This window comes from Zea mays, chromosome 2 (genome assembly GCF_902167145.1).
Source record: "Zea mays cultivar B73 chromosome 2, Zm-B73-REFERENCE-NAM-5.0, whole genome shotgun sequence".
NCBI classification, from domain to species: Eukaryota; Viridiplantae; Streptophyta; class Magnoliopsida; order Poales; family Poaceae; genus Zea; species Zea mays.
Window position 1 is genome coordinate 994,328 of NC_050097.1, and position 71,482 is coordinate 1,065,809.

The 71,482-nt window shown below is 47.4% G+C and overlaps 3 protein-coding genes, 1 long non-coding RNA gene and 1 other non-coding gene across 5 annotated transcripts; 2 read left to right on the forward strand and 3 right to left on the reverse strand.

Moving 5' to 3' along the window:
* Positions 1-3,564: 3,564 nt before the first annotated feature.
* LOC100285037 (plant integral membrane protein TIGR01569 containing protein) lies at positions 3,565-4,683 on the reverse strand. The gene is made up of 3 exons (NM_001157932.2): positions 4,277-4,683; positions 4,047-4,170; positions 3,565-3,964 (listed from the first exon to the last, which is right to left on the reverse strand). Exons 1-3 carry the CDS (start codon positions 4,618-4,620, stop codon positions 3,746-3,748), a joined length of 687 nt encoding a protein of 228 aa, NP_001151404.1. The 5' UTR covers positions 4,621-4,683; the 3' UTR covers positions 3,565-3,745.
* Positions 4,684-5,350: 667 nt separating this feature from the next.
* On the reverse strand, positions 5,351-13,378 carry LOC100278982 (probable serine/threonine-protein kinase BSK3). The gene is made up of 12 exons (NM_001416016.1): positions 13,161-13,378; positions 12,941-13,040; positions 12,117-12,334; positions 11,119-11,254; positions 10,676-10,809; positions 10,491-10,596; positions 9,802-9,887; positions 8,728-8,916; positions 7,770-7,934; positions 7,246-7,359; positions 6,716-7,003; positions 5,351-6,183 (listed from the first exon to the last, which is right to left on the reverse strand). The coding sequence occupies exons 2-11, from the start codon at positions 13,017-13,019 to the stop codon at positions 6,758-6,760; spliced, it is 1,473 nt and encodes a 490-aa protein (NP_001402945.1). The 5' UTR covers positions 13,020-13,040; positions 13,161-13,378; the 3' UTR covers positions 5,351-6,183; positions 6,716-6,757.
* Positions 13,379-34,718: 21,340 nt separating this feature from the next.
* On the forward strand, positions 34,719-35,639 carry LOC115032958 (MIR393aHG). The gene is made up of 2 exons (NR_163727.1): positions 34,719-34,991; positions 35,286-35,639. It is a non-coding gene; the product is annotated as an MIR393aHG (long non-coding RNA).
* On the forward strand, positions 34,808-34,933 carry MIR393a (microRNA MIR393a). The gene has a single exon (NR_121103.1). It is a non-coding gene; the product is annotated as a microRNA MIR393a (primary transcript).
* Positions 35,640-36,862: 1,223 nt separating the features above from the next.
* LOC100382208 (uncharacterized) lies at positions 36,863-38,999 on the reverse strand. The gene has a single exon (NM_001174966.2). It carries the CDS (start codon positions 38,982-38,984, stop codon positions 36,939-36,941), a length of 2,046 nt encoding a protein of 681 aa, NP_001168437.2. The 5' UTR covers positions 38,985-38,999; the 3' UTR covers positions 36,863-36,938.
* Positions 39,000-71,482: the final 32,483 nt, after the last annotated feature.

Sequence of the window (71,482 nt, forward strand, 5' to 3'; positions counted from 1 at the left end):
GTAAAACGAATCTTGAGATATTTGGTTTATACTCCTAAGTTTGGGCTTTGGTATCCTAGGGGATCCACTTTTGATTTAATTGGTTATTCGGATGCCGATTGGGCGGGGTGTAAAATCAATAGAAAGAGCACATCGGGGACTTGCCAGTTCTTGGGAAGATCCTTGGTGTCTTGGGCTTCAAAGAAGCAAAATTCCGTAGCTCTTTCTACCGCCGAAGCCGAGTACATTGCCGCAGGTCATTGTTGCGCGCAACTACTTTGGATGAGGCAAACCCTCAGGGACTATGGTTACAAACTAACCAAAGTTCCTCTTCTATGTGATAATGAGAGTGCAATCCGCATGGCGGATAATCCCGTTGAGCATAGCCGCACTAAACACATAGCCATTCAGTATCACTTTTTAAGGGATCACCAACAAAAGGGAGATATCGAGATTTCATACATTAATACTAAAGATCAATTAGCCGATATCTTTACCAAGCCTCTTGATGAACAAACCTTTAACAAACTTAGGCATGAGCTAAATATTCTTGATTCTAGGAACTTCTTTTGTTGATTTGCACACATAGCTCATTTATATACCTTTGATCATGTCTCTTTCATATGCTATGACTAATATGTTTTCAAGTCTATTTCAAACCAAGTCATAGGTGTATTGAAAGGGAATTGGAGTCTTCGGCGAAGACAAAGGCTTCCACTTCGTAACTCATCTTTCGCCATCACTTCGAGCTACTCTCCATCTTTGGGGAGAAAAGGACTCCGTTCTTTGGTATAATCTTCACTCATTTATTTATGACCAAAGGGGGAGAGAGTATTTCTAAGGGCTCTAATGACTCCGTTTTTGGCGATTCATGCCAAAGGGGGAGAAAGTATTAGCCCAAAGCAAAAGGACCGCACCACCAGGACCGCACCACCACCTAATTTTAAAAAGAGTTTTTCAATTGGTATAATTCTCAATTGATAAATTTAAAATTGGCATCTTATTGTGTTCAAAAGGGGGAGAAAGTAGCTTTTCAAAATTGATATATCAAAACCCTCTTGAACACTAAGAGAAGAATTTTACTTAGGGGGAGTTTTGTTTAGTCAAAGGAAAAGCATTTGAAACATAGGGAGAAAATCTCAAATTTTGAAAATGCTTCGCAAAAATCTTATTCATTTACCTTTGACTATTTGCAAAAGAACCTTGAAGAGGATTTACAAAAGAATTTGAAAAAACAAAACATGTGGTACAAGCGTGGTCCAAAATGTTAAAAATGAAGAAACAATCCATGCATATCTTATAAGTATTTATATTGGCTCAATTCCAAGCAACCTTTGCGCTTACATTATACAAACTAGTTCAAATTATGCACTTCTATATTTGCTTTGGTTTGTGTTGGCATCAATCACCAAAAAGGGGGAGATTGAAAGGGAATTAGGCTTACACCTAGTTCCAAAATAATTTTGGTGGTTGAATTGCCCAACACAAATAATTGGACTAACTAGTTTGCTCTAGTGTACAAGTTATACAGGTGCCAAAGATTCACACTTAGCCAATAAAAAGACCAAGAATTGGGTTCAACAAAGAGAGCAAGGGATAACCGAAGGCACCTCTGGTCTGGCGCACCGGACAGTGACCGGTGCACCAGAGGACTCCGAGTCAAACTCATCACCTTCGGGAAAATCTAGAGGCGCTCCGCTATAATTCACCGGACTGTCCGGTGTACACCGGACAGTGTCCGGTGCCCCAGGGAAGAGCGGCTCTGGAACTCGCCAGCCTCGGGAAATTGCTCCGCTATAATTCACCGGACTGTCCGGTGAACCAGCAGAGCAACGGCTACTTCGCGCCAACGGTCACCTGCAGGCGCATTTAATGCGCGCCAGAAGCGCGCAGAAGTCTGGCACGCGCGGGACGGTGCACCAGGACAATCTACAGTACTTGTCCGGTGTACACCGGACAGCCAGGCGGGCCCAGAAGTCAGAAGCTCCAACGGTCGAATCCCAACGGCCTGGTGACGTGGCTGGCGCACCGGACATGTCCGGTGTGCACCGGACTGTCCGGTGCACCATACGACAGTCAGCCACCACCAAACGGCTAGTTTGGTGGTTGGGGCTATAAATACCCCCAACCACCCCACATTCAAGTCATCCAAGTTTTCCCACTTCAACTACTTACAAGAGCTCTAGCATTCAATTCTAGACACACCCAAGTGATCAAATCCTCTCCAAACTCCACACAACGCCCTAGTGATTAGTGAGAGAGATTTGCTTGTGTTCTTTCGAACTCTTGCGCTTGGATTGCTTTCTTCTTTCTTTGATTCTTCATTGCGATCAAACTCACTTGTAATTAAGGCAAGAGACACCAATCTTGTGGTGGTTCTTGTGGGAACTTTGTGTTCCAAGCATTTGAGAAGAGAAAGCTCACTCGGTCCGAGGGACCATTTGAGAGAGGGAAAGGGTTGAAAGAGACTCGGTCTTTGTGACCACCTCAACGGGGAGTAGGTTTGCGAGAACCGAACCTCGGTAAAACAAATCCACGTGTCATACTACTTATTCGCTTGCGATTTGTTTTGCACCCTCTCTCGCGGACTTGATTATATTTCTAACGTTAACCCGGCTTGTAGTTGTGATTATTTTTGAGAATTTCAGTTTCGCCCTATTCACCCCTCTATAGGCGACTTTCACTTGGTCTCAGCACACTTGGTGATTATGTTCGCTCCCGGATGTTGGTGCCCTCGAAACCCGGGTGTGACACAGTTGGTCACCACCCTCACGCAGATAAGAACAATGACCTGGCTGAGAATTGGTATCATCTGTCAAAGCCTCTTCAATGAGCGAAAGCACTGGCGAATCTTTGTCATCAGATAGCCATTTGCAGCAATCCAAATCATCGATATCAAACATTCTGCTGACGAGCCCCTCTCACCAAGAGATCCGAGTGTCTGCAATGACCGATTTTTGGAAACTTGTCTCCTTTGCCTTCAATTCTATGTCACGAGGAGACATCTTAAAAGAGGTCAAAATCTATGGATTCCAAAGGCATCGGAGGTCCTGCAAACTAGAAGCTAAGCTCAGGCAATGGCGCAGACATGCCATTTCCATCATAGTCATCGTCCCCGGGCCTTGGGGACAAACTCATAATCTCAAGACATTCAAGCACTGGATGCATCATCTTCAGAGGAGGATTGCCTATCCTTGTCAACCCTGATCGTGTGCCATTGCTGACACATTCAGGCCATGACCCACCAGAAATTAGTGTCGAATCATATCGGTAGCTGCTGCCCAGTCCCTGTTGGGTACATAAAGCTCGAAATCTGGCAGAGGACTGTGATGCCCTCTTGACAGTAAGCGAGAATGGACTATTGCTATCGCCACTGCTGGGCGTCTTCTGCACGGGGAGAAACCATGACGGCGTCGCACCGGACATTTCCGACGCTGGAGTGCGGCGGGTCAAGCGGTTTTCAAATCTCGGAGATCGAAGCCAACGGATACATTCTGCAGAGAAAGCCGGTCAATCGGTGACGGTAGTGGTGGGTAGACATCACTATCTTAGGCCCAAGGCCCTGTTTGGCCCGCAGCGCTTAATGGACATGAAACCAGGCCGAGAAGTTAAGCCCAATTTAAAATTCCGCAAGCAGGTGTCCACGAATAATACAAAGGCAATTCCACTCCACGCTTTACAATTACACACGAGTGACCACAAACTGAAACCACATTGCATTATTAATTGCACGACGCAAAAACAGCAACATCACATACTATCCAGTTCAGCAGCGTTTCCTGATGGTGAAGGCGGCCAAGATGACGAGAAACAGGAGGACGAGCACGGCGAGGAAGGATGCCACGACGGCGCCGCTGGTGCGCTGGCAGAAGCCGTGGAACTGCATGCAGATGGGCACCCAGTTAGCGCGCTGGTTCCCCGAGTGCGCCAGGTCCACGATCGCCGCCGCCGCCGCCGCCGCGGCCGTCAGCAGCGCCGCTATGATCTGCAGCAACTCACCGCGAAATTAAAGACCAAGTTATTAGCTGTGAGGAGTACGTGCCGGAGAAGGACGGGATAACACCTACCAGGTCGCAGATGAGCAGGAGGTGGCGCAAGCCGATGGCCTGGGGGCGGAGGACGACGACGGCGGAGAAGGGGAGGGACAGCACCAGGTACCCCGCCGCGATCGCGTTGGCCACCATGAAGAACCTGCAAGCAAGCGTTGGGCGTGCGCAGTCAGCTCATCATTAATTAATTAATTAATTCGATATACTATATATACTATATGGGGCCGGGCTACTACTACTATACTGACAGGAGCGCCGGGAAGTCGTCGAATCGGGCGTGGAACTGGAAGAACTGGGTGAAGACGGAGAGCGTCTCGTCGGAGGTGCCCGTGGCGATGGCGGCGGCGAGGGCGGGCCCGAAGGCCGCCACCCTCAGCACCAAGTCAAGGAGCGCCACGCACCGGCTGCCGCGGTCGGCGCGCCGGAAGAACGGGACCCGCGTCTTCCGAGGCGCCGTCGTCGCAGCGGGGGGTGCTGCTGCAGCGAGAGGAGGAGGCGCCGCCGTGACCGTGTCCACGGCCGGGGCCTTGCCGTGCTGGCGGGGCACGTCGTCGATGGGGATCACGGTCGCGGCGGCATCGCTGGTGCTCATGGTTGGTTGCTGCGTAGTTGGAGGTGCCGAGACTTGAGAGAGGAGCTTGCCTGCCTTGCGCTTGCGTTTGAGAGAAGGAAGAGGACATTTATAGGGTCCGTCAGTCAGATTAGGGTGTACCTGCTGCAATGCATTGTGAATAGATAGTGAAGTTGAAGGTTGTGTGGTTTAGGAATGGAGGCCGGAGGGAGGAGTGGTTACCAACTGCTATGCAAGCGCCAAGAGGCCGGAGGAGTGGTTTATTGAAAGTTGAAGGTTGTGTAGTTTACACTACAGCACAAATCTATCCTGCTGTCAAGGCGTTTTCGATCAGGGATACAAAAGATTGCATTCTACCGCGGTGTCGTTTGGTTTACATATTTGTAACGTAATTGATAACTGAGAATGTTAAATCATATTTGTTTAAATTCAACCGTAATCAAATACTACACTAAAAATTGATATCGACTTATTCAAACTTGTTACCGCCGATACTCATAAACCATTAAATCATATTTGTTTAAATCCCACCATAATCAGATACTACACTAAAAATTAATATCGGCATATTCAAACTTGAAATTGATATCGGCCTATTCAAACTTGTTACCGCCAATACCCGTAAGCCATTACCCCATTTACATTACATTTCGGATCTATTCAAACTTGAAATTGATATCGGTCTATTCAAACTTGTTACCGCCAATACCTGTAAACCATTATCCCATTTACATGCCAATACCTGTAAACCATTATCCCATTTACATTACATTTCATAAACCAAACGGCACCGGCATACATTGATTTCGTCCAAATGTCTATTTGGCTGCCTGCACAGGAGAGGCGTGGGTTACATAGCCAGATGCAAAACAATTTTAAGGTAATTTGACTACATTGGCTCTCGTCGGCTAGGCTTGGGCGAAGCTGGCTGCCCGCGCAGTACGCTTTGCATCCCCTTACGACGTAAGGACTTGAGAATGTTTGCTTGGTGCGAAATACCAGAGACAGAATCGAGCGGTACGCTTGATTTTAGATGTCAGTTAACTAGCATATGAATGTACTCCAATAAAAAAACTGGGGCAAGGGGTGAAAGCGTTGAACTCTCGAACAACCAGAACGCTGACATTTTTGGCCTTTTAAAAGAATTCCACTATCATATCCAGAAATATACCAATGGGAGCTAACGCATAAGAAACGAAGAATTAAGACAGCGTAAAAACAACCGCTTGCTGTACAGGTCACCTGCCACCAGCAAAGACAGACATGTACATCAGCAATCTTTTTTTTTCTTCTTCTTATGTTTTCCTTCTCTTGTTTCAGTAGGACCAAGAAAAAAGTTTCACTTTCTTCTCCCCATTAATAATTTCCTTATTCACCTCTTGGATGTCTTTGTCCTCTCTTTCAGAGCCTCTGTTGTCGCTTTCTTCCATATGTACATTCCTACATGAAGATATGGACGAGGGACGACGTTCCACAAGCACAAAATCTGAATAAGGTTAACAAACCCCTAGCCAAATTGACAAATTACCAACGCCTGCTGCTTCCATAGCCAAAGCCAATATTACTCTCTCTTCAAACAAGCACCTGGCCACAAAACAAAATAGTGATGTCTACATGATCTTTCTCCAAGATTGCTTGTGGAACTTCTCAAGACAGACACAACAGCATATCGGTGAACTTAATTCATGTGTTAAATGACAGCTCAGCAGCTCAGGTTTAAAAAGCCACTGGGAACTTGCCAGATCCTTTATCCTTAACAGCCAAAACTGGTTTCATTCTCAAAGAACTGGTTTAAGGCCATAGACTCTCCATTTGATCCCATGTTGTTAAATACTTTCTCTGGTCACGAAAACATGTAGTTCTTGAGTATATAGAAGCACATTTACTAGCTAGTTAGATTCCAAAATCCAAACTTCAGGACCAGAAGTTACCAGGTTACTAATTTTTTAACCCAAAACAAGAAATGGGACTCTAGCCACAATGCCATCATGAAAACCTAGATTAGCAGGCTATTTGCATGATATGGAAAGGTATAGATCCCAACAGAAAAGTAGTCAGTACTTGGGTTTTAGTAAGACATCAGGATTTCTAAAAAAGTATATATATATATATATACCTGACATTATGTGCATTTTGGGGACTACAAATATGTTCACAATCAATGTCCACCGCTGCTACTTTGCTCTAAGTTACAACCATCCTTGAGTGCTTCTTGTGCTTCATTCTCCATGCCTTGTGATAATAGTGCTGCTGCCTGAAGATAGAATGCTGTTGACCATGTGGGAGATATTACCAAAGCATTCATTGCATCATTCAATGCCTCCTGTGGCATGCCATTCATCAGATATGACAGGCAACGTCGAGCATAAATGGTTGGGGAAACCATTGTACCAACTTCAATAAACTGCATGATAAAGAACAATTAGAAAAGACCGAGAAAGCAGCAGCCTTCAGGTAACTGCAATTTGCCTGTTCTAACAGCGATATTTTTAGCGTATTTAACCCAGAGCTGTTTTCCAATAGTGTCTTAATATATTAGGGAACATATTGGAAGACATCGAACCTATGACTCTAATCACATTCAATCATGCAACTCCAGTATCTCGGTCACATCCATATAAAATAGAAGAGCAGAACACATCAAACCTGGGAATAGCAATCAATGGCAGCAGTAAAATCCTTCTGTCGAAAAGCATTGTCACCCTTCTTTTTTGAGTTCAACGTATCTTGCATCTGATTCGTCCACATCTGAAAAGAGAGCTGCAGAAAAAAAAAGTATAAAGAGGATGACATAGCAGCAAATCTAAGCAGTTTTTCTGGAAAAAAAATGTGGTAGAAAACGTCAAATTTCAATCCACGTGATGAACCAAAAAATTATTCCAGCACAACATAATCTTTGTGGTTGAGGTTAAGTAACATGTAAAGAGATTTAAATGCAACTATACCAATGAACGTCATGAAATGTAGGTTAAGATTTTGATTATGTAAGTATTTAAGGTATCTGCATATGAATCTAATATGCATCAGAATGAATACAGGTAAGTGTTATCTATGTTTTATTGTGAAAAAAAATCATAATGGTTTGCTTGAATGTACCTGCTAATGTTGTATTGAAGTAGGAACGAACAATGTCATTAAACCGCTAAAGAAAATAAATAAATAAAACGAACCTCATTTGCAGTTCCCTCATCATCCTTGTAGCCTGTCTTTTCTAGAATTTCATGTATTGCTGTCAGATCCTTTCTGGAACAAGCTTCGGCAAGAGGGGAAAGATTCAGTGGTTCGGTAGAAGATGCCCCACCACGCGGAATGCCCATGAGCACATAAGATGGAGTCTGCAAAAGATTTAAACATTGTCAACAAGGATGCCAAAGCATTCTCTTTAGACAGGCTGAAATGACCTGGATAAGCCAAAAGGAACGAGATTACCCTTTGCACAATTCAATTATTTTTGTGAGGCCAAACTAGGAACAGACTAAATGATTGTTTGGTTCACTGCCTAACTTGCCACACTTTGCCTAACTTTTTTGCCTAAGGTTAGTTCTTCAATTCGAACGACTAACCTTAAACAAAGTGTGGCACAGTTAGACATGAACCAAACAGGCCATAAATGCTGCACACAATGTCGGGTGATTTAATGAATGAGCTATCTGAAGATAATGATTGAAATGGCCCTCAAATCTATTGAGTAATTTTCTCAACATAGTGCTAGATAATCCTAGGTTCGACTCCCCTAGGGAGCGAATTTTAGGCTAAGGATTAAAAAAATCCTCTCAACTGTCACACGGCCAAAGCACAGGTCCGAAAGGACTGCCCGCAGGGCAACAGTGCTCCTATGTCAGAGTGGGCCAAAGCACATGTCAAAAAGGCCCAGCTCGGTGCTCACAGGGCAACAGTGCCCCTGTGTCAGGGTGGGACAGAGGTTCAGAGGTCTTCTCGGCCTCTGTGAACAGAGCAACAGTGCCCTAGTGTCAAGGTGGAACAGGGGTTCAAGAATTTTCTTGGCCTGTGAGAAGGTATTCTCTATATCATAGCAATGCCCAAGGGTGGTTTTACCCCCTGCAGGTCGATTTTTTATAATAAAGCCTAAATTCGAGAATGCCAACAATCAAAAGTTGAGGTATTCACCTCGACATCCCTCTGTAGAGGAGTCAATACTTGCACAAGTGATCTGACATTAGGTCGCTCACGGGGTTCATAGTGAAGGCATCTTGAAGCTAATCGGACCATTTCTGTTCCTTCCTCATTTGAAAATTGACCCTCTAAACATGAGTCTAAGAGCATATTGAAGTTTCGGTCCCGAATCAGGTCAAGGGCCTGCAAATATTTGTTCCACAATCATTAGTCTGGTACAACAGGTCTTTTCTTGAACGAGAACAAATAAGGAATATAATCGTGTGAAATGATAGTTACTGTTGCACATAACGGTCACACTGTTGTCTCATTATACATCAGACAACACTTTCTCGCAGTGAAAATAGTCAAGATGATAACAATAAAACTAGATTGTCCTTCTTATGGTCTACTAGATAAGAATTCTAATGCTGACATGCAGGATGATTTGAATAACTATAACCCAATATGAGATGATCTCACGTTGTTTAATGAAGATGAAGACTGAAATCTATAGACAGAGTGATTTTGCACTCTTCGACGCGACTATTTTCAGAAGACAATGTAACTAAACTTTTTGCTAAATAAGCCTTCTATAGACTATGATCAAATCATTCGCATGAAAAGCGAAAGGGCCTCTAGCTGAGTTGGTTAGGTGGTCTGAGTAACATTCCTCAGGTACTGAGTTCGAATCCCAGTGGGAGTGAATTTCAAGCTGGGGTTAAAAAAGGTCACTCGCGGACTCGCCGGTTCCACTAGTTGTGTGCACACGAGATGGACTAACCAATAGGGGGCGGATCCTCGTGTAGGGGGCTGGGAGGGCTCAAAGCACGAGTAAAGATCTAGCCTATAGAGGACGGCCCCTCGTGCTGCACGGGGGCAGCTTTCGTGACCTTTCTCTGTCAGGGCTCTAATTAAGCTTCTTTTTAATATAATACCATGGGGGCGGTCTTTCCCTACCGGACGAGTTTTTTTCATATTCACATGAAATTGCTAGTAGATGCTGCCATATCAGTCAACATAAGAGAACGCTTAAAAAATAAAACAAAGCCATTTCTCTAAGCATTAGAGCTTAATGTTGTTACATACATGGCTCGGAGGAATATGCTTCCCACTAAGAACATCAATCAGCAAGGTTCCAAAGCTGTATATGACACTTTCAGGAGTAATACGTCCTGCATGTAAAACAAAAGACATTTGCAGGAATGCGATGTTGAGAACTTTGATGTTAATACAAAGATAATCTAATGATCTTGTACAATCTATAACAAAATATTGGTCCAGTGTTCTCAGACAGCTCAAACATGTATAATTTTGAAGTTAACATTAAACCTAAGGTCGTTACAAGGACAGATCATAAAAAATATGAATTTCCATGTGTGATGCTCAGTAAAAATGTCCGTCGTCACTTGTATCAAGTAGGTTTACTTCGTAGATTAAACCATTAGTGCATGCTATGCGTTGCCCAAATCTACTATAGGTCTGCCACAAAAACGGTTCTAAATCATAACATAAAATAAAAAATATAATTGCCATGTATCCAGATGCACCATTGAATGACAGAGCCAAACAAGCTTCGCAAAGGGTGCATTCGCTATTATACAATAAATTGCTTTGAGTGTTCCACATGTGTGGAAAAAGTTTGGCACAGTACATAACAGGGTGAATAATACAATGTAGTTCCTCAGAAATTCAGCAGTAATTATCAGATCAAACTAACATTAAATGGCTACTAAACAAACTAGGATAGGTCATTAAAGAAGAAACAAGAAACCCACCAGTCCTCATGTATTCTGGAGGCGTAAATGCCAAATTGGTACTGTAACTTTTTCCATCCCGGCTGTTCTTCATGAGACCGAAACAGGAAAGTCTAGGGTTACAGTCCTGTAGTATATAGACAGCATAACTGTGTTACAGAACCCACTGCTGATCATGTTGAAAAAACAAATCACACGATACTCACATCATCAAACAGAGCTCTATAGGCATTGAGATCATGGTAGAGAGCACGGCCCCTGTTAGTGCAATATTCTAAAGCCTCAGCGAGACAGAGAACAACCCTTAATCTCATGGTCCATTTCATTGATTGTGACTCCCCTGAGAAATGCATAAAATAATATGGGGTAATTACACTACCAATCTAGTAAGGCTTTTAAAACAATGTATCAAATATTTAAGTGTCGGTTGAGTAAAATGAAAAATGCATGTGAATCTCTATAGATGTCTAGGTCCCATTAAGTTCAAAGAGAAAATTCACAAATATATGCAAAATCTTGTGCAAAAACAGAAAAAATAATAATTAGCATATGTCATGGCATCATCCTTAATTCCTTGTAGTCAAGCAACAGATTATGAATGCAAATTGTTTTGTAATGCTAAACATAACTATGTTTTCAAAGAACTCACAATGGAAAAGGTGCTTCGCTAGCGTATCATTGGGCATGTATTCTGCAACAAGCAATCTCTCATCGCCTTCACAGCAACAACCAAGCAAATTTGCCAACCTTTTGCTTCGGAGCAGGCCAACTGATCTAGCTTCTTCCTACAAATTACGTATTTCACAAAAGGTCATTTTGAGTGTTTGACCATGTCCTAGAAAATTTGCACTTGTGGGTAAAGCAAATAAAATTCAATCCTATGCACAAAGAAGAGGACGTTTTTCCCTATGTATTACACTACCACATGTGATTCACAGAAAAATTACAACAGACTAACAGAACCATAAGTGATAAAATGCCTTGTGGATAAGTATCGCAATTTGATAGGCACATAAAGCATTAGTACAAGTAGATCTGATGGAATCAAAGATGCAAAAGGTGGTTGAGAAAAGTTGATGGACATCATTAAAGCGTCACCATTGAGATGTATATAACATTGATTCACTACAGAAATAAACATATACGTTCCCCATATTTGGCACTATATCATTACTGAGATGACAACACAAGCTCTATTTCTAGCTACATGTGTAACTTCACATTAACCAGTTCGATCTGGAAAGCGGGGCAAAAAGTGATGTTCAGCAGTGGACATAATGATGGGACTCATAGAACCGATATGATAGCTGTCTCACACAATACTTGTTTAGAAATGGAATCTAACAATCAAACAAAACAAGAGAGAAAATGCTAGGCAAACAGTTGGTAGGTGCCACCATTCCATTTGCAAGCCATCATAATGCATCCAAAAGCAAAATAAGTAAATAGCAAGCATACATATCATCACTGGAACAGGTACAAATCAACAACCTCCATGATAAGAGGCATTCTCAGAGCTTAAGTATGTCAACCAAAAGTTGCAAGGAATCTATAATGCCCAAAGTAAACAACCAGGAACCGAACTACCAGTTACACCCACCAGATGCGCACAATTAGGGAGCGTGAAAGAGAAGGCAGGTGGGATACCAGGAACTGGCGCGGGTCGGGCCAGGCAGAGCGGTTAAAGCGCTTGACAGCAATGCGGCGCTGGGCATCGAGCTTCCCCTTGTATACCACATTGGGCGCCTTCTCACCTTGCTCGGACACGATGTTCTCCACCGCAAACCCCGATGTAGCTAGCCGCAACTGCTCGAAGGTGAACTCCTGGAACGCAGGCAGGTCGTATGCCTCCTCGTCCTCCGTCACTATGGATAGAAAAACAAGTGTTGCAGTCAAAAAAAAAACTCCAAATTCCATGGAAAAGCTTTGCAGCCCTAATCAGCAGCCACGAAATCAGAAACGGTTCCAGTAAAAACCTCAGAAGTCGCGTGAACACGCATCTGCAGATATATAATCAAATTTCAAATCGAGCAGGATGGAAATCGATGGGTCAGCAACCATCCAAATGCGATTGTGGCAACCATACGCGAGTCCGAACACAACAAAATCGCATGGAAAAGGTAATGTCCGGCTAACAAAAAAACATTTCCAGCCATATTCAATAGCTATCAAAGAGGAAAAGGCGCCGAAATCAGAAACGGCTCCTTAGAGAAACTAAACTCAGGAGTAGTGCAGACATCACGCATCGAACTGGATGGAAACGAATGGGTGGGGGAAATCAACAAGCACCCTACTCAATCTAGCAACCATCCAGATGCGGACGTAGCGGCCCTACTCGAACCCCAAGTATCCAAAAATACTACTCCTGCCGACAATCTCGGTGATGAAACAAAAAAAAAGTATCCCGGAGAAGGGAAAACCAGCCGCGAAGAGCAGAGCGCGGAGAAGGCGAGGCGGGAGGCATCACGCACCAGTATCAGTCCTCTCGTTGGTAACCCCGTTGTGCGGCTGGCGGCAGCAGCAGGCGGCCTTGGACACGCAGGCGCCCATTCCGATCCACGCGAGGGCGACCTGCACGGGACGGAGCAAGCGGAGCAGCACCCTGGGAGGTCAGAGCGGAATTCAAAGCACACCCGGATCTGAGCACGGGACGGGGGCGCCCGAATCCAAGCGACCGACCGAGCTGCTCACCTGCACCGAACGAGCGGCGGGGAGGGCGGAGGGCGGAGGACCGCGACCGGGCGGTAGTGGATGGGATCTTCTCGTCTCCTATGTACTCTCGGCTGTCTGCTGGGGAGGAGGAGTTCCGTTGGGTTCCCCTGCCTGAGCGAGGAGGAGACGAGACGAGAAGTTCGAGTAGCAGGCTAGGCTAGGCTAGCAGCAGCACGAGGAGTAGGAGTATTTCCTAGTGGTGGTTTTATTTCGACGGGAATATTTCCTGGTTTATTTGTACCGACATGCCTGTAATCGGGAGCAGTGAAGGATTACCAGTTTAATCGCGTCAAATCAAGCGGTAATTTTTTTTCCTGGATAAAAAAAAAGAAAAAGAGGTAGAGATATTCTTGAGAGGCGCGACATGGAATCAACGGGGAGGAGCAGTAAATAAATGGCGTGGAACGGCACGGCAAGGCAAGTTGGCGACCTGCGTTTCTGCTCGGGGCGCGCGCGGGCGGCGGGCTCCGCGGGTGCGTTTCCGCGCGGCGGCAGGCGGTGGTGGTGGCCCGAGGCCCGGGAACGCAACAACGTGAGCCTCACCACGACGGGTTCGCCGGCCGGCAGGTGAGGGCGTCTGACTCGCTGCAAATTCGCCATACGACGTGCTGGTTTGTTTGTTCGTCTTTCTGCCTGTGGAAACAAACCAGCCCATTACACATGTGATATTTTGGGTCTGTCAAATATATACACCCCATTATACATAGGACGCGTGACAGGTGAGCAGATCAACTAATAGGCTGAATGGCGGATACTCACTGTGTCTTAAAATAGAATTTGTTTTAACATTTCAGTGGATTCATACAATATTTGACGTGTTCTATATATGTATCTATATTCATCATCATCTAGTTCATTATATAGACATAAAAATCTAGAATTAAAACAAATATTAACTCTGTTCTCAAATATTTGTCGACATCTAATTTATTTTTGAACTAAATGGCGACAAAATAAAAAAGAATGAATGAAATACTATTTTAAGATGGATGGGAGTATTCAACTGATTCATTCTATGGTCTCATTATACCTTGAGCTTTATCTACGCTGCATAAAATTTGACTACACCCTCTATGTCATTCATTGATAAACTTGGCGTCTAACTACATCAAGATACGAAAGTACTTTCAAACACATTGTCGTGGTGGACAAACACCAAGATAAATAAAGTATAAAAAAGGTAAGTTCTTGAGCAACGACATAGGCGAGCCGTGTGTTAAATCTAGACACGGTCGTGAATCAGCAAGCGTGTTTAGAGAGGTTCAGACTGTGCTATATATATTGCCATATATTCTCTTGCTACTCGTTGATTGGCAAATACAAAGCTGAAAATGATTACAACCTCAAAAACCAATTCAGCGACATACCCTCCTAACTCCTTCTTTCCACTTGCTTTCGATGGAAGTTCTGGCTTTATTGGTCCTAATTCAAATTTATGTTGCATTTAGGTATCGTGTATGTTTGATCTAGGAGAAAATCACCTACATGGGTGAACACCTATCAAGGAGTGTGTAAGGATGCATTCGACCCGTGTGAGAGAATGAATCATCTATCTTCTTCCTTGCATATCCTTCACTTAGCTCTCTCTCCCCTTCTGTAGACCAAGGGAAGAGAGAGATTTACATCGGTTGGATGGGTACTATTAGCTAAGACCCAATAATCCCAACCTTATTTTGTTTGTGAAGTCATACACAAAGCCATGCCTTCAATTATGACACAGTATCAGAGCTATCTTTATTCAGTGGTTGTCATATCAGAAGGCAACTATGACATATGTTGCTGAGATGTATGGAGTAGTGTTCCTAACCTCATAAAAACGCTCCACAAGACCACAAAGGCACATATGGACTCGCTAGGTTATTGTCGAACGACATGGAGGCCGGACTCCACGTCAGACAATGAGTAAGAGCCCTCAAACTAGACACGAACTATCACCAAAGTTTTCCAAGACCAAATAGAGGCCTTAGGAAAGTTCATGAGCCATCACTGGGCATACCGATCAAAGCCATATGAAAAGTGTTTTTATCACCTCTTCATTTCCCCCCATGGCGAGGATGTCATTAACGTAAATTTGGAGGGACTTAGTGGGGTTAATCATCTCGACGTACTTCTCTAAAAGATGGAGAGGAACTTCTACGTTTAGGCTACCTAGCAAAGTGCAAGGATGAGGGCCATGCACCCATTCTCAAAATGAATGGGCTCCATGCATGATGTGTGCTGATGTGACACTGGTTCAACTGCTTTGTGAAAGGGAATTAGGCTTGAGAGCACCTAGAGGGGGGGTGAATAGGTGATCCTGTAAAAAACTTCAAACTTATAGCCACAAAACTTGATTAGGTGTTAGCACAGTTTATGCCAAGTGGCTAGAGAGGAGTCAAAACACAATAACCACAAGAATCCAATCAAGCACAGAGTGACACAGTGGTTTTATCCCGTGGTTCGGCCAAGACCAACGCTTGCCTACTCCACGTTGTGGCGTCCCAACGGACGAGGGTTGCAATCAACCCCTCTCAAGCGGTCCAAAGACCCACTTGAATACCACGGTGTTTTGTTTTCCTTTCACTATCCCGTTTGCAAGGAATCTCCACAAATTGGAGTCTCTTGCCCTTACAAGTATATGATCACAAATGAAACACAGAGTAAGGGAGGGAAGCAACACACACAAATCCACAGCAAAAGCGCACACACACGGCCAAGAATCGAGCTCACAAGACTATCTCAGAGTTCTCACTTAGAACAGAGCTCGAATCACTTAGAAACACAAACGAATGCGCAGAGACTTAGTGTGGATGATCAAGAATGCTCAAAGGTTGCTTGTGTGTATCCTCCATGCGCCTAGGGGCTCCTTTTATAGCCCCAAGGCAGCTAGGAGCCGTTGAGAGCAAATCCGGAAGGCCATCCTTGCCTTCTGTCGTCGGGGGCACCGGACAGTCCGGTGCACACCGGACACTGTCCGGTGCCCGATTTGTTTCCTTAAACGGTGAAGACGACCGTTGCAGACCGTTGGCAGATCTGGCGCTGTTGGCGCACCGGACATGTCCGGTGCACACCGGACAGTCCGGTGCCGTCTTCCGACCGTTGGCTCGGCCACGTGTCCCGCGCGGATTGCGCGGCCGACCGTTGGCCCTGGCCGACCGTTGGCTCACCGGACAGTCCGGTGCACACCGGACAGTCCGGTGAATTTTAGCCGAAGTCGCCGGCCAATTTCCCGAGAGCGGCCAGTTTGAGTCGCGCCAGCCTGGCGCACCGGACACTGTCCGGTGCACACCGGACAGTCCGGTGCTCCAGACCGAGCTGGGTCTTGGCAGCACACAGCCAAGTCCCTTCTCCTTTTCTCTATTCTTCTTCTTTCTGTTTCTAACACTTAGACAAATATATTAGTACTTAAAACCAATGTACTAAGGCTTAGAAACATACCTTTACTTCATGATTTTCACCTTGTTCATCCATGTACATAAATTCCCAATTAAGCACATGTGTTGGCACTCAATCACCAAAATACATAGAAATGGCCCAAGGGCACATTTCCCTTTCAATCTCCCCCTTTTTGGTGATTTATGCCAACACAACATAAAGCAACTAGAACAAGTGCAAAATCACTTTAAATAAAAACTCAAATAGGTTTTATTCAATTTTGGCATATATGGATCATCCTTTGCCACCACTTGGTTTGTTTTTGCAAATCAAACTCAAATCTCTATCTCTAAGTCAAACACACATGTTGAAGTATAAAGAGAGTCATTCCAAAAGAGATTGATCAAAGATTTCAAAAACTCCCCCTTTTTCCCATAATCAACACTTCTCCCCACAAGAAGCCAACTTTTGAAAATAGAGACAATAAGAGATAATAAAAGCTTTTGACAAAACAAAAACTCTATTCTACTATTTTCAAAATCTCTCAAGTGGTAGCTGATCCATTTATCACTTTGGCCTTTATTTTCTCCCCCTTTGGCATCAAGCACCAAAACGGGATCAATCTTGGCCTGTTAACCCCATTGCCTCACCAAAGTCTTCAATTAAGAGCAAATGGCAATAAGATTTCATGAGATGAACTTGGAATTAGTTACCCTCTCATCGGAGTGCAGTGGAAGTCTTTCATGGTCCAAGTTCACCTTTTCCCTTTCAATCCTCCTTCGAGACTAAATTATCAAACTTAAGCACAAGGTTAGTCTCAAAGGGTCAAGTTGTAACACATCTCCCCCTAAACATGTGCATCACTTTGCAACGGACTTGTGAGGTCCAGGGAGTGTTGGTACAACTTGAGCACCACAATAAGCAACAAAATGCAGAATGAACCTGATCAAATGCATAAACACATGTATGCTACAATTCAATCCAAGTTCCGCGAATCTAAGACATTTAGCTCACTACGCAGCCTGCAAAAGGTCTTCTCATCTAGAGGCTTGGTAAAGATATCGGCTAGCTGGTTCTCGGTGCTAACATGAAACACTTCGATATCTCCCTTTTGCTGGTGGTCTCTCAAAAAGTGATGCCGGATGTCTATGTGCTTTGTGCGGCTGTGTTCAACAGGATTCTCCGCCATGCGGATAGCACTCTCATTGTCACATAGGAGTGGGACTTTGCTCAGATTGTAGCCAAAGTCCCTGAGGGTTTGCCTCATCCAAAGTAGTTGCGCGCAACACTGTCCTGCGGCAACATACTCGGCCTCAGCGGTGGATAGGGCAACGGAAGTTTGTTTCTTAGAGTTCCATGACACCAGGGACCTTCCTAAGAATTGGCATGTCCCCGATGTACTCTTCCTATCGACCTTACATCCAGCATAGTCGGAGTCTGAGTATCCAACTAAGTCAAAGGTAGACCCCTTTGGATACCAGAGCCCGAAGCAAGGCGTAGCAACCAAATATCTAAGAATTCGCTTCACCGCCACTAAGTGACACTCCTTAGGATCGGATTGAAATCTAGCACACATGCATACGCTAAGCATAATATCCGGTCTACTAGCACATAAGTAAAGCAAAGAACCTATCATTGACCGGTAAGCTTTTTGATCAACGGACTTACCTCCTTTGTTGAGGTCGGTGTGTCCGTCGGTCCCCATCGGAGTCTTTGCGGGCTTGGCGTCCTTCATCCCAAACCGCTTTAGCAGATCTTGCGTGTACTTCGTTTGGGAGATGAAGGTGCCGTCCTTGAGTTGCTTCACTTGGAACCCAAGGAAGTAGTTCAACTCGCCCATCATCGACATCTCGAATTTCTGCGTCATCACCCTGCTAAACTCTTCACAAGACTTTTGGTTAGTAGAACCAAATATTATGTCATCGACATAAATTTGGCACACAAACAAATCACCATTACAAGTCTTAGTAAAAAGAGTTGGATCGGCTTTCCCAACCTTGAAAGCATTAGCAATTAAGAAATCTCTAAGGCATTCATACCATGCTCTTGGGGCTTGCTTAAGTCCATAGAGCGCCTTAGAGAGCTTACACACATGGTCGGGGTACCGTTCATCCTCGAAGCCAGGGGGTTGCTCCACGTACACCTCCTCCTTGATTGGCCCGTTGAGGAAAGCGCTCTTCACATCCATTTGGAACAACCTGAAAGAATGGTGAGCGGCATATGCTAGCAAGATCCGAATTGACTCTAGCCTAGCCACAGGAGCAAAAGTCTCCTCAAAATCCAAACCTGCGACTTGGGCATAACCTTTTGCCACAAGTCGAGCCTTGTTTCTCGTCACCACCCCGTGCTCGTCCTGTTTGTTGCGGAACACCCACTTGGTTCCCACAACATTTTGCTTCGGACGAGGCACCAGTGTCCAAACTTCATTGCGCTTGAAGTTGTTTAACTCCTCTTGCATGGCCAACACCCAGTCCGGATCTAGCAAGGCCTCTTCTACCCTGAAAGGCTCAATAGAAGAGACAAAGGAGTAATGCTCACAAAAATTAACTAATCGAGATCGAGTAGTTACTCCCTTGCTAATGTCACCCAGAATTTGGTCGACGGGATGATCCCTTTGAATCATCGCTCGAACTTGAGTTGGAGGTGCCGGTTGCGCTTCTTCCTCTATCACTTGATCATCTTGTGCTCCCCCTTGATCAAGCGCCTCCACTTGAGGTACCTGTTCGTCATCTTTGGTTGGGGGTTGCACCATAGTTGAGGAAGAAGGTTGATCTCGTTCATCTTGTTCTTGTGGCCGTACTTCTCCAATCGCCATGGTCCGTATAGCGGCCGTCGGAACATCTTCTTCATCTACATCATCACAATCAACAACTTGCTCTCTTGGAGAGCCATTAGTCTCATCAAATACAACGTCGCTAGAGACTTCAACCAAACCCGATGATTTGTTGAAGACTCTATACGCCTTTGTATTTGAGTCATAACCTAACAAAAACCCTTCTACAGCTTTGGGAGCAAACTTAGAATTTCTACCTTTCTTCACTAGAATGTAGCACTTGCTCCCAAATACACGAAAGTAAGATACATTGGGTTTGTTACCGGTTAGTAGCTCATATGACGTCTTCTTGAGGAGGCGATGAAGGTAGACCCTGTTGATGGCGTGGCAAGCCGTGTTCACGGCTTCCGTCCAAAAGCACTCGGGGGTCTTGAACTCTCCTAGCATCGTCCTCGCCATGTCGATGAGCGTCCTGTTCTTCCTCTCTACCACACCATTTTGCTGTGGTGTGTAGGGAGCGGAGAACTCGTGCTTGATCCCTTCTTCTTCAAGGAACTCCTCCACTTGAAGGTTCTTGAACTCGGACCCGTTGTCGCTCCTTATCTTTTTCACTTTGAGCTCAAACTCATTTTGAGCCCTCCTGAGGAAGCGCTTGAGGGTCCCTTGGGTTTCAGACTTATCCTGCAAAAAGAACACCCAAGTGAAGCGGGAAAAGTCATCAACAATAACTAGACCATACTTACTTCCCCCTATGCTTAGATAGGCGACGGGTCCGAAGAGATCCATATGCAGCAGCTCCAGGGGTCTTGAAGTGGTCATCACATTCTTGCTGTGATGCGCTCCTCCCACATGTTTCCCTGCTTGACAAGCTGCACAAGGTCTATCTTTTTCGAAATGAACATTGGTTAGACCTATCACATGTTCTCCCTTTAGAAGCTTGTGGAGGTTCTTCATCCCCACATGTGCTAAGCGGCGATGCCACAGCCAGCCCATGCAAGTCTTAGCCATTAAGCATGCATCTAGACCGGCCTCTTCTTTTGCAAAATCAACTAAATAAAGTTTTGCCGTCTAGTACACCCTTAAAAGCTATTGAACCATCACATCTTCTAAAGACAGACACATCTACATTTGTAAATAAACAATTATATCCCATTTGACATAATTGACTGACTGATAGCAAATTATATCCAAGACTCTCCACTAAGAATACATTTGATATAGAATGCTCATTTGAAATTGCAATTTTACCTAGCCCTTTTACCTTGCCTTGGTTCCCATCACCGAATATAATTGAATCTTGGGAATCCTTATTTTTGACGTAGGAGGTGAACATCTTCTTCTCCCCCGTCATATGGTTTGTGCATCCGCTGTCAATAATCCAGCTTGAACCCCCGGATGCATAAACCTGCAAGGCAAATTTAGGCTTGGGTCTTAGGTACCCAACTCATGTTGGGTCCTGCAAGGTTAGTGCAAATATCCTTAGGGACTCAAATGCAAGTTTTGTCTCCCTTGCATTTTGCCCCTAACTTCCTAGCAACTATTTTCCTATCCTTTCTACAAATAGCAAAGGAAGTGTTTAAAGCACAATAAATTATAGAAGGTTCATTCACTACTTTCCTAGGAGCATGAATAACATTCTTTCTAGGCACATGAGCAATATTTCTCCTAGGCATATCCCTATCATGCTTATAAGAAGAACTAGAGGCAAACATGGCATGAGAATCATAAACATGTGAATCAAAATTATTATAAGCATTTCTAGCATTTCTTCTATCATAATACATAAAAGCATGGTTCTTTTTAGCATTACTAGCCATAGGGGCCTTCCCTTTCTCCTTGACGAAGATGGGAGCCTTATGGCTTGTTAAGTTCTTGGCCTCTCTCTTGAAGCCAAGACCATCCTTAATTGAGGGGTGTCTACCAACCGTATAGGCATCCCTTGCAAATTTTATTTTATCAACTTCATTCTTGCTAGTCTTAAGTTGGGTATTAAGACTAGCCACTTCCTTATTTAATTTGGAAATTAAAACTAGATGTTCACTACAGGCATCAACATCGAAATCCTTACACCTATTGCAAATCTTAACATGTTCTACACAAGAATTAGATTTATTTGCTACTTCTAACTTAGCATTTAAATCATTGTTAACACCTTGTAAAGTAGAAATGGTTTCATGACAAGTAGATAGTTCATAAGAAAGCATTTCATTTCTTTTTACTTCTAAAGCATATGATTTTTGTGCCTCTACAAATTTATCATGTTCATCATACAATAAATCCTCCTGCTTTTCTAAAAGCCTATCCTTTTCATTCAATGCTTCAATCAATTCATTGATTTTATCTATCTTAGGTCTATCTAAGCCCTTGAACAAGTATGAATAATCTATGTCATTATCACTAGACTCACTATCACTAGAAGAAGCATAAGTGGAGTCTTGAGTACTCACCTTCTTCTCCCTTGCCATAAGACATGTGAGACGCTCGTTGGGGAAGAGAGCCGATTTGTTGAAGGCAGTGGCGGCGAGTCCTTCGTTGTCGGAGTCGGAGGAGGAGCAATCCGAGTCCCACTCCTTTCCTAGATGCGCCTCGCCCTTTGCCTTCTTGTATTGCTTCTTCTTTTCTCTTTTGTTCCCCTTTTCCTGGTCACTTTCATTATCGGGACAGTTAGCGATAAAATGACCAAGCTTACCGCATTTGAAGCATGAGCGCTTCCCCTTGGTCTTGGTCTTGCTTGGCTGCCCCTTGCGACCATTTAGCGCCGTCTTGAATCTCTTGATGATGAGAGCCATCTCTTCATCGTTGAGTCCGGCCGCCTCAATTTGTGCCACCTTGCTGGGTAGCGCCTCCTTGCTTCGTGTTGCCTTGAGAGCGAGAGGTTGCGGCTCGTTGATCGGACCATTCAAGGCGTCGTCCACATATCTCGCCTCCTTGATCATCATTCGCCCGCTAACAAATTTCCCAAGAACTTCTTCGGGCGACATCTTGGTGTACCTGGGATTTTCACGTATATTGTTCACCAAGTGAGGATCAAGAACGGTAAATGACCTTAGCATTAGGCGGACGACGTCGTGGTCCGTCCATCGCGTGCTCCCGTAGCTTCTTATCTTGTTGATAAGAGTCTTGAGCCGATTGTATGTTTGCGTTGGCTCCTCGCCCCTTATCATTGCGAACCGTCCAAGCTCGCCCTCCACCAACTCCATCTTGGTGAGTAAGGTGACGTCGTTCCCCTCATGAGAAATCTTGAGGGTGTCCCAGATTTGCTTGGCGTTATCCAAGCCGCTCACCTTATGGTATTCATTCCTGCACAAGGAAGCTAGAAGAACAGTAGTAGCTTGTGCATTCTTATGAATTTGTTCATTAATGAACATGGGACTATCCGAACTATCAAAATGCATTCCACTCTCTACAATCTCCCATATACTAGGATGGAGAGAGAATAGGTGACTACGCATTTTGTGGCTCCAAAATCCGTAGTCCTCTCCATCAAAGTGTGGGGGCTTGCCGAGTGGAATGGAGAGCAAATGAGAATGTGAACTTTGCGGAATACGAGAGTAATCAAAAGAAAAGTTCGAATTAACCGATTTTCTTCTCTCGTAGTTGTTGTGGTCCTCGTCCTTTTGGGAAGAAGTAGACTCATCGCTGTCGTAGTAGACGATCTCCTTGATGCGTCTTGTCTTCTTCTTCTTCCCATCTCTTCGCTTGTGGCCCGAGCCCGAGTCATTGGACTTGTCATCCCTTGGCTCGTTGACGAAGGACTCCTTCTCCTTGTCGTTGATCACAATTCCCTTCCCCTTAGGATCCATCTCTTCGGGCGGTTAGTCCCTTTCTTGAAGAGAACGGCTCTGATACCAATTGAGAGCACCTAGAGGGGGGGGTGAATAGGTGATCCTGTAAAAAACTTCAAACTTATAGCCACAAAACTTGATTAGGTGTTAGCACAGTTTATGCCAAGTGGCTAGAGAGGAGTCAAAACACAATAACCACAAGAATCCAATCAAGCACAGAGTGACACAGTGGTTTTATCCCGTGGTTCGGCCAAGACCAACGCTTGCCTACTCCACGTTGTGGCGTCCCAACGGACGAGGGTTGCAATCAACCCCTCTCAAGCGGTCCAAAGACCCACTTGAATACCACGGTGTTTTGTTTTCCTTTCACTATCCCGTTTGCAAGGAATCTCCACAAATTGGAGTCTCTTGCCCTTACAAGTATATGATCACAAATGAAACACAGAGTAAGGGAGGGAAGCAACACACACAAATCCACAGCAAAAGCGCACACACACGGCCAAGAATCGAGCTCACAAGACTATCTCAGAGTTCTCACTTAGAACAGAGCTCGAATCACTTAGAAACACAAACGAATGCGCAGAGACTTAGTGTGGATGATCAAGAATGCTCAAAGGTTGCTTGTGTGTATCCTCCATGCGCCTAGGGGCTCCTTTTATAGCCCCAAGGCAGCTAGGAGCCGTTGAGAGCAAATCCGGAAGGCCATCCTTGCCTTCTGTCGTCGGGGGCACCGGACAGTCCGGTGCACACCGGACACTGTCCAGTGCCCGATTTGTTTCCTTAAACGGTGAAGACGACCGTTGCAGACCGTTGGCAGATCTGGCGCTGTTGGCGCACCGGACATGTCCGGTGCACACCGGATAGTCCGGTGCCGTCTTCCGACCGTTGGCTCGGCCACGTGTCCCGCGCGGATTGCGCGGCCGACCGTTGGCCCTGGCCGACCGTTGGCTCACCGGACAGTCCGGTGCACACCGGACAGTCCGGTGAATTTTAGCCGAAGTCGCCGGCCAATTTCCCGAGAGCGGCCAGTTTGAGTCGCGCCAGCCTGGCGCACCGGACACTGTCCGGTGCACACCGGACAGTCCGGTGCTCCAGACCGAGCTGGGTCTTGGCAGCACACAGCCAAGTCCCTTCTCCTTTTCTCTATTCTTCTTCTTTCTGTTTCTAACACTTAGACAAATATATTAGTACTTAAAACCAATGTACTAAGGCTTAGAAACATACCTTTACTTCATGATTTTCACCTTGTTCATCCATGTACATAAATTCCCAATTAAGCACATGTGTTGGCACTCAATCACCAAAATACATAGAAATGGCCCAAGGGCACATTTCCCTTTCAAGGCTTACACCTAGTTCCTATATAATTTTGGTGGTTGAATTGCCCAACACAAATCTTTGGACTAACTTGTTTGCCCAAGTGTATAGATGATACAGGTGTAAAAGGTTCACACTCAGCCAATAAAAAGACCAAGTTTTGGATTCAACAAAGGAGCAAAGGGGCAACCGAAGGCACCCCTGGTCTGGCGCACCGGACTGTCCGGTGCACCAGGGGGACTCAGACTCAAACTCGCCACCTTCGGGAATTTTCCAGGACGGCGCGCTATAATTCACCGGACTGTCCGGTGTACACCGGACAGTGTCCGGTGCTCCAAGGAAGCGTGACCTCCAGAACTCGCCAGCCTCGGGATTTCACTTCAGTCGCTCCGCTATAATTCACCGGACTGTCCGGTGTGCACCGGACTGTCCGGTGTACCAGCGGAGCAACGGCTATCTCCGCGCCAACGGCTCTCTGCCGCGCATTTAATGCGCGCTCTGCGCGCGCAGATGTCAGGCGCGCCCATTCCGGCACACCGGACAAGGAACAGTAGATGTCCGGTGTGCACCGGACACCCAGGCGGGCCCACAAGTCAGAAGCTCCAACGGTCAGAATCCAACGGCAGTGATGACGTGGCAGGGGGCACCGGACTGTCCGGTGTGCACCGGACTGTCCGGTGCGCCATCGAACAGACAACCCAGCCAACGGTCAAGTTTGGTGGTTGGGGCTATAAATACCCCAACCACCCCACCATTCATTGCATCCAAGTTTTCCACTTCCCAACTACTACAAGAGCTCTAGCATTCAATTCTAGACACACCAAAGAGATCAAATCCTCTCCAAATTCCACACAACGCTATAGTGACTAGAGAGAGTGATTTGCTTGTGTTCTTTCGAGCTCTTGCGCTTGGATTGCTTTCTTCTTTCTTGATCTTTTCTTTGCAATCAAACTCATTTGTAATTGAGGCAAGAGACACCAAACTTGTGGTGGTCCTTGCGGGAACTTTGTGTTCCAAGTGATTGAGAAGAGAAAGCTCACTCGATCCGTGGATCGTTTGAGGGAGGGAAGGGTTGAAAGAGACCCGGCCTTTGTGGCCTCCTCAACGGGGAGTAGGTTTGCAAGAACTGAACCTCGGTAAAACAAATCTCCGTGTCTCACTTGCTTATTTGCTTGGGATTTGTTTTGCACCCTCTCTCGCGGACTCGTTTATTTATTACTAACGCTAACCCCGGCTTGTAGTTGTGTTTATATTTATAAATTTCAGTTTCGCCCTATTCACCCCCCCTCTAGGCGACTTTCACTTTGTCACTAGAAAGTCAACAAAGGACACTAAATAAACCGCTACCCGGACTAAAGAAGGAAGACTCGTCCCTCCACTAGAGGGAACCCTTGGAGATAAGTAGGCTTGGCAATGGGGCGGGTTCGGGTCGGGTCCCCGCGGGTTTAGACCCGGCGGTGTTCGGGGCGGGTTTAAATTTTGCCCCGCGGGGGAACGGATTCGGGGGCCCAAATTAATTCGGTTTCGGGGCAGTTCTCCATTTTCACCCGTGGTTTTTTTTGCGGGGACCCAAAACCCGAACCAAACCGAGTCAGCCCACCCAACGCAGGCAACCCAACTCATTGAAACCGGCCAGGCCCAGCCCAACTAGGACGCAAAGTGGCAAAACCCTAGGCTAAGCCACCGCCCAGGCGCCCACCGACAATCGCAGGCTCGCCGCTCGCACAGACGCACTCGGCAGTCGTCACTCCGCTCGCCCCTGGCCTCGCCCTCGCCCACCCACGTTCGCTGCGCCGTCGCCCGTGGCTCGTCGTACGGCTGCTCGGGCCACCGGCGCAGGTGGCCGCGCAGGCGCCACCGGTGTTTGGGACCGGTTACGTCCAGGCGCGGGGCGCCACCGGCGACGTCCAGGCGACCGCGCGTCCGTGGCTGTGTCTAGGCCACCGGCGACCGGACATCCGTGTCTTGCTCCTATGCGTCCGTCCGCTGCGCTGTGCTACTCCCTCAGTCCCTCTGCAAGTCTGCTACTCTGCGTCTCTGCTGCCTATTGGTGACTAGTGAGTTCGCAACTTTGCAGTTTGCACATATAGATGTTGTTGTATCTAATTAGTTGGGTTTAGTATATATTTAAGTAAGGACACGAACATATAGATGTTGCTGTCTTTAACATTTTGCATTTTTTCAGAGTATTAGGGTGAAGTGAAATGTCGACTGCAGGTACTAGTGCTTCTCATGCTCCTACAACCAGATCCAGATCAGCTGCTATATCTCAAGCGGAAACACAAGCAGCAGCAACTCCTCGATCTGATTCAGCAGCTGCAGCAGGTACAGATGATGTGTTAGAAATAAAGGATGATGATGTTGTTGGTAGTAAGAGGAAACGAGGACCAAAATTAAAATCTAAAGTTTGGTTAGAGTTTGATAGAATTGAATTAAATGGGGTTTGGAAAGCAAAATGCAAATGGTGTAAGAAGCATTTAGGAGGGGACACAAGAAATGGTACCGGTCACTTGAGTGGTCATCTTGAGATTTGTCCAGATAGGGCTGTTAGGAAGGGTATAAAACAGTCATCTCTTAAATTGACTGCAAATCCACAAGATGGGACTGTGACTGTGGAGAAATACGTTTTTGATCAAGAAGTAGCTAGAAAATAGCTTGAATTAATGGCTATTATCCATGAGTACCCTTTGTCTATGGTGGACCATGTTGGATTTTGCAAGTTTTGTGCAGGATTGCAACCATTATTCAAAGTATTGTCTAGGAATACACTTAGGAAGGACATCCTTGATATGTATGAACTGCAAAAACAATCCATGTTGAAGTATTTTCGGAAGTTGAGTTCTCGAGTTGCTATTACTACCGATTTATGGACAACAAACCACCAAAAGAAAGGCTACATGGCTGTGACAGCACACTTTATAGATGATGATTGGAAGCTAAAGAGTTTTCTTATTAGTTAATAGATAACTATCCATATTGTTCTTTATATCCTAACTTCCTCAATTAATCTCCTCATATAGTGTTGAACTCATTTTGTGCAGATTCCTTTATGTTCCAGCCCCACATACAGCTGAGGTTATTGCTGATATTCTTCATGATGTTCTCCTTGATTGGCATATTGAGAGGAATTTGTCTACTATAACTCTTGATAACTGCAGCACAAATGATAGTGTTATGAGGAATATGGTTGGGACCTCCAATGACAGCCTCAGGCAAAGAGTGGACACTGTGAAAGGCAAGTTGCCCTCCCCTCTTGTATGTTACAAGGTAAATTAATCCATATGAGATGTGCTTGCCATATTTTAAACCTGGTTGTGAAAGATGGAATGAGTGTAATGGAATATGGAATTGATAGTATTAGAGAGATTGTGGGATTTTGTTCTGCCACACCTAAAAGACATGAGAAATTTGAGAAAATGGCATTGCAAATGAAGGGTAAATATGACAAAAGGATAGCTCTTGACTGCAAAACTAGATGGAACTCTGCTTATCTAATGCTTATCACTGCTTTGTTGTACAAAGATGTGTTTGAACGCCTTGCTGCTCGTGCCCCTTGTATTCCAACTGAAGATGATTGGCAGTTTGCTAAGGACCTTTGTGATAGATTAAAGATATATTATGATGTCACAGAGTTGTTATCTGGCACTAACTATGTCACAGCCAACATTTTCTTTCCCAACATCACCAATATCTATTTGGTAATTAGGAAGTGGCAAGTAAGTGCTAACCCAAAGGTTGAAGAAATGTCTAGTAAAATGAAAGAGAAGTTCAACAAATATTGGATTGATGTGCATGGTTTGATGGTTGTTGCTGCTGTCCTAGATCCTAGGTATAAACTTCATCTTTTGAATGCACTTTTTCTAAAAATACATGGATCTGAAAGTACATCTATGGAGGTTGTTAACAAAGTTAAGGACATTCTTTATAACTTGGTCATGGAGTATCAAGATTCTCTAGAAGTTGTTGCCACAACAGATGGTGCTCGACCTAGGGCAAGTAGTGGTCCTAGTGACATGTTAGAGGAGGATTGGATGGACACTTTTGATGATTACATGTCCAAGCAACCAGATGTGACCTCCACTTATGTGCGCACAAAGCTGGATTTGTACTTAGAGGAACCACTGCTTCCTAGGACACAGGGTTTGGATATCATCCTGTGGTGGCAGCATGTTGGGCTCAAATATCCTACTTTGAGAAAGATTGCACGTGATGTGCTTGCAATACCTGTTTCAACAGTGGCATCTGAGTCCGTGTTTAGCACAGGAGGCCGAATAATTAGTCCACACCGTAGTAGGCTTGCACCATCAATGGTGGAAGCACTCATGTGTATGCAGGCTTGGTCCCGTGCTGACATGTTAGGTATGTGATCTAATTTTTATATGTTCTTTGATTTCTTGCACAGTACATGAAACAACCAATTTCTGAGTTTTTTTGCAATGCAGGGTCTCCTCCAACTATTGTGGGTGCTTTGATGACTTGTCTTGATGACCAAGATGAAGACACAATATTGTTTATTTGTTGCTTTGTGAATTTGTGACTTATTCAATAATCCTTAATCAAGATAGAATTGAAGAACATGACTCGATCATTGTTTTATTATTTTGTAGGACGAACATGAATCGACCGTTGTTGATTGAGCATTTGAGCCGGAGCCTTATTTTGTAGGACAAACTGCTTGCTGCTGCTTACTGTTTTACTTTGCTACAAAAACTTGTAATAATATTATACATTGCTACTTGTTGCAGTTGCTTGCTAAATGTATGTCTTGCAATAGCATGAAACAGTGGAACTTGGAAGTTCAAACTGCTATTTTGCTATGTATGTCAGTATGTGCTTGCTGACTTAGTGACTTGCTGAGTTAGTTCAAACTGCTATTTTGTTAAATGCTGAGTTGCTGATTGTTGTGCACTACAACACTAGTGCTTGCTGTCATGTTGTGCGCCAGTTTGTGTTGTGCAGACTGTACAGTACATGCTGCATGTTGCCGGTTGCTGTGAAATGTGAATTGTGTATTGTGTTTGCTGCTCTGTCTTTCGGGTCCACGAGTCCCCCATCGGGTTACGGGTCCCCGCGGGTTCGGGTGTGGTCTGTGTTTTCACCCGTATCATATTTCGGGTTCGGGTCGGGTTTTTAATTCGGGTTTCGGGGGCGGGTCCGCGGATGATCCACCCGACCCGAACCCGCCTCGTTGCCAACCCTAGAGATAAGGAGCTACACGACGTCACCCGACTCTTGCTCATTTTGGTCGACCTTTCGACTCATGTAATGGGTCGTTCTCTCACCTTGGCATATAAAAGCGAGGGAAGGACCATAATTTAGGGGACACGAGAAAACATACACACTCAGCCTGACACAAGTCAGCACATAGCACTAGTAATCGCATGAACACTCATCCATGAGAAACTTGGGAGCTCGATCCTTCTCTCGCATGTTTCTAACCCCTTACTACAAACTAGTGCAGGATAACACGAGTTACTCAACTAGATGCAGGGACATTCAACTCAAACTAGTATACATCTTTGTGTCTACCTTGCACATCATCGGCTCTAAGACGCGCAAAGCATGATAGTTAGTAGCCGATGGTTATGAAACATCAACACTATGCCTATTGGCGATCATAAAAACATGATGTGACCACCAACATTTCATGTTTCACACTAGTAGAAAACAACTCTATGCCTGCGGTGGTCGCTAATTTCAAGCGCTAATGAAAGTAAAATGGTCAGCCCAACCCAAAAACCGCTAGTGGAAACACCTTTTGCACTGGCGGGTTCCTAAAAAACCGCAGTTGTAAATCGTGCATTTCCACTAGCGGTTTTCTTAAAGACCCACCAAAATAAATGATTTGAAATTGATTTTTTTAGTTTTCACATGACCTCGTATGAAAAAACCACCAGAATAAAAGTCATATTTTAGAAGTTATGAAACTTAATTTTTTCATTTGAAATCATTTTGACGGGTATCTGGGAACTAGGTACCCCAAAGTAGGCCCATGACTCTTGACGGGCCACCCGCCCACCAGATCCCTGTCGAGCAACTCAGCGAGGTGGAGATCGTGATTAGGTCCTCGTCGAGCAAATAAGTGAGACAGAGGTCTCGTCAAGGTCCCTAACAAGCAAGTCGGCAAGGCGGGGTCTCGATCGAGTCCCTGCTGAGCAAATCAGTGAGGCGTCCGGGCAGACCCATGAGCCTCGACTCTCGGGCCCGCCTATCACTCACCGGACGATCACTCACATATGTCTATACTCGCCTGTTATGAAAACAATGTAGGTATTGTTGGCCCGCGTCAGCAACATAGGCCACGTCGCTACCAAACACCGTTCGGGCGAATGGCGTGGCATACCGAATGGGTACAGGGAAGTCTCTATCGACGTGATAGCACATCATCACATGCGGTCTTTAGTGCTTCATGTATCTGCCTTGTGGAACCAATCAACCCTAGCCATGTAGAACCTAAGCATCAGAGTCTTTACAGTAACCCAAAATTGGGCGGGACGAAGCAATACACCATACCAGATGTATGCTTACGTACACCGGATGGATGATGTAGGTTTTCTGACAAAGAGGCAAGGCCGCACAACCCCAAAACAAACCTTGACTCTGCCATGTGGACTCGCCAAGCGTCGGTATGGGGATCTCAATGTTAGAGTCGCTATAGGGACCGTATACCAGGTGGATAAGACGACACGCCATGCCGGGTGAACAACTATGCACGACCCTGATAGCAGCATCAAGGAGACTACTTCAACATGACTATCAAAGACAACAGATCATGCCCTTACCAATAAGAAAAAGTCCCCTCAGTAAGGTCCTACCCTTGAAATTATAAAATGGCAGGATGTCACACCTGATTTCAGAAGGCAAATAGAATGTGAAACATGTACATGCCAGGATCAGAACTCACATAAACAATGATTACATAACTGACTCATCATCCACAATGCTTCAAATAATCATAGAATAATTATATTATTATAGGTGAGAGTCATTAACATAATATATATCAAAGTGCACATAATAGAAACATAGCAAACGTAAATATCTGCAGCTGACTGGGGGAGGTCGCTAGCCTAATCCTCGAATTCATTAAAATCCCAAAACTTCTGATGTTCCGCTCGACGCCTTCTTCTTCTCCTGAGCAGTGGTTGCATCAAAAGCAACCTCGTGTGTTTATGAAAGCAATGGTGAGTACACATCAATGTACTCAACAAATGCCCCGTTAGATGGACTAGCTTTATGTGGGGTTAGATTTTAAGTGTTTGGCCCAGCACGACCCGACCCAAAAATATTAAGGGCTGTGTCGACCCGAAGACTTAAGACCTAAGGCACGATGGGCTCATACCGTGCCAGCCCGGCCTAGCCCAGTCCAAGTTTCAGGTCTACCACCCACCCACGAGCTGGAAGGAATGGCGAAACTAAATCACGTGAACGAAGGTAGTCAATATGTAAAGATCTTTGTAGCTTATATATTAAGGGAAAACCCCTTATTTCGGTCAAGCAGAAACAAGGAGATTCTCACTTTTGGAAAAGAAATTCTGAGTCTTCGTGATATTTTTTACAAATATTGTAAATCCTTTGTTGGAAATGACTTGAATACTAGCTTTTGGAAGAATATCTGGATAGGAAATATGCCTCTGTCTGATCAGTTCCCGGTTTTATTTGACTTGGCTTATGACAAAGACATTTCTGTTAATACTGTCGTGGCTTCCAATTTTGAGGCTCTCACTTTTAGAAGAAGGATTATTGGTAATCTGGGAGTTTTATTGGATGAGTTGATGATTTGTTGTAATCATGTTTCCTTGTCTGATCATGATGACAAAATAGAGTGGGTTATGGGAAGAAAAGGTTTCTCTGTGAATTCTTTATATAAAAAGAAAATGTTGGATTATGTCTCTATTCCCTACAAGTTTTTGTGGAAATCCAAGTTACCACAGAAAATCAAGATTTTCATGTGGTTGGTGGTGAGGAATACTAAAAACAATCTGAAAAAAGGAACTAGAATGGTTCTCTGGAATGTTGCTTTTGTGGCGTTGATGAATCCATTGATCATTTATTCTTTCATTATATATGTGGAGAGTAATTCAAGTGGCTTTGAATTTGATGGTGATCCCGAATAGTATTAGCAACCTTTGTGATAACTGGTTAAATAAACCAAAAGACAAGATTGTTAATCTGGTTTTGTTTGGTTGTGGAGCTATGGGCAATTTGGCGCACTAGAAATGATTGGTTCTTTGGTAATAAAACTATTCTCGATCCTTCTAACATCATTTTTCTTTGCTGCTTCTGGCTAGATTCCTGGGCTATTCGACAGAAAAAGAAGGAGCAAAAAATGGTGGTCCAAGGAAGCCAGCTAATCCGAAGGATAGCAAGTGAAACGTTCGACCGGGCGTTTGGGTGGTGCCCGAGAGACAGACGAATTTCTGAGTGAATAGGCTAGAATTTGGTTTCTGGAGTTGGAGATAGCCTTTCTTTTGGTGGGTGTCTTGTTTAAGTGTATTTTGATGCGCCTGTTTGTCGTGTGCTGGTTGTAAATAAGAACATCTTATGCTGCTTGTCGCAGGTCGAACTTTATCTCCTATCCTAGGCTCTCTACTTATCTAGGTTGATAGTGTAAGGTGTCTAGATAGAGATCTGACCTAGCTGCTTATCTGTCGGGTCGTTTGATCGCGATGGATGTCGTTGTTCTGAACTATCATATTTCCTAATGAAATAGGGGGCTTCACCCCTTTGTCAAAAAAAATTAATATATGACCCACTTATCTCAAATTCTTGATTCCCGTGTATAATAATACGACGGTTAGTTTATAGCCCGCTTCTACTATCTCCTCTCATTTATCTTCCACGTCAGTATTTAGCTAGTTTGTAGCCCGTCATTATGCTTGCTCTAATTAATAAGTAAATGAATGGACTCCATTCATCCGTGCATGAATCAGCGCTAAAAGTAGCTAACCCTATTTAATACACCATATCTTGAGAGGTATATAGAGAGTTAAATGAAAAAAAAATACAAGAGACAGACTCTTTGCGAAGAGTCCATTTCTATACTGCTATATATATATATAAATAATGTGTTTTGGCATCATTTATAATGTGACAGATTTTAAAGATACTCATTGTAGAATACAGTTCTTTTTAGATATTTCTCGTGCATAGAAAACCGGCTCTACTTCCTTAACAACTCAGCTGCTAGCTTTTACTAACAGGATCTTTTTTTGTTTCTTGCGCACATTGAGCCCACGGGCCCAACCAACAGAGAGGGAGAGAGAGGAGTTGTGAAAGCCCAGCAGGCAAAGAACGGAATGACGAAATCCACAGCCCAGTTATTAGCATAGCAAGAAGTTGTGTGGTGGGCATCAGCGTGTCGTCACCCGGTCGTCCTCGCTCACTCTCCAACGACAATTCCATTCCATGGCATGTCGAAGTTGAAATCCCACCACTGCACGCACGCCTGTCTCCTCCCTCCGCTTGTCTGTACGTACATTCGTGAGCAACGCTGTTCTTTCAGTTCAGCAGCGACAAAGTTCCTGCTGTGTTTGCCTAGCTGTGTGTCTGTCTGTCTGTGCAGCTGATATACCAATACTGACAGGGGTGGCAAGTCTTTGTTTTTGTCCACGAAAGAAAAAAGAGATATATATACTTGGTGAAGCAGTAGTGAAAATGGATGATGCATCTGAGCCAGAGAGAGAGAGAGAGAGAGAGAGAGAGAGAGAGAGAGAGAGAGAGAGAGAGAGAGAGTATCTACCTCGCAACAAGTGCGCTCTGCACTACTCGGCTCAGTGTCCTTTTTCATATATATATATGCCACTGTTCTGCTGGTCTATCGTCGAAAGCCTAGCTGGGCTGTGGGCGGGAAACTACAAGTTGTCTGGAATTGAAAGAAAGAAAGCGGGGTAAATTATGATGATGATGGCGTACGCGATCTCCTCAAATCATTGCGATTTTACACAACAACATACATATTACATATAGCTAGGAAAGGGAATAGATTCATTAGAAACACCATGATGATGATGGCGGGAAGGACCAGCGACAAGAAATGGGCCCAGACCACCGCGGGGCCCGACCTCACATGACGCTTGTCGACCGCGGGAAGCAGCATCTCCGTGGTGGGCCCTCCGTGTCCCCTTCGGCCCGGGATGGCCCACGTGCACGTCGAAAGCGTGAGAGCGAGAGGAGGACGCCTACCTAAGCGAGCAATGCAACAGCCATCATCGTCATTCACCTTGCCTATCCATCATCCTCGTCTTCTTCTGTCTATCCATGGCGATTTGGCGTTATAACCACCCCCACCCCCACCCTTCTCTGGCTACGTCCTCGCTTTCCCTTCCTCCCAGCTGCCTGCCCCCCCTTCCCTACCCTAGCTACGCACGCTACCAGCTGCCCCCCATCCATGCCGTCCAGGAAGCTGGTGGAGGACTCCAAAGGGATCGCATTGATCTATTCTCACCTGCCGCCTGCTGCATGCGATGCGAGTCGACGACAAGATCAGTGCAATCCCTTTGGAATTTTCCACTCGCGCCTTCACCCCCGCCGCACGTGCCACACGCCCCTCCATCTTCCATGGATTCCATCTCTCATCAGGTATCTCTCTCTCTATCTGCTCTTGCAAGCTACTTCCATGGATTTGATTTTTGTTAAGTTCGCCTACTTGCTCTCCACGTACGTACTGGCTACATCGTTTCTGCGCACCACACACCCACCAGGCCATGAGGAATCAATTTGCTCATGGGAGCATGATGATGCAGACAAGTACAAACATAGTATATAATAAAAATAGCTGCCGATTCATTCTTTCCTTTCGCTCATCGTTTTCGTAGTTAATTCATTCATTGGCATGGTTAAGTATGTGTAAATACTTACATGTAGATATATCAGGGTAAAGGTCCAGACAGGACCCATTTAAGAGGATTGAATATGCCTGCAGCGGTCGGCCGCCCCAACTGCACCTGCACGCGCATCAGTGTATTTCGATCAACTCTCTCTGTCCTTTCTGCTTTCTCCAAATTAATACACTTATTCCTCAGACGACACTGTCGCTCACTAGTCAAAGCAGTATCTAGTTTTTACCACTTTAGAGTGAAAGATACATATATTTTTAAAATACTCTGTTTAGCATTACATTACATTGTAATATTCAGTTTTGATTGTGAATTGGAGATGACAGCATTAAGAAGACAAATTGATGATGAGATTACTGTTCGCCAATTCATGATGAGATTTTCAAATTCATTGATGATTTAGACAATTTCAACACCTCAAAACTACAAGGATGCAATTGCCCCGGAATTTGGTGATATGTTTGCTTCTTTTTATTTATATACTTTCCTTATTTGAACATGAACCTTAAATTCTATATAACACTAATCTATTTATACAGCTTCGCCAGGGCCTTTTAGACAACAACCGGACTCCACCACTTCTGTGTCCTTTCTCCTTTCCTCCAAATACATGCCAAACTTACGTATTCCTTACACACACTAGTCTCTCTGTATGTATGTAGAGATACTCGAGCCAATCGTGTATCATCTGGACCTACAGTCCAACCGGACTAATCAGCGACGCATGGTCGGCGGAACCCCACTAGACCGGTGCATTCATCAGTTTCTTTTTTGATCGTGGAATGAATGAGTTGATCTATCAACGGCAATTTGATGATATGTTTGCTTCTTTTATTTATATAGTTTCTTTATTTGAACATGTGTTGTGTATTGGTATGAACCTTAAATTATATATAACACTAATCTTTTACGGCCTTGCTTGATTTTGTCGTGCAGTCTTTTTTTTCCCAATGAATTTTCATCACGCGTTTGACACTGTTGTGAGATATGCAACAACCATCCTGTCATCCTGAGACTACAACTCAATTGCTATTCAGACTTTCCGTTATAATTTTAGTCACTCTGTTACCGTTGCATTTTAGTCATTCTATTATAGTCTCTATCGTTCTCGTTCACACATTCAGACATTACGTTACAGTTTCATTCATTCCATTATGGTTTCTGTTACAATTGGAGTCATTTCCTTACCGTTGCAGTTTTAGTCATTCTGTTACCTTCTCACATTCATTATGTTACAATTTTAGTCATTTTATTACAGTTTAAGGCATTCCGTTATATTCTTAGTCATCCATTCTATTACAGTTTAAGCCATTCCGTTCTAGTTTTAGTAATTGCACTATAATTTCTGTTACAGTTTTAGTCAATTTGTTACCGTTAGTCATTCACTTTCGTTCAAAGAATGGATTGAATTATTCGAACCAAACATCATGGCAACTCCACTCCATTTCACAGAAATTGTCTACGTATTTCCTTGCCGAACTCGACGTTAGCTCCGCCCCCCCGGTCCTTGTCTTGTTGAGCAAAGTCGTCGCTGCCGCACATCATGGCACTGATTGACCTGTTCTGTCCCCGTCGACTTGACTTGGCTCACACTCATACTGTGCTACATGGCTGGATGAACCATCCCCCGGCCCATAAAAATAAAAATAATTCGGACATAAAAATCCACAATGTGTTGCTTGCCATTACATCAAGATGTTTTCGTGCTGGAATGCTCGATGTCGAGTGATGACGCTGCCATTGCCATGGTTGGCAGGCTACTGCCCCAGGTCATCAGTGCTTCTGCAGACGACGTTGTTGAGCCGGAAGCATGAGCCGCCGGTGGCCCAAACGTCGCAACCGGCATCTTGGCGGGCAGTCTCGGCGGCGGCGCCTCGAACCGCAGCACATTGACGGCCTGCCGGATCGTGGGACGCAGGCTGCGGTCTGGGTGCGCGCACCAGAGGCCGACGAGCATCGCGCACGCCATCTCCTGGCTGTTGAAGTTGTTGCCGAGCCACGGGTCGGCCGCGTCGAGGATGCTTCCGCCACCGTACGAGTCCCAGACCCACTGCACCAGGTGGACGTAGTCCTCCTCTCTCACGAGCACCGCCGGCCGACGCCCACACGTGATCTCTAGGAGGAAGACGCCGAAGCTGTACACGTCCGACTCGACGCTGGCCTTCCCGGCGAGCATGGACTCCGGGTCCATGTACCCGAACGTGCCGGCGACGCCCGTGGTGTGCGAGCGGCGGCCGTCGTCGATGAGGCGCGCTAGGCCGAAGTCGCCGAGCTTGGCGTTGAACGACGCGTCCAGCATCACGTTGCTGGGCTTCACGTCTCGGTGCACCACGCGCTGCTCGGCGTCGTCGTGCAGGTACAGCAGCGCGGCGCCGACGCCGAGCGCGATGCCGTACCTGACCGGCCACATCAGCACGCTGTCCGGCCTGTGGAGGTGGTCGTCGAGGCTGCCGTTGGGCATCAGCTCGTAGACGAGGAGGAGCTTGTTGCCGCTGCCCTGGCACCAGCCGATTAGCTGCACCAGGTTGCGGTGCCGCAGCCGGCTGATGATCACCACCTCGGAGACGAACTCCTTCCAGCCTTGCCGCGCGGTCTTGGACACCCGCTTGACGGCCACGCAGCGGTTCCTGCCGTCGGTTGTCAAGATCCCGCGGTACACGGATCCAAAGCCTCCGCTGCCGAGTCTCCGGTCGTCAGAGAAGTTCTTGGTGGCGGCGGCGAGCTCACTGTAAGAGAACTGCCGTGGGCCGGATTCCACTAGGTCAAGGTCCAAGGGTTTGAGAAGCCCTGCTTCTTCATCCTCTCCCCGTGCCAGTCGTTTGCTTGGGGCCATGGCGGCAGCTGCTGCTTCTTCTTCTTCAGAAAGCCATCGTTGGAGCCAAGCCAGTGTCACCAGTATCGCAAGGTAATGCTTCCAGATGCAATACAAGGATATAGTCACGATATTTGCCACGAAGATGTATCCGAAACGATCATTGTCGTTGTTAATCGAGGAGAGAAGGGAGACAGCCAGAACAAGCACAAGAAAAGCAGCAGAGACGACTTTCATCTTCCTAGTGGAGGAGTTGCAGATGTATAGGCAGCCGATGGCGGCGTAGGCTACCAACTGAATGAGTAGCCGTATTGCACCGTCTCTGTAGTAATCAGGAAGAGAATACGAATCTGGATAATAGCTTATAGGGTAGAAACGACAAACATAGTCAAATATGACCACAGATAATAGGATAGTTACGATTGCAACATGTGAGATGGTTCTTCTCACTTTGCTCATCGAAGAAGTATAGTTAAACTTCCAGACGCAGTAGGAGGATACAGCCACAATATTGGCCCCGAAAACGAAGTCGATGCGAAACCTGGAGGTGCGAACTCCAATAGATGAGAGGAGGAAGACGAGCAGGAGAAGTAGAAGAAAGCCAGCGGAGATGAGCTTCTCCTGCCGAACCGAGTTGCAGATGTACAGGCAGGCGACGGCAAGGTAGGCTACTATCTCAATGGCTAGCGATGCAATACCATACCTAACGGAGCGATGAAGCACAAGATAAAGATACAGATAAAGATAAAGGTAGGCAAATATGATGACAAAGAAGAGGATAGCTACGGTTGCACCGTGTAAGATGGAGGAGCGTCGACGGCGGGAACGGGAAGGATGGACGACAGTACCGGAGGCTTCTGTGTCTGCCATGCTCACGCTCTGAACTGGATCTATGGAGGTTGGAAGTGAAGGAAGACATGACATGAAAATACCCGGGGGGAAGGGAGCAGAGCTTGTGTGGTAGGCAGCATCGCAGCACGGAAGAACAGTGGAACGAAGCAACCCGCCCACGACCACGAGTGGGGCAGGGGCCCACGTGGCATAGTGCAGCTGGCAGGTCGTAAGACGACCGGGTATGCGCGGCAGTCCGCAGAAGTCTCTCTCTCTCTCTCTCTCTTGAAGCGTCAACATATATGGCCGCCGCCAACAGGGTCGCCGTCAACAGATCGTAATACTCGCAAAACTATGTACTCCTTTTAAATAGAGCTGCTCAACTATAAAGTTAATGGAAATGAGAGCTGTTAGTATGTGTCCTTAACACTAGCTGGTTAACAGTAATTGGGGTAGGGTTAATCCTAACTGTCTAACCGCGCCCCTGATCGTGGGCTATCCTAACCGTTGGTTGCAGCCTCTGGTCACACGACACCATATAAATAGATTAATGGGTCCTCGCTCGACCACAAAACCCTAATTGACACTTTGAGAGGAACCGATCCCCTAGGCGCTCAGAGTGACTCGAATCGTTGTGACTATGTCTCATATCCCCGTTATCCCATCGGGATCTGAGGTTCCCCTGCAGGCAACATTGGAGGAGCTGATCCACCGCCGATCAACGACGGGAACCATTCTCCTCAACACACGCAGGAAGATCGAGAAGGAGGAGGAGACGGACCTTCACTGCAAGACGTCGTCGCAATGATGGATAGGAACAACAACGACGGTATGTATACATGTATCCCTCATTAGAATAGATCTACTCATCATCGATGTACTTTAGACACGGATTGGTATTCTAGGGACGTAGGAGTTGATCCTAAGCACCAAAGATTCTAACAATGGTATCAGAACCACCTAAGAACCCTAGATCTCCTAATCCGCATCAATTTTAAGAGATCACATAAAGGTCTCGGATCTATGTGAATGAACTCATTTTTTTATCACCGTTCATCACCCGAGAACAAAAGAGATTAGAATAGACAGGAGTTTTAGAACTCTCGGGGTTAGGGTTTACATGGCCCTAAATCTAGGGTTTTGGCCACAGTAAAGAGACTAGGTCTCGGCCACACCCATGAAAATCGAGAGAACAAAACAAACCGACGTTTAGGGTTAGGGTTTTTAATAATCTAACCCTAATTAGTGTCAACAGAGATGGCGCACAGGCCTCGGGATCCAACGATCCACGACCAAGAAATAGTAAAAAAGATACAGAAACCACACAGATCTCGTTAGGGTTTTTGAACCCTAACCAAAATATTCCCCAAAAGTGCATAGATGCACAGATCGAATCAAAGAAAATAATAGAAAAAATCGCGAGGGCCCGGATCTACGCGTCTCTACCTTCAAAACTCGACCCCGTTACAAAATATTCATCTCATACATGCATACCGTCGGAGAGGAAATCTCCGGCCGGGTGGCGGAGTGCACCCGCCCTAAATCCTAATATGAGGAGGGGCCTAGGCGTTTTGCTTGTTAGTTGGAAATTGGGATGAAAACGCAAGAACACACAAGGATTTAGAGTGGTACGGGCCGTCGGAGCGTAACACCCTACTCCACTGTGTGATGTATTGCTTGAGAGCTTGTATGAACTTGTGAGTGTCCGAGTGAGCCTAACATTGGGTTTGTCTTGTAACGTCGCATGCCTCCCCTTTTATAGCTGAAGGGGGGCATGCACAAAGGTCCTGAGCCCCGACATGTGGGCCCAGGGACATAAAGAATATAACACTTGGGCCTACTAACGTTTACTGCTGGAGTGATCTTCTTATGCCCTGACACCCGAGATCTGCGCGTCTTCGGCGTGCAGGGGAGGCTTCTCGTAGAAGGGATGATGAGCTCAGTGCGCCGCTCGGCACGGGCGCACTGTTTGTCAATAGACTGGATAGGCGCGCCGTCTGCTGGGTGACCCTGACGCCGCCTGCCAGCAGATTGGACAGGACACATTAAATGCAGAGAGGGCACGTCGCTCGTCAGCGTGGTGGCAGGCGGCGCGTCCTCTCCGCAATAAATGCAGAGGCTGCGCGGCGTTATGGGCCTCACGTCAGGCCCAGCCCGTTGGCTTATGTCACGGGCCACAAGCCACGTGGCAGCAGCGGGTCTCTGCCCTGAGCGGGGAGCGCAGGGCAGGGCCTGGACGCGTGTCAGCATCGAACCCTTTGAAAGTCACCTAGAGGGGGGTGGATAGGCGAAACCTGAAAAATTAAACTTTATCCCCCAACTAGATCTCTTGATTAGTGGTTAGAACAAGATATATATAATTATCGGAGTATAAAAACTAAGTCCTTGCTTGTAAAGAGTATTGCTTTCAAATAATGTGAAATTGATAAATCAATACTACTAATAAGTCTATGAGAATAAAGCAAGAAGGCTTAGGCAAGAAGAGCAATAACACAAGTTCTCTCTTGCAATGTGTTGCTTCACTAAATGAGAATTTAACTTGAAGCAACACCAAATGATATTGACAAAGAATAGCGCAAGAAAACTTAGAGGAAGGGAGATCAAACAAATCACAAGCAATAAACACAATGGACACAAGTGATTTGTTTTACCGAGGTTCGGCCCTTGAAGGCCTAGTCCCCGTTGAGGAGTCCACTAAAGACGGGTCTTTTTCAACCCTTTCCCTCTCTCCACCGATCACCCAAGGATCGGCAAGCTCTTCTTCTTCTCAAGGATCACTCTCGATCCCGCAAGGACCACCACACTCTTTGGTGTCTCTTGCTAGCTTTTACAAGACCTCCAAAACTTTGGAGGAAGTTCAATGGGAGTCAATACTCCACGCACAAATGAACACAAAGATGTAGCACACACTATCTCTCAATGAATCTCACAAGGCACTAGTTCTAAACTCAAATGAGTAGCTCTCTTTTGCTTGCTCTCTCTTTTGTGACACTTGTGTTGGTTGTAGTGGTCTAAATCTTGTGTATAGGATGGATCAATGAATATATGTGGTTGGGAAGGCTCAGGGCCGTGCCTGAGGCAGGGCGTGAGGGGCGGCCGACCTGGGCCCCCATCTCCTAGGGGCCCCATCCACTCCATATAGGACTTAAGGATTATTGTACCATGTTGGCAAAAACTTTCTCTATCGATGATTCATTTGATTTTGAGGAAAATAATCTGACATCAGAGTTAAGAATATTGCAAATGACACTGCCAGATAGATCAATGTCTGCTATCGAATTTTTTGAGTTTGTTAGTGAAAGGGAATTAGGCTTACACCTAGTTCCTAAATAATTTTGGTGGTTGAATTGCCCAACACAAATATTGGACTGACTAGTTTGCTCTAGTGTATAAGTTATACAGGTGCAAAAGGTTCACATCTAGCCAATAAAAAGACCAAGTGTTGGATTCAACAAAGGAGCAATAAGGCAACCGAGGGCACCTCTGGCTGGTGGCACCGGACTGTCCGGTGTGCACCGGACAGTGTCCGGTGCGCCCGTAGACTTCGTTTTCTACCCTTCGTCAGAGGACTTCGACTTCAACCCTTCGCCCTCGGGAATTCGCGGAGGCCGGCGCGCTATAATTCACCGGACTGTCCGGTGTGCACCGGACATGTCCGGTGCGCCAACGAACCGCGGCCTCCGGAACTCGTCATCCTCGGGTTTTCACGACAGCCGCTCCGCTATAATTCACCGGACTGTCCGGTGTGCCAGCGGAGCAACGGCTCTCTGCGGCGCCAACGGCTCCCTGCGGAGCATTAAATGCGCGCGCAGCGCGCGCAGAAGTCAGAGTCGCCCATACCGGTGCACCGGACATCAAACAGTACATGTCCGGTGTGCACCGGACACCCAGGCGGGCCCACAAGTCAGAAGCTCCAACGGTCGGAATCCAACGGCAGTGATGACGTGGCAGGGGCACCGGACTGTCCGGTGTGCACCGGACTGTCCGGTGCGCCATCGAACAGACGCCTCCAGCCAACGGTCAAGTTTGGTGGTTGGGGCTATAAATACCCCAACCACCCCACCATTCATTGCATCCAAGTTTTCCACTTCTCAACTACTACAAGAGCTCTAGCATTCAAATCTAGACACACCAAATAGATCAAATCCTCTCCAATTCCACTCAAGCCCTTAGTGACTAGCGAGAGTGATTTGCTTGTGTTCTTTCGAGCTCTTGCGCTTGGATCGCATTCTTTTCTTTCTCATTTATTCTTGTGATCATACTCAATTGTAACCAAGGCAAGAGGCACCAATTGTGTGGTGGCCCTTGCGGGGAAGTTTTGTTCCCGGTTGATTGAGAAGAAGAGAAAGCTCACTCGATCCGTGGGATCGTTTGAGAGAGGGAAAGGGTTGAAAAAGACCCGGCCTTAGTGGCCTCCTCAATGGGGAGTAGGTTTGCGAGAACCGAACCTCGGTAAAACAAATCCGCGTGTCACACTCTTATTTGCTTGCGATTTGTTTTGCGCCCTCTCTCGCGGACTCCTTTATATTTCTAACGCTAACCCGGCTTGTAGTTGTGATTATTTTTGTAAATTTCAGTTTCGCCCTATTCACCCCCCCCTCTAGGCGACTATCAATTGGTATCAAAGCCCGGTGCTTCATTAGAGCCTAACCGCTCGAAGTGATGTCGGGAGATCACGCCAAGAAGGAGATGGAGACCGGCGATAAGCCCACTACAAGCCAAGGGAGCACTTCATCGGAAGAGTCCCGCACCAAGAGAAGGGAGAAGAAGAAGAACTCCTCCAAGCGGAAGGAGAAAAGATCTCCCTCTTCTCACCACAAGGAGAAGAAGGAAAAATCTTCTTCTCACAAGCCGCATCGGAGTGGGGACAAGCCCAAGAGGATGAGGAAGGTAGTCTACTATGAGACCGACACTTCATCGACATCTACCTCCGGCTCCGACGCGGCGTCCGTCACTTCTAAACGCCAAGAGCGTAAGAAGTATAGTAAGATTCCCCTACGCTATCCTCGTGTTCCTAAACATACACCTCTACTTTCCGTCCCATTAGGTAAACCACCAACTTTTAATGGTGAAGATTATGCTATGTGGAGTAATTTAATGCGATTTCATCTAACCTCTCTCCACAAGAGTATATGGGATGTTGTTGAGTATGGTGTACAGGTACCATCTATAGGGGATGAGGACTATGACACGGACGAAGTGGCCCAAATCGAGCACTTCAACTCCCAAGCCGCAACCATCCTCCTTGCCTCCCTAAGCAAGGAGGAATACAACAAAGTACAAGGGTTGAAGAACGCCAAAGAGATTTGGGATCTTCTCAAGACGGCGCACGAAGGTGATGAACTCACCAAGATCACCAAGCGGGAAACGATCGAGGGGGAGCTCGGTCGCTTCCGTCTTCGCCAAGGGGAGGAGCCACAAGACATGTACAACCGGCTCAAGACCTTGGTGAACCAAGTGCGCAACCTCGGGAGTACAAAATGGGATGACCACGAAGTGGTTAAGGTTATTCTAAGAGCTCTTATTTTCCTTAACCCCACACAAGTTCAATTAATTCGTGGTAATCCAAGATATCCACTAATGACCCCCGAGGAAGTCATCGGGAATTTTGTTAGTTTTGAATGCATGATTAAGGGCTCCAAGAAGATCAACGAGCTTGACGAGCCTTCCACATCCGAGGCGCAACCGGTGGCCTTTAAGGCAACGGAGGAGAAGAAGGAGGAGTCTACACCAAGTAGACAACCAATTGACGCCTCCAAGCTCGACAATGAGGAGATGGCCCTAATCATCAAAAGCTTTAGGCAAATCCTCAAGCAACGGAAGGGGAAGGACTACAAACCTCGTTCCAAGAAGGTTTGCTACAAGTGTGGTAAGCCCGGTCACTTCATTGCAAAATGTCCTATGTCTAGTGACAGTGACAGGGGCGACGACAAGAAGGGAAGAAGAAAGGAGAAGAAGAAATACTACAAGAAGAAGGGCGGCGATGCCCATGTTTGTCGGGAGTGGGACTCCGACGAAAGCTCAAGCGACTCCTCCGACGACGAGGACGCCGCCAACATCGCCGTCACCAAGGGCCTTCTCTTCCCCAACATCGGCCACAAGTGTCTCATGGCCAAGGACGGCAAAAGGAAGGTAAAATCAAGGTCCTCCAATAAATATGAAACATCTAGTGATGAGGATGATAAAAATGAGGAGGAAAACTTGCGTACCCTTTTTGCCAACCTTAACATAGAACAAAAGGAAAAATTAAATGAGTTAATTAGTGCCATCCATGAAAAGGATGATCTCTTGGACTCCCAAGAGGACTTCCTAATCAAGGAAAACAAGAAACATGTTAAGGTTAAAAATGCTTATGCTCTAGAGATAGAAAAATGTAACAAATTATCTAGTGAGCTAAGCATATGCCATGACACTATTGCCAACCTTAGAAATGAAAATGTTAAATTAATTGCTAAGGTTGATTCTCATGTTTGCATTGATCCTAGAAATGATAATGTTGATTTACTAGCTAGGATTGATGAATTAAATGTCTCAATTGTTAGCCTTAGAAATGAGAATGAGAAACTAGTTGCTAAGGCTAAAGATTTTGATGTTTGCAATGCTACTATTTCCGACCTTAGAACTAAAAATGATTTGTTGCATGCTAAGGTTGTTGAACTTAAATCTTGCAAACCTTCTACATCTAATGTTGAGCATGTATCCATTTGTACTAGATGTAGAGATGTTAATGTTGATGCTATCCATGATCACTTAGCCTTAATTAAAAAACAAAATGATCACATAGCACAACTTAATGCTAAGATTAGTGAGCATGACTTAGAAAATGAAAAATTTAAATTTGCTAGAAGCATGCTCAATAATGGGAGACGCCCGGGCATTAAGGACGGTATTGGCTTCCAAAGGGGAGACAATGTCAAAATTAATGCCCCTCCTAAAAACTTGTCTAACTTTGTTAAGGGCAAGGCTCCCATGTCTCAGGATAACGAAGGATACATTTTGTACCCTGCCGGCTATCCTGAGAGCAAGATTAGGAAAATTCATTCTAGGAAGTCTCACTCTGGCCCTAATCATGCTTTCATGTATAAGGGTGAGACATCTAGATCTAGGCAACCAACCCATGCCAAGTTGCCTAGAAAGAAAACCACTAATGCATCAAATGATCATATTGTTTCATTTAAAACTTTTGATGCATCTTATGTTTTAACTAGCAAATCCGGCAAAGTAGTTGCCAAAATTGTTGGGGGCAAACACAAGGGCTCCAAGACTTGTGTTTGGGTACCCAAAGTTCTTGTATCTAATGCGAAAGGACCCAAAACCGTTTGGGTACCTAAAACAAAGAACTAAACTTGTTTTGTAGGTTTATGCATCCGGGGGCTCAAGTTGGATACTCGACAGCGGGTGCACAAACCATATGACAGGGGAGAAAAGGATGTTCTCCTCCTATGAGAAAAACAAAGATCCCCAACGAGCGATTACATTCGGGGATGGAAACCAAGGTTTGGTCAAAGGTTTGGGTAAAATTGCTATATCCCCTGACCATTCCATTTCTAATGTTTTTCTCGTAGATTCTTTAGATTATAATTTGCTTTCCGTATCCCAGTTATGTCAAATGGGCTACAACTGTCTATTTACTGATGTTGGTGTTACTGTCTTTAGAAGAAGTGATGATTCAATAGCATTTAAGGGAGTGCTAGAGGGTCAGCTATACTTGGTAGATTTTGATAGAGCTGAACTCGACACTTGCTTAGTTGCTAAGACTAATATGGGTTGGCTATGGCATCGCCGACTAGCCCATGTTGGAATGAAGAATCTTCATAAGCTTCTAAAGGGAGAACACATTTTAGGACTAACCAATGTTCATTTTGAGAAAGACAGGATTTGTAGCGCATGTCAAGCCGGGAAGCAAGTTGGCATCCATCATCCACACAAAAATATTATGACTACCGACAGGCCACTGGAGCTCCTACACATGGACTTATTCGGCCCGATCGCTTACATAAGCATCGGCGGTAGCAAGTATTGTCTTGTAATTGTGGATGACTATTCTCGCTTCACTTGGGTGTTCTTTTTACAGGATAAATCCTATACCCAAGATACCTTAAAAGGATTCTTGAGACGGGCTCAAAATGAGTTCGGCTTGAGGATCAAGAAGATTAGAAGCGACAACGGGACGGAGTTCAAGAACTCTCAAATTGAAGGCTTTCTTGAGGAGGAGGGCATCAAGCATGAGTTCTCTTCTCCCTACACTCCACAACAAAATGGTGTAGTGGAGAGGAAGAATCGAACTCTATTGGACATGGCAAGAACCATGCTTGATGAGTACAAGACACCGGATCGGTTTTGGGCCGAGGCGGTCAACACCGCCTACTATGCCATCAACCGGTTATATCTTCATCGAATCCTCAAGAAGACATCTTATGAACTCCTAACCGGTAAAAAGCCAAACATTTCATATTTTAGAGTTTTTGGTAGCAAATGCTTTATTCTTGTTAAAAGAGGTAGAAAATCTAAATTTGCTCCTAAAACTGTAGAAGGCTTTTTACTAGGATATGACTCAAACACAAGGGCATATAGAGTCTTTAACAAGTCCTCAGGACTTGTTGAAGTTTCTTGTGACGTTGTGTTTGATGAAACTAACGGCTCTCAAGTAGAGCAAGTTGATCTTGATGAGATAGGTGAAGAACAGGCTCCATGCATAGCGCTAAGGAACATGTCCATCGGGGATGTGTGTCCTAAGGAATACGAAGAGCCTCCAAATGCACAAGATCAACCATCCTCCTCAATGCAAGCATCTCCACCAACTCAAGGTGAGGATGAGGCTCAAGATGTTGAACAAGAAGATCAAGAAGATGAGCCACCTCAAAATGACGGCAACGATCGAGGGGGAGATGCAAATGATGAAGAAAAGGAGGATGATCAACCAAGGCCGACACACCCAAGAGTCCACCAAGCAATACAACGAGATCACCCCGTCGACACCATCCTCGGCGACATTCATAAGGGGGTAACTACTCGATCTCGGGTTGCACATTTTTGTGAACATTACTCGTTTGTTTCCTCTATTGAGCCACACAGGGTAGAGGAAGCACTTCAAGATTCGGATTGGGTGATGGCGATGCAAGAGGAGCTCAACAATTTCACAAGGAATGAGGTATGGCATTTAGTTCCACGTCCTAATCAAAATGTTGTAGGAACCAAGTGGGTCTTCCGCAACAAGCAAGATGAGCATGGTGTGGTGACAAGGAACAAAGCTCGACTCGTGGCCAAGGGGTATTCACAAGTCGAAGGTTTGGATTTCGGTGAAACCTATGCACCCGTAGCTAGGCTTGAGTCAATTCGCATATTATTAGCCTATGCTACTTACCATGGCTTCAAGCTTTATCAAATGGACGTGAAGAGTGCCTTCCTCAATGGACCAATCAAGGAAGAGGTCTATGTTGAGCAACCTCCCGGCTTTGAAGACAGTGAGTATCCTAACCATGTTTATAGGCTCTCTAAGGCGCTTTATGGGCTCAAGCAAGCCCCAAGAGCATGGTATGAATGCCTTAGAGATTTCCTTATTGCAAATGGCTTCAAAGTCGGCAAGGCCGATCCTACTTTATTCACTAAGACTCTTGACAATGATTTGTTTGTATGCCAAATTTATGTTGACGATATCATATTTGGGTCTACTAACAAATCTACATGTGAAGAATTTAGTAGGATCATGACACAAAAATTCGAGATGTCAATGATGGGGGAGTTGAAATATTTCCTAGGATTTCAAGTCAAGCAACTCCAAGAGGGCACCTTCATCAGCCAAACGAAGTATACTCAAGATATTCTAAGCAAGTTTGGAATGAAGGACGCCAAGCCCATCAAGACACCCATGGGAACAAATGGGCATCTCGACCTCGACACGGGAGGTAAGTCCGTGGATCAAAAGGTATACCGGTCGATGATTGGTTCATTGCTTTATTTATGTGCATCTCGACCGGACATTATGCTTTCCGTTTGCATGTGTGCAAGATTTCAAGCCGACCCTAAGGAATCACACCTTACGGCCGTAAAACGAATCTTGAGATATTTGGCTTATACTCCTAAGTTTGGGCTTTGGTACCCTCGGGGATCCACTTTTGATTTGATTGGTTATTCGGATGCCGATTGGGCGGGGTGTAAGATCAATAGGAAGAGCACATCGGGGACTTGCCAGTTCTTGGGAAGATCCTTGGTGTCATGGGCTTCAAAGAAGCAAAATTCGGTCGCTCTTTCCACCGCCGAAGCTGAGTATATTGCCGCAGGTCATTGTTGCGCACAATTACTTTGGATGAGGCAAACCCTGCGGGACTACGGTTACAAATTAACCAAAGTCCCTTTGCTATGTGACAATGAGAGTGCAATCAAAATGGCCGACAATCCCGTCGAGCACAGCCGCACTAAGCACATAGCCATTCGGTATCATTTTCTTCGGGATCACCAACAAAAGGGGGATATCGAGATTTCTTACATTAACACTAAAGATCAATTAGCCGATATCTTTACCAAGCCACTTGATGAGCAATCTTTTACCCGACTTAGGCATGAGCTTAATATTCTTGATTCTAGGAATTTCTTTTGCTAAGTCTTGCACACATAGCTCATAAATATACCTTTGATCATGTCTCTTTAATATGCTATGACTAATGTGTTTTCAAGAGAATTTCAAATCAAGTCATAGGTATATTGAAAGGGAATTGGAGTCTTCGACGAAGACAAAGGCTTCCACTCCACTCTACTACTCATCCTTCGTTGTCGCTCCGCATCACTCTCCAACGTTGGTATAATCTTCACTTATTCATTTTATGACCAAAAGGGGAGAAAGTACATAAAGGGCTTATATCTCACTCAAAGTATCCGTTTTTGGCGATTCATGCCAAAGGGGGAGAAAGTATGAGCCCAAAGCAAAAGGACCGCACCACCCTAATCTTAAAAATTTGATGATTTTTCAATTGATAAATTTCAAAATTGGTATCTCTTTGTGTTCTAAAGGGGGAGCAAGTAGTATTTTCAAACTTGATATCTTAAAACCCTCTTGAACACTAAGAGGAGACTTTATTTGAGGGGGAGTTTTGTTTAGTCAAAGGAAAAGCATTTGGACAAAGGGAGAAAATTTCAAAACTTGAAAATGCTTTGCAAATCTCATTCATTTACCTTTGACTATCTTGCAAAATGACTTTGAAAAGCATTTGCAAAAACAAAACCCTTGGTGCAAATGTGGTCCAATATGTCAAAAACAAAGAAAACAATCCATGCGCATCATATGAGTATTTATATTGGCTCAATTCCAAGTAACCTTTGCACTTACATTATGTAAACTAGTTCAATTATGCACTTCTATATTTGCTTTGGTTTGTGTTGGCATCAATCACCAAAAAGGGGGAGATTGAAAGGGAATTAGGCTTACACCTAGTTCCTAAATAATTTTGGTGGTTGAATTGCCCAACACAAATATTGGACTGACTAGTTTGCTCTAGTGTATAAGTTATACAGGTGCAAAAGGTTCACATCTAGCCAATAAAAAGACCAAGTGTTGGATTCAACAAAGGAGCAATAAGGCAACCGAGGGCACCTCTGGCTGGTGGCACCGGACTGTCCGGTGTGCACCGGACAGTGTCCGGTGCGCCCGTAGACTTCGTTTTCTACCCTTCGCCAGAGGACTTCGACTTCAACCCTTCGCCCTCGGGAATTCGCGGAGGCCGGCGCGCTATAATTCACCGGACTGTCCGGTGTGCACCGGACATGTCCGGTGCGCCAACGAACCGCGGCCTCCGGAACTCGTCATCCTCGGGTTTTCACGACAGCCGCTCCGCTATAATTCACCGGACTGTCCGGTGTGCACCGGACTGTCCGGTGTGCCAGCGGAGCAACGGCTCTCTGCGGCGCCAACGGCTCCCTGCGGAGCATTAAATGCGCGCGCAGCGCGCGCAGAAGTCAGAGTCGCCCATACCGGTGCACCGGACATCAAACAGTACATGTCCGGTGTGCACCGGACACCCAGGCGGGCCCACAAGTCAGAAGCTCCAACGGTCGGAATCCAACGGCAGTGATGACGTGGCAGGGGCACCGGACTGTCCGGTGTGCACCGGACTGTCCGGTGCGCCATCGAACAGACGCCTCCAGCCAACGGTCAAGTTTGGTGGTTGGGGCTATAAATACCCCAACCACCCCACCATTCATTGCATCCAAGTTTTCCACTTCTCAACTACTACAAGAGCTCTAGCATTCAAATCTAGACACACCAAATAGATCAAATCCTCTCCAATTCCACTCAAGCCCTTAGTGACTAGCGAGAGTGATTTGCTTGTGTTCTTTCGAGCTCTTGCGCTTGGATCGCATTCTTTTCTTTCTCATTTATTCTTGTGATCATACTCAATTGTAACCAAGGCAAGAGGCACCAATTGTGTGGTGGCCCTTGCGGGGAAGTTTTGTTCCCGGTTGATTGAGAAGAAGAGAAAGCTCACTCGATCCGTGGGATCGTTTGAGAGAGGGAAAGGGTTGAAAAAGACCCGGCCTTAGTGGCCTCCTCAACGGGGAGTAGGTTTGCGAGAACCGAACCTCGGTAAAACAAATCCGCGTGTCACACTCTTATTTGCTTGCGATTTGTTTTGCGCCCTCTCTCGCGGACTCCTTTATATTTCTAACGCTAACCCGGCTTGTAGTTGTGATTATTTTTGTAAATTTCAGTTTCGCCCTATTCACCCCCCCTCTAGGCGACTATCAGTTAGGAGAATGGATTGATATCCCAATATATCTGTTGCTTATCGGATATTATATTTGTTGCTTAACGGATATTATTTACTATATCAATAATTGTGGCATCAGCAGAAAGGAGCTTCTCAAAACTTAAGTTATTGAAGAATTATTTAAGGTCTACAATGTCTCAAGAAAGGTTAAACGAGCTAGCAACTTTATGTATTGAGAATAAATTATTAGATGATGTCAATATTGAAGCCATCATTGATGATTTTGCATCTAGAAATGTTAGAAGACATTTTTAAGTTGATCTCTACAATATATTTGAGGTAATAATCTTACTTTTATTTTTTACTGTTCAAGTTTTTCTGTGGTATATATATATTAAAATCAGTTTTATTTAGAAATGGGGCCTCTGTTTATAATCTTGTCCCGGGGCCCTCAAAAGTCAGAAACGGCCCTGGGAAGGCTTGAGTATGTCAACTATATGACTTGGAATGTTGCTTGGGCTCCCACACCTTGAAGTGGCCGGTTGGGGTGGTATTTATAGCCACCAACCAAAATCTAGCCATTGGTGAAGTGTGCTGGCGAAGGGCGCACCGGACAGTCCGGTGCGCCACCGGACAGTGTCCGGTGCGCCGCCACGTCATCCTGCCGTTAGGGCTTGGAGCTGGTCGACCGTTGGAGGCTTTGTCCTCTTGTGGCACCGGACAGTCCGGTGCCCCTCTGACTTCTGCTCTGACATTCTGAATTCCACTGTTCACTTTGCAGAGTCGACCGTTGCGCGTAGATAGCCGTTGCTCCGCTGGCACACCGGACAGTCCAGTGAATTATAGCGGAGGTGCGCCTGAGAAACCCGAAGGTGAAGAGTTTGATCTGGTTCACCCTGGTGCACCGGACACTGTCCGGTGGTGCACGGGACTGTCTGGTGCGTCAGACCAGGGCACACTTCGGTTTCCTTTTTGCTCCTTTCTTTTGAAGCCTAACTTGTTCTTTTGATTGGTTTGTGTTGAACCTTTGGCACCTGTAGAACATATACTCTAGAGCAAACTAGTTAGTCCAATTATTTGTGTTGGGCATTCAACCACCAAAAACATTTAGGAAAAGGTTTAAAGCCTATTTTCTTTCAATCTCCCCCTTTTTGGTGATTGATGCCAACACAAACCAAAGCAAATATATAAATGAATAATTGAACTTGTTTGCACAAGATAGGTGCAAAGATTTCTTGGAATTAAACCAGTAATATTTCAATAGATATGCATGGATGGTTTTTCTTCTTATTTATCATTTTGGACCACGCTTGCACCACTTGTTTTGTTTTTGCAAATTCTTTTGTAAAATATTTTCAAAGACATTTTGCAACTAGTCATAGGTAAATGAATAAGATTTTTGAGAAGCATTTATAAGATTTGAAAAATTTCTCCCCCTATTTCAAATGCTTTTCCTTTTGACTAAACAAAACTCTCCTTCAATAAAATTCTCCTCTTAGTGTTCAAGAGGGTTTTGAGATACCAATTTTTGAAGGTGCTACTTTCTCCCCCTTTTTGGATATAATAAGATACCAATTTGAAAAACTCTTTTTAAAATATGGTGGTGCGGTCCTTTTGCTTTGGGCTAATACTTTCTCCCCCTTTGGCATTAATCGCCAAAACGGATACTTAGAGTGAAATATAAGCCCTTTCTTTCTCTCCCCCTTTGGCAAACAATTGAAATACCAATTGAAATAGAGATATGAGTGAAGATTATACCAAAGTGGAGAACTATGCGGAATACCGGCAAAGAGTGGATAATATCAATGGAGTTGAGTGGAAGCGATGTCTTTGCCGAATACTCCATTTCCCTTTCAATCTAAGACTTAATACATGAGATGCTCATGAAAACATATTAGTCTTAGCCTTGGCTCAAATAGAGATATGAAATATGCAGATGTACCAAAGTAAAGAGATATGATTAAAAGGATATGCCAATTAAGCTTAAACAATTCTATATAATATAGATGGCTCCCCCTAAATATGTGCTTTGAGAGGAATACAAATTTTTGGTCTTAAATGCCAAGAGCACATAATTAGGTTAATGAGATCATATCTATATTATAGAGAATGTGAAGTGCATTGTGTCATAGTATAGATGTGATGCTCATGACAGTTTATACACTTATGAAAGCATGTTGCAAACATTTTAAGCATTTTACCCTTAAAGATTTCAAAGAGACTTAAGGACCATCCACCTTTGGAACAAAGGTAGCTTATCCTCGTTACAAGGTTAAGCTTTAAGCTTTTTGACAATAAAACCACTTCATCTAGTTTTAACAAAGATGCATTAATGCATGAGTGAAATTTTAAGAGGTTAAACTAGGTATGAAGCAGGGATAATGCATGAACATGCTTTCTCTTCCTTTTATACAAGATATGCAAGGAATGTAGGAAGATTTAGGTACATGTATAAATAAGATTGAATATTTTTACCCTTTTGTACCTTTACATAGTGATGCTCTTCTTCATTGTGCTTTGTCCTTAGTCTTATTGAATTCGCCTAAGACTTATACTCAAGACAATGTATTAAAATATTTTGCACAAGAGAGAGTTCTACAACTAGTGATCCTTTTCTAAGTCATGTCATTATATATCAAGAAGATCACAAATTGCATAAATATATCATGAATTCTCCTTTTAACTTAGTGCCTATCAAGATAGATGTTGATTGAAATTACCAATTGAAATCAAATTGAGATTACATGAGGCACTAAGAAGCATAAGTGATAATTAAAGTTATTCAATGATCAAACAACAGATGCGATCAAAAGAACAACACAGGCATTAGATTTTCAATCAAGCTCAAAGATAGGAGAATCCAATAAATGCGCTACTTTAACATTGAAAGCTACAATCCTTGATAAAGGTGACATTATTTTACCAAGTTGGATTGAAATGTAGTAGCATGCGTTATGAGAAACTTGTTCACACACATGAGACTATATGAGATTACTAAGATAATGTGCTAGTCTCAATATAGTTAAGATATAGAAATAGGCTCCCCCTAAAGATATGCATCAAGAATGAAAGAAATGGGTGAATGCACTCATTTACAAAGGCAAATAGGGAGAAGCACTATTTATATTTGATCAAGGCTTATAAGATTTGCAATAAACAACTTAAGCCTTGTAATCTCATAATGAAAAAGATAAAGAATGCTTACAACCACACCCTTGATTGTTGTGAAGACCTTATTGTCTAAGTAGGTGTTGTTGTCCTTGATGTTCTTCCTTTTTCATTTGAGTGTCCTCCCTTTGTAGTTGTCTCTTTTTCCTTCCAAACTTATTGAAAATACTCAAGAGAGATGTTAATAGCGCAAGGGAGTATATGATAACTGATGATTTCTTTAGATAGAAAATAAGAACAATTCATCATCCATAAGTCACATATACATGAAGTAAACTTCTTAACATTAGTGCTCATCAAAAGAAATATGCACTCTTTAAACATTTTGATCAATCACAGGAAATTTACTTCTTCATATTGAATTTATTGATCATTACTTGGAAGCAAATAAATATAGCAAAGATATGAAATAGATTCTAATGAACAAGTGCATTTTATTAGAATGAGATTGAATGCACATCTATCCGACTTTGGTTCAATAAAGAATCTATTCTTTACATAGGTGGAATATGATATATTAGAGTAAACAACCATTGATGGGAATTATATTTGATTGAGAAGATAAGTTCCCATACCTTTGCTTTTACCTTCCTTCCTTTGGGTGAAGAGCAACCCTTTGAGGCTTGTGGCTTTAAACTTGCACTTACTCTCTTGTAGATTTTCATAAGTGAGCTCAAGAGAAATGTTAAACGCAACACAAGCACTAGTTTCCCTTTTTGTAATCATTTTGATAAGGAATGAAAAGTGGATTACTAAAGCATGGAAACTCTATAATATGAACTAGATTATTCCTTGAAGTATGCTTAGTTTTATCTTATGGAACAAGCATATATAGTTCTTTTAAGGTTATGGGAATAAATCTAATTCATAATATGGAGAGCGATAGATGTAGAAGAATCATATCCAATATAAGCAAGAAGCAAAACAACATAAATCATTGGTCTGACTTTTCCTTTTATGTTGAATTACGCATCTCCAAAGAGGAACATATTCTTTATTAGTGAGACTACATGGGTTACTTAGATAAAAGCATTAGTCTCACTATTCTAGTTATAGAGAGAATCTTCCTTTTGTAGGTGTCGTAGGGATTTGAATTCCTATCGTGACATCGTATTTTTTTAAGAACTTGGAATATCTCTTTATATCTAGAATCATGGCAATAATAAGATAATAAGTGTAAGACATGCCATGGGTTTCTTAATAATTTAAAACATGTAGATTGCCATAGTATAGAAATGATGAATGTACAATCTACCATATGGGAGGAATTTCTTCAAGGAAGGGTGACATAATTTAGAGCATTTTAAGTGCTTCCTTTTTCTATGTGACTACACAAGACACATAAGAAATGATATTCTAAAATACTTGCGCTTTAAAAGCATAACTGTTACCATCCTTTGACTTTCCTCCAAGTTGTAGGCCTTGACCTTTTGGCAAGGGATAAATCTTTATTTCCTACAACATCAATATCTTCCCTCGAGATGATATGAGTTTAAGATATAGTAATTTGAAAAATAACCTTGGGTCAATCATGGATATAGATCTTTGAAGATGATAGCTTGAGTTAATAAAGATTGAATTGACTCTTTCAAGCACCCCAAGGATTCATACCATCTCCTTCTCCTGCAAATCTTGTCAAGCTTGTTTTGGTACCCATTGCTTGATGGGTCCATCATGGTTAGTCAACAAAAATCTAGGAACCCAAGAGTCCTTTGTGTTAGCACTTGGTAAACTCATTACCTTTCTAACACAAGTTGTAGTTTTGGGTTGCCTAGTTACATGAGAATTAATTGACAAGCTAGGAGTGGGATTGTTACCAATGGGACAATCCTTGCATTGATGTCCCTTCTTTCGGCATATGTAGCAAAGGCGATCTTCAAGTCTTGAAGATTTCTTCCTTCCTCGTTTCTTGCTTGCTACATGGTTAGTAAATATTTTCTTTTCTAGCCCTATGCCTTTTTGTTTCAAATGGGGACAAGATTTAATAAAGTGTCCCTTCTTTGAACATTTAAAACAAAGTTTATCATCCTTGTTAATAATTGTCGGGGACCATAATTAGGGGTACCCTCAAGGCTCCTAATTCTCAGCTGGTAACCCCCATCAGCACAAAGCTGCAAAGGCCTGATGGGTGCGACTAAGTCAAGGATCGGTCCATTCAAGGGACCCGATCACGCCTCACCCGAGCCTATAGATGGCCATTTGGCACTAACACGATGGGCCAGCCCAGGCACGGCACGAAAAAGCACGGTCCAGGCACGACCCGGTCCGGTTAGTATAGTGCCGTGCCTGGGCCACTATCTCGACCCGTAGTGCTGGCACGGGCACGACACAGTTACATTTTTATTTTAAAAATAATAGTTTACATATATTAAATATAAGAATTCAACATATAACACAATAAAACTGCAGCTGCACTGGTTAGATGGATGCGTTTAAGCCTCTTATGCACTAGGTTGTGGGTTCGAGCCCCCACAACTACATATTTTTTGCTAAATTCTACAATATACTCAGATGGGCCATAGTGCCACCGAGCCGGCCCGACACGACTAACAGGCTCATGGGCCGTGCCTGGGCCGCGGCAGCGGCACGTCAGCCCATCTAGGCACGACACGATTCGTAGCCGGGCCTGGCGGGCCGTGCCAGCGTCGGGCCGTGCCGGGTCGGGCCGTGCCGGCCCGTTTGGCCATCTATACCCGAGCCCAGCCTCGGGCAAGGGCAGCCGACCCCGGAGGATCTACGTCTCGCCTGAGGCCCCCCTCCAGCAACGGACACACCTTCGGCTCGCCCGAGGCCCAGTCTTCGCCAAGAAGCAACCTAGGCCAAATCGCCATGCCAACCGACCAAATCGCAGGAGCATTTAATGCAAAGGTGGCCTGACACCTTTATCCTGACGCGCGCCCTCCGGTCGACAGAGCCGAAGTGACCGCAGTCACTTCGCCGCTCCACTGACCGGTCTGACAAGAGGACAGCGCCGCCTGCGCCGCTCCCACTGCTGTGCCACTCGACAGAGTGAGGCTGACAGCATCCAAGTCCGGCCCTATGCGCCATGGGAAACTCTGCTCCGCCCGACCCAGGGCTCGGACTCGGGCTCAGCCCCTGAAGACGACGAACTCTCTGCCCGACCCCAGGGCTCGGACTCGGGCTTAGCCCCGGAATACGGCGAACTCCGCTCCGCCGACCCAGGGCTCGGACTCGGGCTCAGCCCCTGAAGACGTTGAACTCCGCTCCGCCCGACCCTAGGGCTCAGACTCAGGCTCAGCCCCGGGAGACGACGAACTCCGCTTCGCCCGACCCCAGGGCTCGGACTCAGCCCTAGCCTCAGCCGACGGTCTCCGCCTCGCCCGACCCAGGGGCTCGGACTCGACCTCGGCCTCGGAAGACAGACTCGACCTCGACCTCGACCTCGGAGGAGCCTCCACATCGCCCAACCCAGGGCACGGACCGACCACGTCAACAGGAGGCGCCATCATTACCCTACCCCAAGCTGACTCAGGCTACGGGGAACAAGACCGGCATCCCATCTGGCTCGCTCCGCCAGACAAGTAATGATGGCGCCCCGCACGCTCTATGACGACGGCGGCTCTCAGCCCCCTTACGGAAGCAAGAGGACGTCAGCAAGGACTCGACAGCCCCGACAGCTGTCCTTCCGCCAGGCTCCAGCGCTCCTCCGACGGCCACGACACCACAAGAACCGGGTGCCAAAACCTCTCCGGCTGCCACGATGGCATGTACTTAGGGCGCTAGCTCTCCTCCGCTAGACACGTTAGCACACTGCTACACCCCCACTGTACACCTGGATCCTTTCCTTGCGCCTATAAAAGGAAGGACTAGGGCCCTCTTACAGAGGGTTGGCCACGCGGGGAAAGGACGGGACAGGCGCTCGCGTGAGGCCGCTCGCTCCCTCCCGCGTGGAATGCTTGTAACCCCCTACTGCAAGCGCACCCGACCTGGGCGCGGGACAGCCACGAAGGTCGCGGGATTTCCACCTCTCACGCCCGTCTCCCTCCGGCTGCCTTCCCCATTCGCGCTCCGTCTCGCGCCGACCCATCTGGGCTGGGGCACGCGACGACAATTTACTCATCGGTCCAGGGACCCCCCGGTCTCGAAACGTCGACAGTTGGCGCGCCAGGTAGGGGCCTGCTGCGTGTTGACGAACAGCTTCCCGTCAAGCTCCAGATGGGCAGTCTCCAGCAACCTTTCCAGCCCGGGACGGTGCTCCGTTTCGGGAGTCTTGAGTTCATGTCCCTCGACGGCAGCTACGACATGATACTCCTTCCCCTGTCGTGCGACAGCGACAATGGCGGCCGACAGCCCGCCCGCCGGCGGCGGAATCGACGACGTCTTCCCCGCGTGGTGGAAGAACAACATTCGAGCTCACCCCGTCCCCTCCCCCGCCGACGGAGGAGGAGGCGGGGCAACCAAGGCCAAGCAGGAGGCGACACCTCGTCGGCTGTCGAGCGAGTCGACGGCGCCGGCGCCCCAACGGGGGGCACGTCGGGCATCGACCTTGCGTCTGAGACGAAGACGAGCGCCGTCTCCCCGCAACACGCCAATCCCAAGCAAACGGACGACGCCAGCACGCTCGCGAAAGGATTGCTGGGCGTCACCCTCGTACCTGAGACGACGGTGCAGTCAGTCCCTGACGTGACTTCGTCACCGCCCGTCGACCAAGAGGTACCCACCGATTCCCATCTTACGCCTTTTGGATTCAGCCTCGACCCGCCAAGCGACTTCGCTTTGGCGGACGCTCTCATAGAGGCGAGTCCAAACCCTCTGGGGTATCGTATGCGGTCACCCTGGGACCGGCTGACGGACGTCTCGACCTACGGGCCCTCGGGGTCCAAGGAAGATGACGAGCCCGACTTCTGTTGGGATTTCTCCGGACTTGGTAACCCCAGTGCCATGCGGGACTTCATGACCGCATGCGACTACTACCTTTCCGACTATTCTGACGTGAGCCGCAGCCTCGGCGACGAGGACTGCGGCTCAAGTCGTGAATGTTTCCACGTCGATCTAGGGGGTCCTCCTGAAGGCAACCATCTTGGTATGCCAGAGAACGGTGATCTCCCTAGGCCTGTGCCTCGCGTTGACATCCTACGGGAGCTAGCTGTGGTCCCCGTTCCGGCGGGGGGTCATGACCCACAGCTCGAGCAAATCCGTGGGGTGCAGGCCAGGCTCGACGAGGGAGCAGGAACACTTGAGCCGATCCGCCGGGACGTCGGGCAGGAATGGGCGGGCCAACCTCCGGCCGGAGAAGTGCGTCATCTACCCCAGGGTATCCAGCACCGCATCGCCGACGATGTCAGGGTAAGGCCGCCACCCACTTCCAGTGGAGTCGGCCAGAACCTGGCTGCAGCGGCAATGCTTCTCCGCGCGATGCCGGAGCCATCAACCACCGAGGGGCGGCAAATTCAGGGAGAGCTCAAGAATCTCCTGGAGGGCGCCGCGGTCCGACGGACCGAAAGCTCCGCCTCCCGAAGGCAGGGGTACCCCTCAGAACATCGCGCCGCGACTTCCCGATTCATGCGGGAAGCCTCGGTCCACACCGGGCGCACGCGCAACACAGCGCCTGCGGCCCCGGGTCGCCTTGACAACGAGCACCATCACCGCAACCGTCGGGCCCACCTCGACGAGAGGGTGCGCCGAGGATACCACCCCAGGCGTGGGGGACGCTACGGCAGCGGGGAGGATCGGAGTCCCTCGCCCGAACCACCCGGTCCGTAGGCTTTCAGTCGCGCCATACGACGGGCGCCGTTCCCGACCCGGTTCCGAACCCCGACTACTATCACAAAGTACTCGGGGGAGACGAGACCGGAACTGTGGCTCGCGGACTACCGGCTGGCCTGCCAACTGGGTGGAACGAACGATGACAACCTCATCATCCGCAACCTCCCCCTGTTCCTCTCCGACACCGCTCGCGCCTGGTTGGAGCACCTGCCTCCGGGGCAGATCTCCAACTGGGACGACCTGGTCCAAGCCTTCGCCGGCAATTTCCAGGGCACGTACGTGTGCCCTGGGAATCCTGGGATCTCCGGAGCTACCGACAGCAGCCGGGAGAGTCTCTCCGGGACTACATCCGACGATTCTCGAAGCAGCGCACCGAGCTGCCCAACATCACCGATTCAGATGTCATCGGCGCGTTCCTCGCCGGCACCACCTGCCGCGACCTGGTGAGCAAGCTGGGTCGAAAGACCCCCAACAGGGCGAGCGAGCTGATGGACATCGCCACCAAGTTTGCCTCTGGCCAGGAGGCGATTGAGGCTATCTTTCGGAAGGACAAGCAGCCCCAGGGCCGCCCACCGGAAGATGCCCCCGAGGCGTCAACTCACCGCGGCGCCAAGAAGAAAGGCAAGAAGAAGTCGCAAGCGAAACGCGACGCCGCCGACGCGGACCTTGTCGCCGCCGCCGAGTACAAGAACCCTCGGAAACCCCCCGGAGGTGCCAACCTCTTCGACAAGATGCTCAAGGAGCCGTGCCCCTATCATCAGGGGCCCGTTAAGCACACCCTTGAGGAGTGCGCTATGCTTCGGCGCCACTTCCATAGGGCCGGGCCACCCGCGGAGGGTGGCAGGGCTCGCGACGACGACAAGAAGGAAGATCACCATGCATGAGAGTTCCCTGAGGTCCGCGGCTGCTTCATGATCTACGGTGGGCAAGCGGCGAACGCCTCGGCTCGGCACCGCAAGCAAGAGCGTCGGGAGGTCTGTTCGGTAAAGGTGGCGGCGCCAGTCTACCTAGACTGGTCCGACAAGCCCATCACCTTCGACCAAGCCGACCACCCCGACCGCGTGCCGAGCCCGGGGAAATACCCGCTCGTCGTCGACCCCATCATCGGCGACGTCAGGCTCACCAAGGTCCTCATGGACGGAGGCAGCAGCCTCAACATCATCTACGCCGAGACCCTCGGGCTCCTGCGTGTTGATCTGTCCTCGGTCCGAGCAGGCGCTGCGCCTTTCCATGGGATCATCCCCGGGAAACGCGTCCAACCCCTCGGACAACTCGATCTTCCCGTCTGCTTTGGGACACCCTCCAACTTCTGAAGGGAGACCATCACGTTCGAGGTGGTCGGGTTCTGAGGAACCTACCACGCAGTACTGGGGAGGCAATGCTACGCGAAGTTCATGGCCGTCCCCAACTACACCTACCTCAAGCTCAAGATGTCGAGACCCAACGGGGTCATCATCGTCGGCCCCACGTACCGACACGCGTTCGAATGCGACGTGGAGTGCGTGGAGTACGCCGAGGCCCTCGCCGAATCCGAGGCCCTCATCGCCGACCTGGAGAGCCTCTCGAAGGAGGTGCCAGACGTGAAGCGCCACGCCGGCAACTTCGAGCCAGCGGAGACGGTTAAATCCGCCCCTCGACCCCAGCAGCGACGCCTCCAAGCAGATCCGGATCAGCTCCGAGCTCGATCCCAAATAGGAAGCAGTGCTCGTCGACTTTCTCTGCGCAAACGCCGACATTTTCGCGTGGAGTCCCTCGAACATGCCCGGCATACCGAGGGATGTCGCCGAGCACTCGCTGGACATCCGAGCTAGAGCCCGACCCGTGAAGCAGCCTCTGTGCCGATTCGATGAAGAAAAGCGCAGAGCCATAGGCGAGGAGATCCACAAGCTAATGGCGGCAGGGTTCATCAAAGAGGTATTCCATCCCGAATGGCTTGCCAACCCTCTGCTTGTGAGAAAGAAAGGGGGGGAAATGGCGGATGTGTGTAGACTACACTGGTCTAAACAAAGCATGCCCGAAGGTTCCCTACCCTCTGCCTCGCATCGACCAAATTGTGGACTTCACTGCTGGGTGCGAAACACTGTCTTTCCTCGATGCCTACTCAGGGTATCACAAAATCAGGATGAAAGAGTCCGACCAGCTCGCGACTTCTTTCATCACACCCTTTGGCATGTACTGCTATGTCACCATGTCGTTCGGCTTGAGGAATGCGGGTGCGACATGCCAACGATGCATGAACCATGTGTTCGGCGAACACATTGGCCGGACGGTCGAGGCCTACGTCGATGACATCGTAGTCAAGACGAGGAAAGCCTCCGACCTCCTTTCCGACCTTGAAGTGACATTCCGATGTCTCAAGGCGAAAGGCGTGAAGCTTAATCCCGAGAAGTGTGTCTTCGGGGTTCCCCGAGGCATGCTCTTGGGGTTCATCGTCTCCGAGCGGGGCATCGAGGCCAACCCGGAGAAGATCGCGGCCATCACCGGCATGGGGCCCATCAAGGACTTGAAAGGCGTACAGAGAGTCACGGGATGCCTTGCGGCTCTGAGCCGCTTCATCTTGCGCCTCGGCGAAAGAGGCCTGCCTCTGTACCGCCTCTTAAGGAAGGCCGAGTGCTTCACTTGGACCCCTGAGGCCGAGGAAGCCCTCGGGAACCTGAAGGCGCTCCTTACAAACGCACCCATCTTGGTGCCTCCCGCTGCCGGAGAAGCCCTCTTGATCTACGTCGCCGCGACCACTCAGGTGGTTAGCGCCGCGATTGTGGTTGAGAGACGAGAAGAGGGGCATGCATTGCCCGTCCAGAGGCCAGTCTACTTCATCAGTGAGGTACTGTCCGAGACCAAGATCCGCTACCCACAAATCCAGAAGCTGCTGTACGCGGTGATCCTGACGCGGCGGAAGTTGCGGCACTACTTCGAGTCTCATCCGGTAACTGTGGTGTCATCCTTCCCCCTGGGGGAGATCATCCAGTGCCGAGAGGCCTCGGGTAGAATTGCAAAGTGGGCGGTGGAAATCATGGGCGAAGCGATCTCGTTCGCCCCTCGAAAGGCCATCAAGTCCCAGGTCTTGGCGGACTTCGTGGCTGAATGGGTCGACACCCAGCTCCCAACAGTTCCGATCCAACCGGAACTCTAGACCATGTTCTTCGACGGGTCGCTGATGAAGACAGAAGCAGGCGCAGGCCTGCTCTTCATCTCGCCCCTCGGGAAGCACCTACGCTACGTGCTACGCCTCCACTTCCCGGCGTCCAACAATGTGGCTGAGTACGAGGCTCTGGTCAACGGGTTGCGCATCGCCATCGAGCTAGGGGTCCGACGCCTCGACGCTCGCGGTGACTCGCAACTCGTCATCGACCAAGTCATGAAGAACTCCCACTGCCGCGACCCGAAGATGGAAGCCTACTGCGATGAGGTTCGGCGCCTGGAAGACAAGTTCTACGAGCTTGAGCTCAACCACATCGCCCGACGCTACAACGAACTGCGGACGAGCTGGCTAAAATAGCCTCAGGGCGAACAACAGTTCCCCTGAACGTGTTCTCCTGAGACCTGCATCAACCCTCCGTCAAGACCGACGACACGCCCGAGCCCGAGAAGGCCTCGGCTCAGTCCGAGGTACCTTCGGTACAGTCCGAGGTACCCTCGGCCCCCGAGGGTGAGGCACTACGCATCGAGGAGGAGCAAAGCGGGGTCACGCCTAATCGAAACTGGCAGACCCCGTACCTGCAATATTTCCACCGAGGAGAGCTACCCCTCGACCGAGCCGAAGCTCGGCGATTGGCGCGGCGCGCCAAGTCGTTTGTCTTGCTGGGGGACGAGAAGGAACTCTACCACCGCAGCCCCTCAGGCATCCTCCAGCGATGCATTTCCATCGCCGAAGGCCAGGAGCTCCTACAAGAGATACACTCGGGAGCTTGCGGCCATCACGCAGCACCTCGAGCCCTTGTTGGAAACGCCTCCCGACAAGGTTTCTACTGGCCGACGGCAGTGGCCGACGCCACTAGAATTGTCCGCACCTGCGAAGGGTGTCAGTTCTACGCAAGGCAGACCCACCTGCCCGCTCAGGCCCTGCAGACGATACCCATCACCTGGCCTTTTGCTGTGTGGGGTCTGGACCTCGTCGGCCCCTTGCAGAAGGCACCCGGGGGCTACACGCACCTGTTGGTTGCCATCGACAAATTCTCCAAGTGGATCGAGGTCCGACCCCTAAATAGCATCAGGTCCGAACAGGCGGTGGCGTTCTTCACCAACATCATCCATCGCTTTGGGGTCCTGAACTCCATCATCACCGACAACGGCACCCAGTTCACCGGCAGAAAGTTCCTGGACTTCTGCGAGGATCACCACATCCAGGTGGACTGGGCCGCCGTGGCTCACCCCATGACGAATGGGCAAGTAGAGCGTGCCAACGGCATGATTCTACAAGGACTCAAGCCTCGGATCTACAACGACCTCAACAAGTTCGGCAAGCGATGGATGAAGGAACTCCCCTCGATGGTCTGGAGTCTGAGGATGTAACACCCTGAATTTGGGGGTATAAAATTTCTTTGCTCATATTCACAAATTCAGGTGTTACTTCCTTTTCTCATCCTTCCTCATTCTTTTCTTTCTCATTTCTATAGGAGCTAAGTGCTTAGTTTATTTGTAATTATAGTTTATTATGTTAAACCCTAAGGGAGTATGAATTGTTGCATCATGTTGAACCCTAGATTTCACTTTTGCTTGGTGCATAATTCTTGGAAGGTTTGGTTTGAATTTGTGGCTTGTTTGAATTTGAATCAAATAGGGAAAGTAAAAAGAAAAGGGAAAAACAATTCAGAATAAAAGAAAAAGGCAAAGCAGCCCACGTCCCCGCCCCCCCTCGGCCTTTCGGCCCAGTCGGCCCACCTCGCGCGCGCGCCTCTCCCCCCCTCCTCTCTCTGCTCGCCCGGCCCCACCTGTCGGCGCTGCCGTTTCCCCGCGCGCGCCCGCTCCCTCGCTCTCTCTCTGCCCGTGGGCCCGGCCCGTCAGCCCCGCTTCCTTCGCGCCTGCACCCGCTTTCTTCTCTCTCTCTGCGCCGCGGGCCCGGGCTGTCAGCCCCGTCGTCCCCGCGTAACCGCCGCCGAGCTGCGCGCGTCCGCCTTCCCCGCGCCCACGTCGCGCGTGGAGCTCGGAACTGACCCGCCCCTGGCCACTTGTGCCCCGAGCCCCACTCGCCCTCACCCTCTCCCCCATTTGCGCCCCAGTAGACCCTCTTTCCCCCTCGCTGCGCGCACGCAGAGCGCCGCCGCCATAACCCCGTCGTCCCGAGCTCGGTTCCCCATCGCCGTTGGAGCTCCGCCGCGCCCTTAGCCCCGGTGAGCTCCGCCCCGACGTCCGCAACCCGGAACGCGCCCCAGTTCCCTCTCCCCCTCCCTATTTCTCTCTGCCCGCGCTCACCCACCGTTCCCCGTGCAGCCGCGGAGGTCCGCCACCGTCGACCCAGGCCACCGTCGCGTCTCCGTCGCCGCCGAGGAGTCCCCGGAGCCCGCCTTGAGGTAAGGGACCTCTCCCGCCCCTATCGCCCTTTGTTTTGCTCTCTGCCGCGTATAATTCCTCGTCGGAGTAGAGTAATCCCGCCGCCGAGCCGCTCCGCCGTGAATCGCCCCCCTCCGGTGCCTCTGCCCCGACCCAGACCCCACCAGAGAACTCCCCGCGCCCTCCCCGACCTCCCCGACCACTCAGGTCGCCCCAGAGCCCCGCCAATCGCCCGCGCCCCTCGTCTCCGGCGAGCCCTCCGCCGTGGGGACGAGCGCCGCCGCCCCAGCTAGCCGTAGGAAAGACCCAGGCCGCCCACCCGATCCCCGCCGTTCAACCCAGATCGGGCGGCCCTGATTCAACTCGCCCGGACCTAATCCTGGCCGTCCGCCGGAGATCCAGCGGCCCAGGCCCACTGCCCCCTCACCCCGTCTCTCTGCCCGTTAGGCCCCGCTTGCCAGTCGCCCGCGCGCTCGCCCTGCCCGCCGGCCCCGCCTGTCAGTCCGCCCGCGCGCTCTGCCCGCCCGGTCCCGCCTGCCAGTCGCCCGCGCCCGCGCTGTCCGCCCGGCCCCGCCTGTCAGCCGCTCTTGCCGCCGCGCGCCCGCGCGCCCGCCGCGGGATCTAATCCTGGCCGTCGATCTGAGATCCAACGGCTGTAGGCGCCCGATACCCCTTCGCCCGCGCATTTTCTTAAAGAACCCCCCTGTTTTCTGGAAATTGCGCCCGCCGTCCCTGGTTTCTCGCAGTTAGGTCCTCGGACCTTTTATTTAATTCAAAATAGGTCCTTAGGGTATAATTTTAACCCCTAAACTTGTAAAATTCATAACTTTGTCATATGAACTCCAAATTAGGTGCTTCAAATTGCAAAAGGTTCATAATATTATTATCTATCTGTTTATGCAATGTTTCCCTGCTGTCTCCATGTCCCAATTAATGGTTAATCATTAGGATAAAGTTAATGTTATAGGAACCCTATTTGAGATAAATAAAAGATAGTAGACTTTAATAAAAGTTGGAGCACTTAAGTTTATAGACTCAAACACTTAAGTTTAGGAACTTAAACCAGATAATTATTTAATCCCACCACTGACTTGAACCTGATTAGTGGATAATGAATCACTCTGTATAGTCCTCTACCCCAGACCTAGGGAACACTAGAGTACCTATCCCTTTTCTGTTATGAGCATGTGACCTCTCTCTGTTGCATATGTTTGGTATATTGTTTTTGTTTGTTATTTTCCCAAGTGCATAGTGTGAATGATTGCTTTACGTAGACAACGAGCAGTCTGTGTTTCCCGAGGCAGTTGCAGAGGAAGTCCCTGAGCAGCAGTTTGGTGAAGGCAAGTGTCCTCTGTCCCACTATGTCCTATTCATTTATAACTTACTACCCCGCATTACTTACTTGAAACCTAAGGATTGACTAGCTTTACACTTTACTTTGTCCTTGATGACCTTATGGGCTATTATGGTTAGCACTTTGCTATTGCTTTAACATAATCAATGAACATGATGTGACTATTTATGATACTGTTATCCTGATGATGTTGATGATCTTGTGATACTCTAGGGGGCTCAGGCTGTTTCCTAAGTACCTCTCCGTAAGGACTGGTTCGTTGAGAGACCACCCGGGATAACAGTGCAACCATGAGGGTGAAATGGGATGCCCTTAGCTGATTAATTAGATGAACTAGAGGTGTAGTTGCTTAGCCGTCGTGCCGTCAATGGGGTCCAGGCACAGTGCTTGCTCTGCCGAGGCTGAGTGCCGAGGTTCTTTTGTTTTGCTCTTTGTTAGTCACTCTCCTGCGGGGAGGGGTACTGTGTTTATCAAACTGGAGAAACCTAACGGGCAGCTATGATCTCTAGGGAATCTTTGTAAAAGCTACGTAGTGATGCCCTGCCGGACCACCTAGGTAGTGGTCAATGGGGATTAGCTCTCCCCGGGTAGAAAGGGAATCATGACTCATGGGTAAAGTGTGCGACCTCTGCAGAGGGTAGTGAAACTGGTATATCAGCCGTGCTCACGGTTATGAGCAGCCTTGGGATCCTCTTTGATTAGAGATACAGATGGTTCGAGATACAATGATTATGATATGGTTTTGGTTCGACTATGATGATGTTGTTCCTCGATGAGGAAACGGTTTACGGGTTGGTTAATGCTAAAATCTGGCTTCTACTAATGATTAATACTTGACCAACTAAAAGCAACTGCTTGAGCCTAACCCCACATAAAGCTAGTCCACTTCAGCCAAACGAGACATTTGCTGAGTACGTTGATGTGTACTCATCCTTGCTTTACCACAAAACACCAGGTTGCCCGCATTGTAACCGCTGCTCAGGAGAAGGTGAAGCCGTGGAAGGAGACTTCCAGGAGTTCCAAGACTACGATGAATTCTAGGTGTGGGTTGGTGGCAACCCCCAGTCAGCTGCCTGTGAAGGCCTTATCTTTACTGCGTTTCGCTTAGCACTTTGATTTACCTGTTAAGACAATGACTATGTGGATGTCTATGACTCTATGATGTAATAAGTACTCTTTTATGTTATTATTCGAGCATTGTGTGATGATGTTCATTTATGTAATCGCTGTGTACGTGAGTTCTGATCCTGGCACGTACATAGTTCGCATTCGGTTTGCCTTCTAAAACCGGGTGTGACATAAGTGGTATCAAAGCCCATGCTGACTGTAGGACCGCTGACCTAGAGTAGCACTGGTCGTACTAAGGACTATTGACCCTCCCCCTCACCTTGACCTCTGATGTTACTTCAAAAGTCGGTCACCTCGACCAACCCTATGTTTTACTACATATAGATACTATACTATACCTTGTTAAAATTTTTATCTGGTTCTATTTATGGTTCATTCACTTGCCATATTAGTTCTGTTCTTACTCTTGTGCTTACGGTATCTTTTGTAGATGGCTCGCCTTAGACACACTGCACGTAAGTCGGTGATTCCTTTCCTGCCGTCTCGACTTGCGGAGCGTCCTCTGCACCGCACCGTGTCCGGACAGTCGAGTCACCTGGAGAGGCTGCACCACCGCCTGCGTGAGGAGCAGGAACGCCGGCGCCAGCACGGAGAGCAGCAGGGCTCTTCCTCCTCACCCCAGCAGGAGGTGGAGACCGTGAGGCCCCGTTCCTCTGTGGCCCAGCTGGAGGCGCCCCTTGTACCACCGCGGGACGTCCCGGCTGTTGGAGGAGCTACTGGAGGAGATCCCGACGACGACGACTCAGACCACAGCATAGAGTCTTCTAAGCCACAGGAGGCGGAAGGATGGGTCGCCCGACCCATCACCCGTGACGCCGCTCGCGGTTGTCACTTCCACGACGCACTCGACACCTTGCTGCGCCAGGCTTTCGACCGGCACACCTGGTCGATCGAGTATCGTTGTGTAGTCTACCAGCACAGTCGCGGGAGGTACCCGGACCGCTGGGAGGCTACCTGCCTAGTTCGCCGTCCGGAGGATGACCTCCGGGGTGCGGAGGCCGTTTCGGAGCACTATTCCATCTCCGAGAGGGACACTGCAGAGGCGGCTATGCAGGATGCAGCACGGCGTGCACTCTCCCAGTACTGTTCTTTGTTCGGTGGCGTGGCCGACGGTCTTAACCTTCGGTACTACCCCCGCCGCCCTACTGGCAGCACCGAGAGTGTGGTTGTCTCACCTGTTGGTGAGGCTAACCCTAGGTTGAGCAGCACAGTCAACCTAGTCGCAGTACTTAACACGGAGCTGGACCACTCTCTGGACGAGCTATGCAGGGCTCGAACGGAGATTGCGGAGTTGCGTGCGGAGTTGGCAGAGCGCCATCACCAGGAGGGTGGTTCCCCCGCTCCTGTCGGGACTCAGCACCCATACCGCTCACCGCCACGTGGTCACCACACTTATGGTTCCCCCGTCTGTAAGACCAGGATAGATTTGGATCCTTAGATCGTTAGCGTCGAAGTTTGTAATAATTCTTAAGTCAGGTATCTCAGTCTTAGGTAGTCAGTTTAGTTTGCTTATCAGTTGCTTCCATTTAGTTTAGTTTGCTTATCAGTGCTTCCATGCTTGTTATGATGAACTTGTACTGGATTTGAATCTTTGTAATGACTGTTGCCAACCTGCGGGTTTCCCCTGCAGTTTGGCTTAGCTAGTAATATTAATGAAGTCAGTTGTTTAGTTGGGAAACCATTTACTCTTACTTTCCTTTCTTATCTGAGAAGCTGTGTTGAATCATGAATGAGGATCAGTGAAGCTCTTTGTTCACTCAGTGTCATGAAAAAATTCTGTATCCTCTTTTCTTATGCTGAAAGATTGTAAGATCAATGCTGATGTATGAATGTCTTCCACAGATGTCTGACAACAGGCGCCGATGCAACAGGCGTGCTCAGCTAGAGCAGCATGACCAGCAGGAGGAAAATCAGAGGTAGCCTCCCCCACCACCCCCGATGTCAGTGGAGCAAATGTTCTTGATGCAGACCCAGGCAGTGCAGGCCATTGGGCAGACTCTAGCAGCCATGCAGCAGGCTCAACAGCAACCCCAACCCCAATTGCAAGTGCAGATGCCCCAGATGCCACGAGATAAGCGTGGTGAGTTCATGAGAGGGCACCCTCCTACCTTCGCCCATTCTGCTGACCCCATGGATGAAGAAGACTGGCTGCGCGCAGTGGAAAGGGAGCTGCGCACCGCCCAATGCGACGACAGGGAGAAGGTTCTGTATGGTCCCCGCCAGCTGAGGGGAGCAGCCCAGTCCTGGTGGGAGTCCTACCTCGCCACCCATGCTGACCCTGAAGCTATCACTTGGGAGGAATTCAGCGAGAGCTTCCGTCGGTACCATGTGCCAGAGGGACTGATGATCGTGAAGAAGGAGGAGTTTCTGGCTCTGAAGCAGGGACCCCTGTCTGTTAGTGAGTACAGAGACAAGTTTCTGCAGCTGTCTCGTTATGCACCCGAGGATGTCAACACTGATGCCAAGAGGCAGTACAGGTTCATGAGAGGTTTGGTGGATCCCCTGCATTACCAGCTGATGAATCACACCTTCCCCACCTTCCAGCACCTGATCGATAGGGCAGTTATGACTGAGAAGAAGCGTAAAGACATGGAAGATCGGAAGCGCAAGATGAGTGGACCCCAGTCCGGAGGCATCAGCCGTCCATGTTTCTCAGGCAGTTCATCTCAGCAAGGCAGACCTGGTCACCCACAGGGATATCAGAATCAGAATCAGCGTCCGCATCAGCAGCAGTTTCAGAGGCAGTACCCGCAGCAGCAGCAGCAGTATCGTCAGCACAGCCAGCAGGGAGGTAATCAATATCAGAAGCAGAACAACCAGGCACCTCGCCTTCCTGCCCCAGCAGCAAATCAGAGCAACCAAGCAGCCCCAGCACAAGGAGGAGGCAGAGGATGTTTCCACTGTGGAGATCAAGGCCACTGGGCGATGCAGTGCCCAAAGAAGACGGCTCAGCAGCAGATCAACCCCAATGCTTCAGCAAGGCAAGGTGTACTGCAGCCGGCAGCAGGCAATCGTAACCAAGC

Excerpts from the sequence above, each read along its gene's own strand:
- LOC100382208 (NM_001174966.2), bottom strand. The coding sequence starts at position 38,984 with ATGTCATGTCTTCCTTCACTTCCAACCTCCATAGATCCAGTTCAGAGC.
- LOC100285037 (NM_001157932.2), bottom strand. The coding sequence starts at position 4,620 with ATGAGCACCAGCGATGCCGCCGCGACCGTGATCCCCATCGACGACGTG. Across the intron at positions 4,171-4,276 it reads GACGACTTCCCGGCGCTCCT|GTTCTTCATGGTGGCCAACG; the intron begins GTCAGTATAGTA and ends GCTTGCTTGCAG. Across the intron at positions 3,965-4,046 it reads TCCTGCTCATCTGCGACCTG|ATCATAGCGGCGCTGCTGAC; the intron begins GTAGGTGTTATC and ends GAGTTGCTGCAG.
- LOC100278982 (NM_001416016.1), bottom strand. The coding sequence starts at position 13,019 with ATGGGCGCCTGCGTGTCCAAGGCCGCCTGCTGCTGCCGCCAGCCGCAC. Across the intron at positions 9,888-10,490 it reads TCCAGAATACATGAGGACTG|GACGTATTACTCCTGAAAGT; the intron begins GTGGGTTTCTTG and ends TTTTACATGCAG. Across the intron at positions 7,360-7,769 it reads ATGAGGGAACTGCAAATGAG|CTCTCTTTTCAGATGTGGAC; the intron begins GTTCGTTTTATT and ends TTTTTTCTGCAG.